We start from the raw sequence: 72089 nt of genomic DNA on the forward strand, positions 1-72089 counted from the left end.
CCCTAACCTCAGTAAGACTATGCCTAAACCTAACCTTAACCCTAACCTCAGTAAAACTATGCCTAAACCTAAGACTATGCCTAAACCTAACCTTAACCCTAACCTCAGTAAAACTATGCCTGCCAGGGAGCCAATCAGACACAGGTAAAGCGGGTCTATCCCATAACATTGGTGGAATTCATAATAACGCCACTCTGTCCACAAATCTGTCCACCAGAGGGGGCTAAAGACGTCAAAACAACCTTTGGGCTAAAGCACATTATCAGATACCCCAAAGGAAAAACGGCGATGACGACGACTTTGATCATTTATCCTTGAGAGGAACGAATGAAGGATTAACACTTATTGTAAATACAGCAAAAGCCTTAAAGGACAACTTCACTCATTTTCAACCTATCTTTATATAATTGGTCCTCTGGGGGAGGGGCTGTGGACAGTTCAGAGGGCTTTGGACAGTTCAGAAACCCGCCTACTAGTGACATCATTGATGGGGAATCCAAGCTAATAGAAACTGCAGGCTTTCTATTCTTGGAAAGTTAGCATGCTATAATGGAAGCCATTGTTCTTGCGTTAAAAACAAATCTACCTAACGATGATGTCTTATGATGATTTTGTTTTACAATTTTTTTAGTGAGGACCAATTATATGAAGATAGGTTCAAAATGGGAGAAGTCGTTCTTTAAGTGAAATAACAGGAAATGCCAGGTCATCAAAATCTGTAGGGTTCATCCTCCGGGGAGCAATACTGAGCTCAGACAGTTTTGTGGCAATCACCTGTTAGATTTGGAGACATCTTGTGTGTAACTGGAAATTACACAGACCCCCATGACATAGACGAGGAACAAAGGAAGATTACTGGAAGGTTAAGGCCATTTAGGGCACGAGGAACAACATCTTATATCTGGCAGCAAGCAGATACAAAGCATGCTAAAGCTATTTATAATTATTATATTTCGTTCAGAGGCAGGCAGCCGCAGGCAAGTAGGCAGGCGGGCGGGTTGGCAGACAGACAGACAGACAGACAGACAGACAGACAGACAGAGGAACATGGGTGAAATCATACCCTCTCCCCTTGGCAGAAGTAATGAAATCTAGGACTGCTACCAAAATAAGCCCTGGATTTAGCGTACACTGCATTGCATTGGACGTGTAGTGCTTTACATTATTATCTGCAAACTTGCTGACTTACCGAAACGTTGTAAACCAGCTGTTTGAACGGAATTAGTAGTGCAGCACATTTTAGAGGCTGAAAGGACAAATCTGCTCGGTTAATATGTTTTTTTTAATAACTGATATAGCACAAATATACTGTAGGCCTATTACAGATCTTATCAGGGTTCATTGATCTCTTGACTGATAGGCCCACTCATAATCAATAACATGCATTGACCTGTTGTCCATGTAATGCTTCTATTTGCTGGTGTTGTGGATTCTGGAATGTTCCAGTGGCACACCACTAGACACCAAGTCATTTAGTATTTCATATGCTCATGGCCACGGCATATTATAAATCTTTGATTCCATACTAGTCTTCTACAAAGCTATATTGAGACAACACAACCGAGGCCATTATAGGCCCCCTACAATGACACACCACATTTTGTTTTGGACAACTATAGCACTATTTTTAAAAAAGAAGAGAAAAAATAAGTGACATTGACATCATTAGTGTTATGCCAATCCATGTCAAAATGTGTTCCCCCTCCACTATAATGCATATGGGTATAGGTCTGCCAAATGTTGCATCCCTAGCAGTATGTTTTCCACCCTTGATACAATGCAAATCAGTGCAAATCAATATTTAATACAGAATATACAGTATATACACACAATTTAGTCGTTATGCCAATTAATTCCTCCCACTGCTTGCACCCTACTGCTCACCTGCCATTGAGGAGCGCCCACTGTCTGGGAGGACTATAAAGCATAGACTGTAATAAGATATGGACACAGCTAGTCCCATTGGTTTGTACAGACTGTTTTGAAGTAACTTTTTCGGCGAATTGAAATGCGCCATCTTTGAACTTCCGGTCCCGAAATGCTACCGGAAACGACTGCTATTGGCTGCAACCGCAGCGAGGGCGGGTCTTCACTCGGTAGAACCAGTAGAAATACTAGAAACATACCCTACTTTATCATTAATTTTAAACGCATATCATGATCATTTAAAAAAGACTTTAACTGGAGATTGAAAACATAACGTGTTTATGAAAATGTTTACTAAGGTAATAAAATCAAGTTTAAAGTCCGGCCAAATCCTCATTCACTTGTATTGACAGTATATTATATTGTGACCGCCGGTAGAAAAAAACATGGTTGACTTCCTTTGCTGATATATGCATTGTATGCTATTGAGAGAGAATCCATTCTGACAGGGATACAAATATTGTCAGAACTGTAGATCCATGCATTGTATGGAGGGGGGACATTCTGACAGGGATAATTACCTTGGCATGATACTTATCCAAAGGACCAAAAGGAGGTTTTTCTAAGTGTTGGGATGGAGAGACAGTAGCATAAACAACAGTGGTATTGTCTGTCATTGACATGGACTGTGATAGGTTCACGTGCTCACCTCGTGGAATGTATCCCACAAAGAACGCCATGGTCGGAGGCAGGGGGTAAAAGGAGGAGGGGGGGACAGTTCTGCATTCAAGCGCTAATTAGAAAAATTAGATCTTCGAAAGGCACCGAGTGATCTAGGCCTTCAACCTACGTCTATGTACCGCTGTAACAGCACAAAGGCGAGGCAACAATGAGCGCCGAGGAGAGGGGATAAATAATTTAATCCATTATCTACTCTGCAAAGCTCATCAGCACTGCTCCACAATGGCCACGATTGAATTGCTGATTGCATTTCTCTCCTACCCTCCAGGAGAAAATGCCCAGGCTCCACTATGCACTCTCTGCCTGCCAGCGCCACCACCACGAGAGAGAGAGAGAGAGAGAGAGAGAGAGAGAGAGAGAGAGAGAGAGAGAGAACGAGAGAGAGAGAGAGTGAGTGAGTAGTGTAGTGTAGTGTGTCTTCTACCAAGGTCAAACTACAATACAGCAATCTAATTAAGAGTATCAGAGAGTTTCCTGTCCGGGGTCAACCTTCCTGTTGTGCTCACAGGCTTGTGATGTCTATTATGTTTGGAGTCATGTAGTGTAGCTACATGCAAATAATGGATATGGTCCTGATTAGATCTCTCTTCGTTTTACCCTAGTTCCCCCTGTCCATATTCCAGATTTAATTTCACAGTGTGTTAAGAAGCAGGATGGATTTGTTGTTCTCCTGTGGCATTTGGACAAGCTTGCTATCTGTCTGCACACAGCAAAAGTCCTGAGTGTTAATGTTACTGTGAGAGTGTAAAAATGCCCCCCACACGCACACCCCAAGAGTTCAGGATTTTAGTTGTGTGTATGGTTGGATTATTGTCCTCTGCAAAGTACACAGGAACATCCTGAGTAACTAGAAAAAGTGCTCCTCGGAGCACAGGTCTCCGCCAGGTCAGGTACGTTATTCTGGCCTCCTGGTGGCGCTATAATAGGCCAATGTGAAAAGGGTGCCATTTATTGTTAGGTCTTTCACGGCAATCAGACACTGCATTCATGATTTGAGGGATTTTGTTCCAAAATGTGTTTTGCTAAATTAGACCTGCTGGTGGCGCTATATCAGGCCAATGTGAAAAGGGTGGCATTTCTTCCTCGGCCTAGTGGGAATGTGCGTGTGAAAATTCACGGAAATCGCAAGTTGCGTGCATAGTTTGAGGCTTTTTTTTCAAAACGGACCAATCCTGCAAACTTTGGAAGCAAACCATAGGCAATGAGGATGGAATATGGGAAATCGGACAGATTCGTGTTGATCACATGACTATAGAGATACTGTGTACCGATTTGCATGACATGATAAAATCTGTCGGAATAATGTAAAAAAATGGGTTTTTGTACAAATCGGCCTCCTGGTGGCGCTATAACAGGCCCATGTGAAAAAATTGGGGCAGAGGTTCTGAATTGGCATCCAGGGAGTGTGTGTGCACAGTTTCGGAGCGACCGGGCCAACGGTGCCGGAGATTAGGTGCTAACACAGAGACAGGACAGACACACGGACGGACAGGGGCGAAAACATACTCTCTCGCCATGCCTTTCGGCCTGGCGGAGACAACTAGAGTGTTACTCGGAGGTGTACAGATGGAACCATATGGACCTGATGCAGCAGACAGAGTTAAATGAAAACTCAGGATTTCACTGTGTATGTCTCTCCACTTCATCAAGTATCAACGAGTGCCATCGCATGGTTTTTGATAGCGATGGTTTCCCTTTTTGTTCCGTTCTCACCAGTGGTAATCTATCATCTGCCCCTGGCTGAAGTTTTTCTTGGCCCTGTGCCCCTCCTGACATGCTGGCTTCATTTTACCTTCCACTTCGGCGCAGTAGTAGTACATTTACATAAAACCCAGTGAAAGTAGTACACATAATGTTCCCCTTTGGCCAAGCGCTTTAAGGGCCCTGTCCACAGTCCCAGTGAGGGGACTCAAGCTGCCTCTGCTCTGCTCTGTTTGTTTTATGGAGCAATAGTGAAATCACTCTGAGGTCAGCGAGCTTCAGAAAGTGTGCTGGGTCTCTCATGGTCCACTGGAAAAAAAGGGGGCCCAAAAAACAACCCAGAAGGTCATTTCTACCCAGTCCAGCCAGACTTAAATGAGGTCATTATTTTATGAGCAATTTCAGCAATAAGAGGATCACATGCTCTAGAATGGACTGTGATGGAGACATTTTTTTTACATTTGTTAACCTCCTGGTCGATCTTTCTTAGAGACGGGGCTTCAGTAATAGGCACATCATTTAAAAAGTCTAAAATGTCCCCGTTTACAATAAGGGACAATGTGGGAAGACCATTTACACGCCCTGAATTAATTTGAGTGGTGTCATTATACCAGAGAGTGGCACAAATTGTCCAAGACCAAGTGAAACTATTTATAGCTTCCACAAGGCCTGAGAGCCAATTGAGCCTAATGGTGTAATCTGTATTCTTAATGGTAATGCACTATTAGTTTGTTCCATTTGGCCTTGTACAGGTGCATTAACAGCGCTTTGGTGAGCAGTTTGAGCTGGCTGTCGCCCACACTGCTTTAGAGAGGAATTCAGTGGGACCAGGGCTCCCTCTAGTGGCTTATAGGTGGGAACAGCATGACATAAATTAAACAAAAGCATAACAGCAATGAAAGCTCAAACCACATTGAATTAAAATTAGGGCTGAAGTGAGTCATTTAGTTGACTTAATAACACTACAAACACAGCAGCACATAATAAATAAGACCTATTTAGTATGGCCTTGACAAATGGGTAGCCATATCTTCATTTGTCTGTGAGCTATCAATCTCACAGAAAAATAACAGCTACACTATAAAAAAAAATCCTGTGTTAATTTAACCCGAGAGCGTTCAAATGGCTGCTTAAAATAACAATGCAGGAAGCAACACTTGTGAAATATTCTGTTCCTAATTAACCTTCAAGCTCATCAGCCACAATCAATAAAGAGTGTGGGCTTTTTTCTTTCTTTTTTAATTGAGAAGAAGTAATTATCAGACTGTATTCATCTAGTTAATGAAACAACGTTCCAATATGCCTGCAGCAAAACTGTTAATTGAGTTCTATTTTCTGAGACAGGCAGCCTCGTCTGGTGTCCACGGCCACACCGCGGTTAAGCCCCAATTATACTTCGTCGTACGATGGTGGAAAAAAATACCAGATCTATAAGCTCGCAACGCGTCGCATTGGCGACGCGTTGCGAGCTTATAGATCTGGTATTTTTTCCAGTCCACGACGCAGATGGGTTGGGGGGCCCTTTTGTGGTGTGTCTCTGTGTGGGCACAGGGAAGCTGCCATGGACCGCTGGAGCGTGGTAGGCCCATGTCCCCACTGACACACACACACACACACACACACACACCCTCCTTCCCTGTCTATTCACCCATCAGAGAGGGGACAGGGGCTGGTAATAATGCTGTCCTCAGCACCGCCATCATCCCCATCCCCAATCTGTTATTTCACCGTTTCAGTGGTTAAGTACTCCCTGTTGAGTAAGATATACCGAGGCAATTATTCTGTAATTATGGAGTCAAAAGAAGAAGAATGGATTCAAGAGTCAGTTACTGGGCTCATGTAAATTATTGTACGAGCTCAATAGGGTTTTTCAGCCAGGAGTATACATAATTGATTTTTTTTCCCTCCGCCACACACGCGCACTCACACACACGCGCGCATGCACGCACACACGCAAACACACACAATATCCATGCAGTTCATGCTAAACACATCTGTCTGTCCAAATAGTTTTGCTGTGTGTGTTGTCATTCTGTTCAAACCAAGGACCCACTTTCTGTAAAATGAGAGGAAACAAGGCTGAAGTATAAGCCAAATTGGACATGGTAGAGTATGTTAATACAATATAACTTGGGGTGGTTATATTTTGTCTCCTTGCTCTTCTCTTGAGACATTTAAATTGTGTCCAAAGGTCATGTCTAACCTAGACACAGGAACTGACAGAAATTTGTAGCTGATGGTCAAGATTCAATTTATCCCCTGAGCAAGCAGGCCGGCTCTAATAGCTCAATGGTAAAAAAAACTAAATCAGCAAGTAGCAGCAGCAGCAAGCAAGTAGGAAACCAGGTTCAAATTCGGGGTAGAAGAGGAAAGTTGCATAGTGCTGCTTTAAACACTGGTCCTAACAAATGTAATAAGCAAACACGCTACTGCAATTATATGGACACAACAGTTGTCTGTATAGTGTACACTCACTGTATGCAATGAAATGAATAAACACAACATGTCACTTGCAGTTCAGTGTTTATGGTCAAGTTTGTTGCATAGAATTAAAAACATGATTGGGAAAGAAAACAGTAATTGATGCCAAGAGAATACGGATACAAAAAGAGAAGCATTTTTCTCTCTAGCGATGTACACTTTTGTCTGACAAATCAGCAACAAAAATGTATGATCTACAAGCTCTCTACATGTTGTGAGCTTGTAGATCTGCCATTACCTGTATTTAGAGAACATTTTTGAAAATGATGGATGCTAATGTTAATGTAATTAACATATCAAACGTAAACATTAAACAGTTTACAATTCCCAAAAGGAAAGGAAATGCATGAATTGTATTCAGCTCGACCAGAAGCAGGGATAAAAACATATCCTGACCGGTGATCCAAATTAATGACCAGAGGAGGTATTCAACCCTGATAAAATGTACCTGCATTAGGTTTCCTACGTGTTGTGACTTATGATGAAGGCACTATCATGTCTAATTCCCACTTTTGTCTTTCTCAGCTGAACAGGACCCTTACCCTGTGACCAAATATGAATTTAAATCAAAACTCACAAATGACTGACAAACCCTGTATTCAAACATCCAATGCATTCGTGATCAAATAATTCAGTTTGTTTTAAGATATTTTACCTGATAAAAGATCTAGCACCGAAACATGGCAATACATATTTTATATGATTGCAAGTTACAGATATAAAAAATAAAAAAGTAGCAATAATAACAAAAAGATATTTTGTATTATGTTATACAAAAGATACTGAAGGATGCACAAATTGCTCTGTGTTAAAATACTGATAATATGTATCTTAAAAAGTGAGAATATCTCAGTGGGATACAAAATGACATATCTTTCATGTCACACACCAAAGGATGTGACATGTATTCCATTTCTTTCTCTAGTATTTTGGTCCAATGTACTGAAGGTAAATAAAGTATACAGCTCTGCTGTTCCTCTTCTGGACTATGACCATGTATTCCATAGTCTGTAAACATTGCATCTAAACTGTACAAATAATGCTGAAAACAAGATGATACAAAGTGCTTCCTCAAGTCAACATAGTTCAAATTGTCGAACAACACGTTCCCTTTCACACGTGATAGGAGCAGACCTGGGCAAAAACCCATCTGAATGTGGTTTTGTAATATTTGAAATAGTCCAGGTTAAATCTCCCAATTGAACATCATTTTTAAACACAAGATAAATTAAGCGATACTTGATTAACTTTGTGTTACAGGTTACAATGTGCTATTTTACCCAGGTCTGAATAGAAACCCAGCAGCTGCACCAGACATGCAATATCCAACTTTAACAAATATTTTCTTTAGAATTCAATTGGGCTCATGTCAGTGTATCAATTCCCAAATCCATTATCATGCCATTATGTCATCATAAAAAAATCTCTGTTCAGTGTCGCATCCAACAGGCCACAATGCAATGCTTTTCATTGAGGACCAGAGTCTGATGTTCATTAGGTCTCCACTGCACCAGGGGTCTTTTGTCTTTTGAGGCTTCGGGAGAAGTTCTCTGCTTGAGGGCCAATGATCCCAGCAAAGATTGCCCCGAAATGAACATGACCTGGAATCCTTTCCCTCTTCCTCCAGTGTGTATGACTGCGTCTAGTCTTTACATGGTCCATGTGAGGCTTATGCCAAAAAATAGCAGATCTACAAGGCTTAAGCTCACAATGCATCACGACACATGAGCTTTTAGATCTGCTATTTTCGGCGGGCGACACTGGCGGGCGACACTGATGTGCAACAACGTATAAATCAGGCCTTAGGCCACATCACATTTTTTTCCCCGGCCTCTCCTTAGTTGACTTTGGGGTAGATCTTTTCATAGAAGAAGCTCTGTGCCAGGACGTAGAGTTCTCCGTCCTTTTCCCTGACAGCGTGGGCACGGACAAATTGGAACTGCTCCAGTGCAAACTCATAAAATTCATTTTCCATTTTCCAGATGTCAGACTGCTGCAGCTTGGCTATCGACTCTTTGGCGGGGGGCTTCTTTTCGGTGGTCTTCCGAAGATGGGACTTCTTCCCTGGGAAAAACACACAGCATAATGTGTATAATGAGTCTGTGACTGTCAGGGAGGCGATGTCATGGTACTGCAGATTGGCAGGATAGGGTAATAAAAGTAATAAGTCATAAGTTGTGTTGCAATGTTACTTTATATGTAATGTGTTATATTAGTTTTGGGTTAGCCTTCAAAAAACACCCTACAATTAAGTGTAAAAATACCAATTCCTTGTTCACACTGGCAGATAAAAAGCTACAGTCTACCATTCATTTTCAATGCAACATTTGTAGCTGCTACAAAAGTGACAACAGATACAAAGCTACAAATCCAAGTTGAATTGGCTTCAACTTCAGCTACAAAACGACAAAGTGTTGTTTAACCATTTCCACTCACCTTTGCTCTCCACACAATTCCTGCTTGTAATGGGGGGGATGTGTTTTTCTGTCAGCTAGTTCCGTGTTCTTTTCAACCCCAGGCTTTATTTTCCTTTATATTTTTCTTTCTTGCTGATTCACGCTTGGTGACGTCAATGAGCTCATTGCACGACAATTAAACAGAAACTCTGCAACAGATTATGCTGCTTTGCATCTTTGTATCTGCCAGCGTGTTTAAGCACAATGTTGAAGTAAGAAATACATTTCTTTCTCTCTTTCATCACTTCCAATCTCATTTGTTTATCCTGTATGGGTCGGGATACTATACAGATGGTGATACCATAAAATGTTATCCTGATGTGTAAAGTTTTATTTTCTGTTTACTAAAGAGCTGGATAGATGGGGAGACTCATGTTACTGAACAAACACTATATAGCAATGATTGCTGATCGGAATATAGAGATATTTTAACACTTATTTTAACAAAAATACCACTTACGAGTTACGACCCCTTTAAATATTAGAGGCGAGGCTAAATTAAATATAGAATACCACTATAATGTAATGCTCTTTTAGCAGCCTGAAGTCATGATGAAACACAAACAACAAGTTACAGCACCCTCTATTGGTGAACGGAGTATATTGTGAAGAATCAAGTGAATGGTCATTAGTGTGCATGAATGTTTTTGTTTCCGAAAGTAATGTGTTAAAAATAACTAATAATATTGCCTAATTTGTAAAAACACTGCATTATATTTCTTTGTAACTCATAAAACTACCATTACATAATGTGTAACAGCTGGACATGACAGGTAACAGACCCCACAGAGCTGCATACTGTGCTTGCACCAGTGGTTCTCATAGTGGGGGGTCCAGGTCCCCAGCTAAATTATTGATAGTTTGGTCCCTTACAGGTCTGTAAGTCAGAGAGCGTACAAATGGAACCAAATTTGTTCCCATTTGTACACTCTCAGAGTTATGGGGGTCCGTGGTCTAATGCAATGTTTCCCAAACACTGGGTTGGGACCCATGTTTGGGTCGCAAGAAAATATCTCATTTATATAAATTCATACATTCATAAAAAATAGCAGATCTACAAGCTCACAACGCGTCACATAGCGATGCGTTGTGAGCTTGTAGATCAGCGATTTTCACTAGTTTGGGTCCCAGGGACTCGAGCTAAAAAGTTTGGGAACCACTGGCCAAAGGTAAACCAGACCGGGGGTCCTTGAAATGACAAGGTATGAGAACCACTGCAGTAGACACTGTACCTGTTCGGTAGAGCTCCGTGGCTCCTTTGAAGAAGCGAGGAAGTGCTGCCTCCAGTATCATGATGAAGTCCTCCAACTCCTCAGTCACTCCAACCAACAAGTACTCATTCACCAGATTATACTTGGCCTGCTCCAGCGCCCATCTGCTGCCCACGTTCCTACATCACAAAGCAGCATTGTACACTTAAAGGCCCATAAACATGTGAATGTTATGTACATGTTCAGAACGCAAGAGGCTACTGCACCTTGCGGATATGTAATTTTTGCATCCGTAAGCTTGCAGAAAATTAGCACAAAGACAGCCAAAATGAAGGCAGAGACAGAAGTATCTGCACATGTATTTAACGTCAAGTATAAATGGGCTTTAACTCAGCATACAGAGATGCAACGAGGAATGACCATAAGCAGGGAGATTGTTGAACAAGCAAGCACTTTTTTAACGCTTAAACCCTATACTTTGTTCACCCGGGTCCCCCAAGGTTCTATGCTTGGTCTGCTCGTTTTTCCACACAGTAGATCAAGTTTCTTTGCTGAAAATAGCCCCGAAACACTATGCCACAACACCTTGCCAGCTTGTAGATCTGCTATTTTTGCAGAATGTTGACCACAGAATAGGGACGCTAGGGTTCATGTGGTTAAAGGAGCTTCCAGTGCAGTAGGACAGTGAGTGGTTCAGGACAGATACTCACCAGCACTCTGAATGGTGGCCACAGATGAAGGGAATCTGAAGCCAGAGCTTTTCAGGGGCGCAGTCAGAACCACCTGAAGCCACACACTCATCAAACGTCTGAAACACAAAAATAAACACTCTATTTCAATGTGCTGCACGGTGTTTATGGAACTATGTTATGTAGACCGCATCAGTACAGCTGGCTTAGAAAGAAATTACATTCATTATTTTTTATTTTTTTTAAATTACAGTGTGTGGTTTTGTGATACTGTTGATGTGGATCAAAATAAACAATCAAAATCTAATTAAGCATCCGTCAAAAATGTGAGCTAAGAGTAAAGACCTTTTTGTCACCCTGTTTCCTTCGTCGGAGGCCGGGCCTGTAGTCGTCTCCAAATCTCAGGAAGTAGTAGTATGACACCAGGCGCTCTATTGGATCCCGTACCACGTTTATGTACATGGGCTTACCCTTCACCCCATACCTTTAAAAAAAAGACAAATGAGTCATTACTGTTACGTTGCCATCGAGTGGATCAGGTGTATAACAACAGTGGTCTCCTGGTTCATCTACCCCACAGTGGAACTAATGAAGACTGTGTGATATTTAGCTATGTCAATGACAGTGTTATGCTACACTGTGGCTTGGGGTGTCAGAAGAGCCAAGGTTGCCGTTGTACCGCAGTGCACCTGATAATCGTTTCACCATCAGCGACAGAGGTGTCTGCCATCTGAGAAGAATGAGACTTCTCACAGAAGAGCCTAGCGACCACCATCAGGGTAATTACCCCTGACCGTTTAAATGATAATATCAAGCAGAGAGTGGGCTGGCAACAGTGTTTATCGACAGCAAAAACACACATTAGGAATCAACACCGGACCGGTTTTATCTGCCTCGCTAAGTGCTTGTAACCAATTTGGATATTAACAGCATTACAAGGAAATGAAGGGCCTCACTTTGAGAAGTCCAGATAAGCCACATGGCCGTGGTAGAAGCCTGGCTTCATCTCTCTCCAGGAGGTGACGTTCCTGACAAACCGCACCTGGAGACAAAGATAATGGAAACTAATTAGGTTGCTGCAGGGAAACAATTCCAAGTCAGTACGGGTAAAAAGTACTGGAACTGACTGTATAAAGGTTTCTTTTACCTGGATGCATGCAAGTGAGAATGAAGTATAGACTGCTGAACTATTGTTTCTCAACAATTTGTTTGTATGTATCCATTTTTAACCTGCCGTCACTATTTTGGACATGTCAATATAGGTGAAAAGTTTCAAAAGAATTTTTAAATAAAAGTGAAAAGGTTTTTAAAAAATCGAAGAATAATATATATTTTTTACATACCAAAAACAGCGGAGCTACAAACTTGTAGATCGGCTATTTTTGCCATTTGTCATACGACAAAATATATAGGGCTTAAGTGGTTAATACATGTATGGAAAGGTTATTCACCAGTCCATGTCTACATACTGAATATGTAACTGAATTTCCATGAAGCTTCAATTGGATGAAGCTGTGTGTGAGTGTGAGTGTGAGTGTGTGTGTGTGTGTGTGTGTGTGTGTGTGTGTTTAAATAGTACTGGAGAGTCTGCATTCGCTGTTTTAGGCACAAGTCTGCACTATCTTTCAATCAGAAATATAACAAAAGGTCCCAAATTCAAATCACTAACAATATGCTTTCGTAACAAACAATAGGCCTATATCTATGGAGCAACAGACTGCCTCAACCAATTGCTCTTTACCTCTGACAAGCACTCAGCTGCTCCAGAGATACGATTTTTCTTAAAGACACATTTTAACAAACTTTCACACATTTTTGGTCAAGCTGAAGGAAAGAATGGAACATAACACAGAGCATATTTGAATTCTCCTGTAGCTAAATGGGCGCAGCTTTGACAATATAGCATATAACTATTGCCTCAAACCGCGTGCCAGTGGACCTTGTATCATGTACAAAAGAAAGAGTGTTTTCCAAGATGGAAAGAGGAGATTGATGTGAGATGGCAGACAGGATATTACCTGGCACTAGCAGCCAAAAATAACACTAGCATAGCTGCAGGGCTTATACACCATGTGTCCTCCTAAGTCATGTTGACAAGAATACAAATACACAGAGAGCAACGGTTCAACGATGTGTGCCAGTCAGTGAGTGGCATGTATATTGTCTGTGGCTTTGACAGGATGGGTAGGGTCTGAAAACCATGTTTTCTTTAATGCTTGCCAACACCTGCACCAAAGTTGCTGTTCCTCGTGCTCCCAAGGAATTTCCTCCATTAACTTACCCAAAGGCAAGGACAATCTTATTAACACACCCAGTGGACTTTGATTCCCACTAAACATTTCCCCCCAAAATAGTTTCTAGATCAAAGAGCGGCGTATACAGAATGTGAAGGGAGGAGAGTTCAAGGTGAGGGAATGCTCATTAAAAATAAATGTATTCTGCTCAACCTTACATAAATATGTAGACGAAGACTGCTTGAAATCCATATACTGTCACATTCTCTGTTGTTTCAATTCATAGTTCATTTAAAATCTACCGTTTTTATTTTAAAGTCTAAAACAGACATTTGACTGTCAAACAGACTAAACACATTTACATTTGTGGATCAAATTAGAGTTGGTAGAGTTTGACTATGAATGAATGTTTTTAAATGCAAAATTTGATTAATTGCAATCAATCAATAGAGCTTGTCTTTGAATCCGAAGGTTCCGAGTTCGATCCTGAGCACCGCCAAATCAGCGTATGAGTAGCACAGCTTGGGTAACAAAGACTTGTGTATTTGGTTGAATTACCTGGTCTTGTAAAGACATGACAGGGTTGTTTTTGGTCGTGTTGATGTGCAGGACGTGGAAGTGGTTCTTCCCACACAGGTCATAGGCTATGTTAGTGAAGGAGGTGCTGGCAGTCTTGGGCACCCGGTTATAGATTATGACAACATCGTCTTCTGCGGCCAGGGGCGACGGCGACTCTTGCCCACCGTCTTCTATGCGTCTCTGTTCCACTTCAGCCACCTCGTGTCTGGCAATGGTTTGTTCTAGGAAAGGAGATGCTGAACGTTAATGGCAACACCGAGGAGTACAGTGTGTTAATCCTTCAATATATGGAGTCTGTTAAAATACTGTTAAAGTGGTCATAGGGTGCTTTAAAGTTGTACAATGCAAAATCACAAAAAACGATTTTTAGCAACCTCTGCTGGTCACTACCGTCACTGCATACAATTTCCCTAGTCCTCGATTACCCAGAATTCCATTCGTTTTCACCGGAAGCCGGAAGCGTTTCAAAAAGCGATCTTTTAATTGTTTTATACTATCTACGGATCGTTTCTCTTAGCCAGTGGAGCATTAGTTACCATGAGCTGTGCTTTCTTTTTCTGTTCTTTTTCGATCTCCCAATCCTACATTATCTTAAAATCAGCGTGAGGTTCCTTTTTGTTAATAGCGTGGTAGTTCCTGGCCAAACAGGAAACCGTTGCGGTAGTTCCTGAGGACGTCGGCCACGACGTCATGACGTTGGCCAGGAACGTCATTTTCCCGGGAAAGTCCCCTCCGTACACGTTCAATAGAAAATATATAAATAAAAGGCTTCCGGGGGTGAAATTCACGGAGTGGGTGTTGTGAAACTTTTGCCACTCGCAAAAGATATACAATTTAACTTTAGTTTTGTTGAAAACGTTACCTAGTATTACTTTAAGTAAAGTAATGACATTCCTGGAGGTGTAGGCAGAAACATTTTGTGTTGTGCTTGCATAGATTTTTTTTCACTTCACTTGATACTTTAGATGTGACCAAAGCAAAAGTCGTTTGCTTTGTGTTATGAGTACTTGTGAGTGCATATAATACATAATATATATACACATACAGTGTATGTATGTATGTATGTATGTGTATATATATAAATATATATACACACACATATACATATAATACATATACATAAATAATGAATCACATGTTGCTTATTCCCACTTTGGACTAGCCCTCCTAACGCCGTGGCACGCAAGTTCCAGTCATGTATGGAACCATTTGAAGCCATACGTAGGCGTCTCCCCGCAGCTTGGGTGTGTCGTGTGAATGCTGCCTGAATGTCTCAGTAATTACGGGTTCAATCTTTGTTACGACGAGCACAAAGAACAAACCTGAAAATAGTAGATGGGGGCTGTGGGTCGTGTCTGGCTCATCACACAAATGAGGGTATCATGTTAGCATGCCTTAATTAGCTAAACAGCCCTGCTTCTTCACAAAGAGATAGCATATTTGCAGGTGATTAAGCCTTTGATGATAATATTCAGGAGAAGAGGCTTAATTACAAGTGTTCTTTCCACTTCTTTTTCCCCCGCTACTGCCACTCTAATGGGGGCCAATTACAGGTATGGGCTTGTTGAGTGGGTGTTGGCTCCTGACTGCATAAGAAGTCCATGTTGAGAGCAGAAACCTCAAACGGACATGGGTGGCAGAAGAGTTCATGACAATAGGATGCAAGTTGGACTAGAAAATGGTTAAGATGTTGATGTCAAATGTAAAGTGCAATAACATTTTACTCCAAATCATCAAGAGTAATAATTATGATGACACAAAGTTATCGAAATGATCATTTTAGCTATGAACGATTGAGTTGATTGCACACCTATGATGTATGTTGTATTTAGAGTTTTCCGATAGTCACACAAAGATTCATGGTGTTGTGTGAAGCGTGTTTGTTTTGTGAGAATCCTCGGCCACCACCACACCCAGTTTTGGGCAACCTATGTGAAAAGTTAATACGTTCTTCCTTGCCCCAAATGAAGGTAATTGTGTATGGGTGAAGACATCCATTCATGTCACAAACAAACTGAATTCTCATTTCACTACAGACAAAGAGCAGATCACACTTAAAGGAATAGCCAATTGTGATTGAATGTGTCGATCGATGTTAAAACGTTTTGATTATATGCAATGCTGTGTTCACTACAGTGCCAGGCTACTACAGTGCACCCTCAGAGCAAATGGTCGATATGTTCATGTTCACTTCAAATTATGAATTAATTACAACGTATCTGGCGGCGATGCATTTTCACATTGACGCCATGCAGATGCTGCAGCAGAGTTGGCCAATAGCCAATTTAGAATGGGCGACCGCCCCACCCTGTCCATAAAGTTTGCCAACTTGGAAGGTTTTCAGCTATTACTTTCAATGGTGTGATCTGTGATGTCACATTCTCTTTCTACAGGCCGGAAAACATAATAGGACACACTGCAATGCACTGTGAGCTTTTAACTCTGTTATGCAAGCTATTTTAGAAACTTTGTGGAAAATCATTTTAAAATAAATAATACAAAAATGTAAATGTAAAATTATTGGCCTATAACATGCCCAAAATAGGGAGACCAAGTGGTTAAAATATATATATTTATAGAATTTGCCTCTATATTAGGAAATGAGAGCGCACAAAATACTGATAAAAGTCAATTACAATACTGTTTACGCTATTGGAGTTTACAAAATTAGTGTTTACAAATGAATTACAAAATGTGTATAGTTGTATATTGCAATAATACGGTGAAACTGGACTCGTCTCCTGACTCTCCAGTGACTGTGCCTCTGCACACAGTTGGGTACCACTGCTTTACACTGATGTTTTGTGGTGTGATGTGCAAAACATACATCTCAGGAACATCTAATGCTTACATTTCAGTTGTTGCAGCACCTCACACAACCTCACAAAAGGTGGCCCAGGTATTTAGGGCTGGGCATTATGGGAGTAGATACTGTGATATAGCATTAAGTGATGTATTTTCCTGCTTTTAAAGTCTGCATTGCAGTAATGTGACTTATTTGCCTTTACCCACTTACTGTAGTTATTATAAAATTACTGAATGATTTCTTTACCAAAAATCTCATTGCGTTAATATTGTGTGAAAGCACTAATAGTCATCCCCACAATATCGCTGGAGAAAAATTGTGTGATATTTGATGTTGTCCATATTTCCCAGCACTAACTGGTATTGTTCATGAACAGTCTCAAGGTAAATTGTCAAAAGACAATTGTCTTTTGACAGTTTACCTTGAGATATTTCTGCCATGAGCCAGCACCACTACAAGGACCTGGTGTGCATAGCATCTTTGTGCACATTGTTCATGAATGAACAGATCATAACATCACCCATTGGAACTCCTCCTAAACTAATTCCAGTAATCCAAGAAAATAGACAAACTCCATCCTAATGGAACAAAGTAGTGAGCATCTGGACATTCGACTTCATGGCTTTTAAATAACTGCAAAATCAGCACGCATGATATTAGTTAATTGATGCTAGGGAAGGAAGGTTGTCAAATAATTATGTCCCCCAAAATGTTTGACATACAATCCATGAGCCAGGTATGTGACCACCAGACAGCAGCTCTGATGATTACTTTGTGTGTAGAACACAACAAACTAAAAGGCACTGATTCTTCCTTTCTTTATTTTTGTAAACATCAACAACAGTGATCAAGGCTAGCACGTTCTTGTAAAATTCAATAATTTCAGGAAAGCAGAAGGTTAAGCAGGTGAATAAACATATGGTCTAGAGTAGCCTTTAGATCAAGACTATCGTAGATGTATTTAATCGATTTTGGCATTCTTATCTACGAGTCTTAGCGACCACCACCCAGAGTGCCCTGGACTTTCACCAATAAAGCCCGTACTTCTCCGTACATGTACAAATGCAAAATATAAGGTGCTTACCCGGTTGGCCCAAATGTTAACTCACGGTCCGGAGTCTTTGTGCAATGTATTAGTCCATATTTTTCAATAGATATGTATTTTCATCCCGTCTATGGTCGAACGTCATTTCCCCCCCTCGTTTACTTCTTGTTTACATTGAGTGTCATTCCGGCTTTCACCGGATGCGCCCCGTCACTAACGCCCATTGGGAACTTCCGACAGAATAGGCCACAGACGGGATTGAAACACTTCATTATTGAAAGATACGGACTAATACATTGCACAACGACTCCGGTCCGCTAGTTAACATTTCGGGCAACCAGGTAAGCACCTTATTTTTTATTTTTTGTACGTGTACGTGTACGGAGAAGTACGGGCTTTACTGGTGAAAGTCCAGGGCACTCTGGGGGGGGGGTCACTAAAGACTCGTAGATGTCAAAAAAATGTAAAAATCGATCAAATCACGACGTCACAGTGCGATGCATCGTAACAAGCTTGTAGATCTGCCATTTTCAAAATATTTTTTTTGGGGGGGGAATACTTGTGAAATGGGACATTCTGCATAATGAGTACTTTTACTTCTGGTACATTAAGTACATTTTTATGCCAATACTTTTGTACTCAAATAATATTTTTACTTTTACTCAAATAATGTTTTTATTTCTACATTGCAGTATTCATACTTTTACTTAAATTTATTTTTCCACCACTGACATCAAGTCATTTTAGGAAGGATAAGGAAACATCGTTTGTTTACCAACACCCCTACCAGGCTATCTGTTGCTGCCTGGTGGTTGTCATCTTACCTAGTTTGTCTCTGGACTCCTCCAGTTTGTGGATCTGGTTCTCAATTAGAAACATCGCCACTCCAAATGCCAACACAGCCAGAAGCTGAAACTTGTGAGGCATCATGATCCTTAAAATCCCCATCAAACAACCAGACGAAAAGTCATTACCGCGAATCTAGTCCAACAGCGATCAGAGTTCTGCTTGTTGAAACCCGATTAGCAAGGGAGCTGCTAGCTATAATCGGCTAAGCACAATTATGGCAATTCCTTCCGATCCACGTTGCAGGAAGAAGCTCCACTACCGACCCCTGGCTGCTACCCTGATGATTGTATTGTACCATGGTGATAGTTTACTGTGCAAGAAGGATACATGTAGACATCTTTCACTTAGACACCAGAGTGGCCATAACAGTGTACGTATGGCAATCAGCGTTGCCAGGTTTTGCGAGAGAAACAAGCCACCAGCTCTATGAAAACAAGCCCAAAAGCGAGCCCTTCACCCTTTAAACATAATACGTTACGTTGGTTATTTGAAAATAGCCGATCTACAAGTTCACAACGCGTCGTGATGCAACGCGTTGTGAGCTTGTAGATCTGCTTTTTTTTTTTTGATAAAAAATTTGAACAATGTGTGGAATATGTTTTGAAACATTTTAACAACACAAATCTATGGTGGGGTTTGATTGATTGATTGATGTACTTTATTTAGTAAGACATGAGAACATCAGTACATGGAAGTACACATTCACAATACAAGGTCTACTAAACTGGAAGACTCATTAAGCACTGAGCTTGTTGTCTCCGCCAGGCCGAAAGGCATGGCGAGAGAGTATGTTTTACCCCTTGTCCGTCCGTGTGTGTGTGTGTGTGTGTGTGTGTCCGTCCGTCATTCTGTCATTTTGTGGACAGCTAATCTCTGGCACCGTTGGCTTGATCGCAGCGAAACTGTGCACACACACTCCCTGGATAACAGAGCAGAACCTCTGCTCCAATCTTTTCACATGGGCTTTTTATAGCGCCACCAGGAGGCCGATTTGTGCAAAACACATTTTTGAACAGTACTCCTACATATTTTGGCCAAAAATCCCCCAAATCGGTACACAGTATCTCTATAGTCATTAAAAGAAACGGCTCATTTCAGATTTTTCATATTCCATCCTGATTGGCAAAAATTGTCTCTCAAAGTTTGCAGGAGTACTCCGTTTCGAACAAAATGCCTCAAATCATGAAAACAGCATGCAATTTCCGTGAAATTTTGCACACACATTCCCATTAGGCCGGGGAAGAAATGCCATTTGAAAATGTTCAAATCAGCCTCATGGTGGCGCTGTAACAGGCCGATTCGTGTTTTTACCTATAACCGATCAGTGTAAAACTTTGTATGCACACTCTTTAGAGGCCAAGGAAAAACCTTTGCCCTGCATTTTTCACATTTGCCTTTTATAGCGCCACCAGGAGGCAGACTTATGTAAAACACATTTTTTGATATTAAGCCTTCAGATTTGATCCAAATTTCACGCAAATCGGTACACATGATCTCTATAGTCATGTGATCAAGACGGATCTGTTTGATTTTTCATATTCCATCCTGATTGGCTAACATTGACATGTAATGTTTGCAGGAGTGGCCCGTTTTGAACAAAATGCAGCAAATCATGAACGCAGCGTCCGATTGCGGTGAAACTTTGAATGCACATTTGCACTACGTTGAGGAACAAATGCCACCCTTTTAACATTGGCCTGTTATAGCGCCACCAGCAGGTCAAATTTAGCAAAACACATTTTAGAACAAAATGCCTCAAATCATGCATGCAGTGTCCGATTGCTGTGCACGGCCTAGGAATAAATGGCACCCTTTTCACATTGGCCTATTATAGCCCCACAAGGAGGCCATAATAACCTACCTGACCTGGCGGAGACTTGTGCTCCGAGGAGCACTTTTTCTAGTTTGAGAGTATGTTTTTTCAATGTATGACATACTTCATTGTGAAAATAGCCGAACTACAATCTCACAACTTTTCAGATAGCAACGTGTTTCTGAGCTTGTAGATTGGCTACTTTCACCAGTTTCGGTTCCGAGGAGACGTACAATTTCTCTATCGGTAGATGGTTAGGGAACCAGTGATCTAGAGTAGTTAGCAAAAGAGAGGCTTGGTCCATCAGGGACGGAAAGACACATATATCAACAGACACTACCAGGGCTACTATACATCTAGCTCAATGAGAAAAAAGGCAGCCTATGAGTCCGGAGGTCACCCGTTCAATCCCTGTCCCGATGACGTGTTGAGGTGATCACAATTTGGCATTCTTAAGGTCCTTACACACCGGCGAATGTGCGAATATATGCAAAATTCGGACTCGTTCCGAATAATTAAAAGACGCTTTTTCGCTTCGCTTTTCCGCTTTTTACGCTTGCATTGACTTTATAAGGTTTTAAAAAAAAGCGTATTATTCGCACGAAAAAATCACCCCGGTGTGTAAGGACCTTTAGGCTTACGCATAGTATTTCTTGAGGTTAGGGGTAGGCATAGTTTTACTGAGGTTAGGGTTAGTGAAGGTTTAAAATGCTCATGTTAATTGCATGGTTTTCTTTCTCTCAAGTTTGGTCTTCTATGTTTCTACGGCTTATTGTGCATATTACTTATCATTGCTTCTTTCTTTTTTCTTTCTGCAATCACTGGCCCCGTATTATCGCTGCTTGTATATTAGTAGTTGTTATTGTCGTTATTGGACACTTTGAAACACTGTCTCTCAACTAACGACAACCAGCTTTACTTGTCCAGTTCTGCCCTCCTTTGCCTGGTAGCAAATAGCTCCTTCTGAACCAGGGGTCATCAACATGTCCGTACATGGACAAACATGTCCGTGGCAAGACTTGTCTATGTCCGTGGCACTCTTTTTTGAGTGGTGCCAACCACTCCTACATTTGACCGTGTCTGTGTGTCCGTCTGTGTGTCCGTCCGTCTGTGTGTCCGTATGAGCACAGCCTCTCTGTATGTTTGAGCACAGCCTCAACAGCTGCGGCTGATTGCAACACAAAGATGCAACCATACAGGTACAGGTACAGTACAGTACAGACCGTACAGTACAGTACAGTACAGACAGTACAGACCGTACAGTACAGTACGTACAGTACAGTACAGTACAGTACAGTACAGGTAGAGGTACAGTACAGTACAGTACAGTACAGTACAGTACAGACCGCACAGTACGACCGTACAGTACAGTACAGTACAGTACAGTACAGTACAGTACAGTACAGTACAGTACAGTACAGTACAGTACAGACCGTACAGTACAGTACAGACCGTACAGTACAGTATAGCACAGTACAGACCGTACAGTACAGTACAGTACAGAGCGTACAGTACAGTACAGTACAGTACAGTACAGGCCGTACAGTACAGTACAGTACGTACAGTACAGTACAGTACAGTACAGTACAGTACAGTACAGTACAGTACAGTACAGTACGTACAGTACAGGTACAGGTAGAGGTACAGTACAGGTACAGTACAGTACAGACCGTACAGTACAGTACAGTACACACACACACTTTTGAGTAAAAATACTTAAAATGAGTAAAAATACTTAAAATGAGTAAAAATACTTAAATATTACTAAAGATACTTTAAAGTTCCTAAACTGAGTAAAACACTTTAAATGAGTAAAAATACTTAAAATGCGTAAAAATACTTAAAAGATGTTAAAATTAGTAAAAACACGTACACATCTGTACAAACATTTTCAAGTACTTAAAATGAGTAAAAATACATTGAAGTCATCAACGTCTGTAAAAAGTAACTAATGAAATGAACTCATGAAAGGCACCACTCTCTTCACACTGGGTGTGATTTTTTCCTTTAAAATAAATATAAATAAATATATATATATATATATATATATATATATATATATATATATATATATATATACATATTTTTTCATTATAATATTCAAAACATATTCTAAAATGTATTCTTTAAAAAAATTGTTTGAATGATTTTGGTGACTCATAAAGTGTCGGGGTGACATGCTCATTAATATGATGCAGGAGATTTGTGGTATTGTATGATGTACTCGTACATGATTGCATCATATGAGGACAACAAGACAACAAGATTCCCTGAAAATGTAAAAACATCTGTTCAATCCCAAGGGATACTAGTATTTTTATGTTTTAAGACAATGGATTAATGGAGTGTATGAGGTGTGTCAGACAATGAAACAATTAAAGTCAACGGTTTGTGAGCAGTGTGGGAAAGTAACTTAACTTAACGAAAAAAGTATATACTGCTCAAAAAAATTAAGGGAACACTTTGATCCCTTAATTCTCTTGAGTTTTTTCGTTAGCAGTATGTACACAGTTCATGAAAAAACTCAAAAGAACTAAGGGATCAAAGTGTTCCCTTAATTTTTTTGAGCAGTGTATTATTACCTTTTTCCAATAACTAGTAGCCTAATATAACTAATTACTTTCACGTTTTGAGTAACAATAACAGTTAGTATTTTCCAAAAGTAACAAGTTACTATTTTTACGAGCCTTGGTGGTACTGTGGGCTTGAGTGTCTAGACTTTGTTTATTTTCATTCCGTGATCGTGTGTTGTTCTTGGTCCGTTGATATAATGGTCAAATGGATATAAATGTCAAATACAGTATACTGAGATGTTCAGATAAATGAAATGATTACTTAAAAAATAGATTATTTCTTCAACAGACATAAACCTCAATGTTTTGTATTCATGTATATCTTCTCTGTCTAAAGATGTTTGTGTCGAGACCAGCATTTATTCTGTCCACGATCTGAGAACAAAGAATGTCAGACAATGTAAAAAGGTGCATCTTATTAAAGCTATTTCTTTTTCCAATTTCCAGATTTCCAGACTCTTTATTGTTACATCCCATTATATACAGTATAAGCATACAAGAGTAGAAACGTAACTCATAATATGTATACATGTAAACAGTGTTTACATATCATGTAGTCAGAATCTGACAGCCGAAGGAGGTACAGTAATAATGTTGTGTATATATTTGGACCACAATTCTTATATGAGACGATTCTAAGATGACCCAATGTTATTCTCCATAGAGAAATTACTTTACGACCGAGGGGATGAACGAGTGACGTCAGGACTTCTGTACTCTATAAGAGTTACAAATTGCTCTTAGTTGCTCAAGTACAAATCTGATTACACTCTCACTTACAATATATTTGAGACTGTTTGTTACGAATTGCTACGAGTACACATCTGTTTTACAAATACAAATAATTATGATTCTGTTCTGATTCCATATTTGTCATTTTGTTTCTTTTTTTGTGTGTGATAAAATATATATATATATTGTCCTTCTAGATGTATTGAAGTTAAACAGTACAATAGAAAGACAACCATGCTTTTGAATATGTGTTTATTGACCGGATGAATATGAGCATTATGGAGCTCTATAAAGTAATGGTACCAGTACCAAAGCTACATAGAATAGACCAGAAAACCACTCAAAATGTTGTGGTTCCATCCGTCATCATAGAGCCTGATCCCTCGAGGTAAACGCATGTAAACTGTGTCCCCCTCCTCCAGCTCTATGATCATTCCACTAGATACGTATTCATTACTAGCTCCATGATTATTGGTTCCAGCGTTACCAATGAGTTGCTGTCCATTTTTATACATGTAGATGCACACATGCTCCGATGACCAGGTGCCAGCTGCAGTATATCTGAACTGATAGACTCCTTTCATTCGTGCTGTGAAGACACCTACGAATTGAATATAACTATGTGAATGAACCATCCTACCGTATTGAGGAAAAGAAGACAATGATTTTAACCAAAATGTCATTATTTGAACACTTTGAAAACACAAGACGATTGACATGAATCATTTCAACCTTGGCATCCCAATTTTGGGCAAGAAAGAAAGAAAGAAAGAAAGAGAGAGAGAGAGAGAGAGAGCGAGAGAGAGAGAGAGAGAGAGAGAGAGAGAGAGAGAGAGAGAGAGAGAGAGAGAGAGAGAGAGAGAGAAACAAACTATTGAAACATTATTAATTTATAATAAATAGAAGATCTACAAGGTGTGCCATTGTAGACCAGCACTCTTCAAAATATATATATATATATATATATCTTTTTTTTGTGTGGTTAAGTGGTGAAAATTCCCTCATCCCATCCTGACTATTGATTTCAATGTGTAGCATACTATATACATTGTTTATATCTGATACATATGTCAGTTGTGTAATTAGTTGGTGAGAGGAAATTGATGGTTTAAAGTTAATTAACATGACGTCACCTTGCTAAGATAATGGCCTATGTCATGTCAGGTTCTTCAGAAAACAGAAAAAAAATGAACGAAAACAAACTATATGATATTTCTTAATCATTTCACCCAAAAAGTGTTTAGCAATATATTACTATTGACATACAAATAATACTGTCTCTCAGTTATGTAACATAAGAGGATTAAATGACTTGTGTTTTGAATTAGGCAATCGTAAACCTGACTTAGGCCAAATTATTAATGGAGTATGACTTACTCCAGACTTAGGACAATTTTGTTTTGGCCTGGTCACATTGTCTTTGTGACTTAGGCCATATGGCCTATAAGTCACAATCCCTTTCAATAAGGATATAGGTTATTTTACCAGAGGTGCCAGGTGACCAGTGTCATGATGAGCTGATTTAGGCAAAAATATAAATTTCCCTCGAAAAAGCCATTAGTTTAGCAAGGTGACGATGACCTAATCACCACCTACCTGTAGATGGATTGTATGAGTTGCCGATGTTAGTGAAGACCTTCTTGTAGACGAGAGTGGTATCAGAACCATACGGTCCAACTTGTCCATCATTACTCAAACCAGCAGAAAAGGCCACCTTTGGTTTGTCTGTCAACAGGAGAATTATCAAATTGTTTTTCATATTATAAACGTATATATTAAACTATTAAGCCAATCCATCAATCAAATGTATTAGGTGTTGTCTTGAAGTAGAGCAGTTTATCATCTTCAACAAGACAAAATACTAAAACTAAACACTACAGTACATGTCAAATATATAGGCAGGATTTATTATTATTTATAATTATTAACAACTTGAGCCCTTACCCTATAGCATTGTGCACGAGAATGCTACGCACACAAAGTCCTGGTAGTTGTGCCGGCCATGGCAGAATAATCTAAATAGTAGTCTTCAAGAGACAAGAAGGTGGCTGCACACACTGGTAGCCAAAGTGCCAAAACTTTATTTTTGGACGCAGAGTAAAAATAAACCAACGTTTTGGCCTTCTTCAGGGTATGGTGAAGGCCCTGAAGAAGGCAGTTACCTGCCGAAACTTTGGTTTCTTTTTACTCTGCCTCCTAAAATAAAGTATTGGCACTTTGGCTACCAGTGTGTGCGGCCACCTTCTTGTACCTTACCCTATTCTGAGGCAGGCAAAAATAGCCAATGTGAGCTTGTAGATCTGCTTTTTTCAGCAAAGTTATTTAGTGTAGAGTTTGAACAGGATAGGGATATAGCCCTTGGAAATCCAGAAAACCAAGCATAAGGTTTAAATGAAGTACAAGGGCAAGATTTATTGGTTATTTATGGGATTTGATCTCTCTTTCTTGTTTTTTAAAGGTCTACAGTAGTTGCATCAGTTGAAGTAGTAGTTGCTATCTCTTAGTTTACAATATGAGGACCAGTAAATATCATTGTAATAGTTCATTGTAATAAATGCATTAATCTATATTTAAATAAAAGGTCAGGTGCAACATCTCAGGAATGACAAAATAATAACAACCATAATTGTCTAAACATAATTCCTTCATTCACCCAATTGGTCAGATCCTCATCACTGACATTTTAATAGTGGAAGTTTATACAGTTTGGTTAAATATAACATTCTGTGAGCAGTACCATCAACATTCGCACATAATTGCTCATTAATAACCACTTAAACCTGACTGTATGGGGTACCCCAGGGCTGCATAGGTCTACTAGTATTTCACTCTACACCAAATCTCTTTGGCGAAAATAGCAGCTCTACAAGCTCACGATATATTGCATTGTGGCACATTGTGAGCTTGTAGATCTGCTATTTTTTGCCAAATGTTTGCCAAAGAATAGGCATGCTAGGGTTCTTTTTAACTATGGACACTGATATGATTATAAATTCACTTAGATTACTAGTTTCAAATAATTTAGTTTTCTATGCCAATGTGGGGAATATAATGCTTAGTATTCAGTCTTCATTTTAGAACATGATATTTGCTAAACATACTTATAGTATATCAGTATATAAACATACTTATAGTATACTAGTATATAAACATACTTATAGTATATTAGTATATAAACTATGATACTACTAAACTATACTTACTCCACAGTTCCTGCACTTGGCTTTCAGCAGCAGTCAGCCTGGTTTCTATGGTGGACAGCTGAGCAAGATGGGCTGAAATCAGTACAACATTAGCATTAAGTCAATCATACAGCAAATACTCATGCAGTTACAGTGTTGAGTAGTTTTCCCATGTGGATTATATGATAATAATACATCAGACTTATATAGTGCTTTTTTTAGTACCCAAAGTCGCTTTACAAAACAGCTTAAAATAAACAATTCTATTTAGGAGCAAAAAAAAAAAGTTAGAAGGCTAAAAAACATTAACCCATTTAGACCTGAGGCCGATTCTAAAAACGCCTTCTAAATCCTGACCTAGGTTTTCTGAAAAACTTCAAATATTTATTGATGAAAAATGATGTTGCTATATACTGTACATAGCAACACCAACCCCAAAAGGGGTTCCCGTCTTGAAAGGTATAGTTACAAATAGGGGTTCCCGCCCAAAATGGGTTAAGCTAAGACTAAGGAGGAGTTGGTTTGGTTTGAGTTAGGTGGGGAAAGCAAGTCTGAAAAGGTGGGTTTTGAGGGAGGCTTTGAACACGGCAAGAGTGGGGGCAGCTTTGGTGTGATGTGGGAGTGGGTTCCAAAGGGTGGGGGCTGCAACTGAAAAAGCCCTGTCACCCCAGGTGTGTTTTTTTTGTTTTATGGGGAAGTCCAGGAGGTTTGCATCACCTGACCTGAGGGAGTGGGAGGGGGCGTGGTGTTTGATGAGGTCAGAGAGGTAGCGGGGAGCCTGGTTATTGAGGGCTTTGAAGGTGGTGATGAGTATTTTGAAATCGATTCTGTGTTATATATGGATAAACTATAAAGTAAATTACATTATCAAAATCTATTCTCTGAGATCAATGAAAGTAATTAACACCAAAGTAAGTGCCTTTTCAACTGAACACCATCCTGCTCAAAATACCTTCACATCTTTCCTTCAAGCCTTCAACCTGGCCTTCGCTGGTGCTGAGTCTGGTTCGTAGGTCTTCAACATGGCTCTCACTGGTACTGAGTCTGGTTCGGAGGTCTTCAACATGGCTCTCACTGGTACTGAGTCTGGCCTGGAGGTCTTTCACGTGGCTCTCGCTAGCACTCAATTTGGCAGCCATTACTAAAAAATATCACAGAGAAACATTATGTTAAAGTATGAAACATTTTAAACACATTTCAGCCTGTACCTACAACGCCTTCAAGCTCCATTATGACCATGCTAACCTGTCATAAACATCCCCTGCTTCTTGGCTTCTTCCTCGCTGGCTGCCACCCTGGCCTCCATGTTCCTCAGCTTCTCTTGTTGGACTACCACCATGTCTCTAAGCTCTTTCAGCTCCCCCCAGAGGTCAGGTTGTAAGAGGTTACCTGGTTCAACATTGCTCTCTCTCTCATTGACCAGAACATTCTGTCCTTGAGCTCCGGCCCCAGACAGACAGAACAGTAAAACAAGCAAAGCCCCACAGCTCTTCATCTTGAAGCTGAATCACGAAAGGTATGGTGCAGGCTTGCAGCCACCTTTTATACTCTCCCTCCTCGCACACCAGTGGAAAGTTAGTGTACCGGACACTAAATTGTGTCAAGGACCACCTGAGAGTTCCAACATGTGGTTTGATAAGATCTGGCAGTGGCAAGGATGGCTGTCCTGCCTCTGAAAAGAGTGTGAATATGTTTAATGTAATCAGCTGTTGTTTTATGGTGTGCGTGTGATGTGCCTCACTGAGTTAAAGATGTTTAAATGAAATGGTCCAGATACAACAGTGTTCATTTGCACAGTGTTCATTTGCATTTGTCTGTCTAACAATGTTTGTGTCGAGAGAGACCAGCATTTATTCTCTCCACTGATCTAAGAACAAAGTATATTAAACAATGTAAAAGGTGCATCTTGTTCAAGTTATTTATTTTTCCACTTTGTAACTGAGAGTGAGTGTCTGTCAGTCTCCAATAGATCTGCAGGTAAAGTATTGACTCATGGACACTAGGTCCTCAGAGCAAAATAACCCTTAAACTCTTCATTATGATCTTTCCAAGAAGCCTGTGTGTGTGTGTGTGTGTGTGTGTGTGTGTGTGTGTGTGTGTGTGTGTGTGTGTGTGTGTGTGTGTGTGTGTGTGTGTGTGTGTGTGTGTGTGTGTGTGTGTGTGTGTGTGTGTGTGTGTGTGTGTGTGTGTGCGCGTGCGTGTCAATGTTAAACACTTGACACACTTCACATTTCATCACAGACAAACATGAAGGATGTTTAACCGGTCACATAGTAAGACTTGACCAGAAGTTAGTTGGGTGATGACATTACTAGCTGTTTCTGTGGAACATCATTCATGTTTGTCTGGGATTCGACATAATCTACAGCAGTCATTCTCAACCTTTTGGATTTCTAGGACCCTCAGTTTGATATGCATGCAAGACCACAGACCCATTTGCTACAATGTTTATCCCAGGGACCCCAGTCTACTGTAAAATCCTACGCATTTCATTTGAACTCAGATATATACAAATGCAACCAAATGGACACATACTAGGTGTCACACATGTGCACGCACGCAAGCACAAACAGTGGAAGAATACTGGAAACAAATAGTAGACACTAGACAGGTCCTTGTACCCAGTGGAAAGTCAGTGTACACGCTGGACACTAAATAAAGTCAAGGACCACCTGAGAGTTACAACATGTGGTTTGATAAGAATGTCCTGCTTCTGAACAGAGTGGCTGTGAATATATTTAATGTAATCAGCTGCCTTTAAAAGAAATGCTGTAGGGTTGTTTTTTCTCTTGTGGTTTAAAGTGAGTTTAAAATATGCCATGAGATGTTCAGATAAAGGAAATGATCAAAAATAGATAATTTCTTCAACAGACATAAACCACAATGTTTTGTGTTCATGTACATCTTCTCTGTCTAAAGATGTTTGTGTCGAGACCAGCATTTATTCTGTCCACTGATCTGAGAACACAGAATGTCAGACAATGTAAAAAGGTTGAGAGCATGCTTTTCAAGATTTCCAGATTCTTTATTGTTACATCCCATTATATAAGCATACGAGAGTAGAATTTTGGGATTTTCAGTACTGTGACAGTCAAAAACAGCAATAAAATCACAACAAAAGCAGTAAACAAAAAAGAAACAGTATAATATAAAATACAGTACAATGTCAATTGCACAATGCAGGATATAAAGTGTTAGGTGCTGTGTGTGTGTGTGTGTGTGTGTGTGTGTGTGTGTGTGTGTGTGCGAGTGCATGCGTGCATGTGTGCGTGCATGCGTGCGTGTGTGATATAAATTATATAAGGTATAGTGATATGCAACGTAAATAATAATATGTATGTATAAACAATGAGTACAAATCATGTAGTCGCTGACAGCTGAAGGAGGTACAGTAATGCTCATGTGTGGTTATAGTATGACATACTTAAACAAATTTATACTGTCATCATAAGTAATGATTCATTTGTAACCACTTAAACCCTATATACGTACTAGATCCGCTCCTTTTTTCTCTAAACACGAAACCTCGTTGTCAGCATTCAGAAATAGTCATCCGACAAGATGTACAAGCTATTAGTATATCTGATATTTTTGCAGAATGTTCACCCCAGATAGGGAAGCTTTAGAGTCAATGTGGTAGAACAAAATTGTAATATTTCTTTCCTCTCTCTTTTTTTGATGTGAACTGAGTTCCCTACTGACAGTGCAGCTGGTAGTTGAGTTTGTCTCCTAGCCTGGTTCCTGTCAGGTGTTTGTTGAAGACCTGGTCCATCTCAACACTCTGTTCCGGTGTGAAGTGACTCCTCCAGTCTCCTACTTCACCTAGAAGTAGAGACAAGAACAGAGAGCAAGATGAGAGGGACACAGTGTAGGAGAGACAGACGGCAGGAAAGCTGAGAGATAGACAGTAGACAACTGAGAGGGAGACAGTGTTGGAGAGACAGACAGTAGGTAAGCCGAGAGGGACACAGTGTAGGACGGAGAGAGAGACAGACAGTAGGAACGATGAGAGGGAGACAGTGTCGGAGAGACAGACAGTATAGGAAAGCTGAGTGGGAGTCAGTGTAAGAGACACAGACAGCTGAGATGCTGCCAAGTTGCAAGTGACTCCGCACACAGCCACAGGGTCACTGCATGGTAGTAGGCTGCTGAATAGCTAACTTCCCCCCAGACCAGTGGCGAATATTTCTTTTGCCCCCCCTGCTGCAGAAGCAAAAATCGCCTATGAAAAATTTTACATTTTTACCCGTAAGCCTAAAGCCGGTGCACGACACCAGCGCGCAACTAAGTGTAAATCAGGAATAGCTCTATCTCTAATCCCTAAACCAAACTTCTAAATGTCTAATCCTAACCCTAACCCCAACTTGAATCTTTTTCTAATCGCAAAAGTATCTTTACAAATATTTTTGTAAAGCCAACGGGTGTAGGAATCAGGTGTCCATTCTGCGGGCCATAGAGTTGATCTGGAATCTGTGTGAAGTGCTGTTCATCGAGGCTGCCCCAGCGGGCGCCCTCATGTTCCACCTGCTGGCCTGGACCAGGCTCCACAAGGTGGACGTGGAGAAGAAGGTCAGAGAGGTTCTGCAGAGCAAGAGCCCCGCGAACACCACGGCTACTGGGAGGTGGTGATGAGCTACGTTCTGGGCAGGCTGGAGGATGCCCGACAGATGCTGATGAAACAGGCTTTCCTGCAACCTGCGGCCAGGGACATATTCAAACTGATGGACAACCTGCTCAGCCAGATGCCCGCCTACGACCCTTGTGGGGCGCAGATGCTGGCGGAGTTCGACGTGAAGTGGAGACACTGGCACGAGGAGGTCGACCGCTGCCTGCAGAACAACTCGTTTTCCAACAGCCCTCACCTAGAGGTCATCTGTAAGATCCTGGTGGGGGATGAAGACACCCTGCTGGCGCACAAGGACCTGCTTAGTACCTGGTACCACTTCATGATCACCACACTGCTCTACTCTCACCCCACCATCAAACCCACTGAGCTGCATTACTACGCACAGTCATGCATGACCATGTTTCTTGGCTCGGGGAGCGTCCCAGAGCCTCTGGACAACATTCTATTGGCCTTTGAGTTTGACATCCACCAGGTCATCAAAGACTGCAGCGTCGCTCTGAACAACTGGTGGTTTGTGGCTCATTTGACGGATCTCCTGGATCACTGCAATCTGTTCCAGTCCCACAATCTACACTTTGGTTCCAAACTGAGGGAGTTCCTCCTGCTGGAGTACGCCTCCGGTCTCTTCACCCATCACAGCCTGTGGCAGCTGGCGGTGGATTACTACGACCATTGTCCAGAGTTCGGCCGCGCGTACCTGGAGCGGCAGATGGAGCGCGTGCCGCTGGACACGGAGCACAAGGCCCTCGAGGTGATCCGGATCTGTGAAGAGAGGCAGATGTCTGAACAGGTGAGGAGCGTTTGTAAGATCATGGCCAATCGAGCTCTGAGGAACAGTCGTCTGGGACCTGCTCTGTCCTGGACCATCAGGGCCAAGGACGCCGCCCTCGCCACCCTCGTATCCGAGAAGTTCTTGCAGGACTACTGTGCCCAAGGGACCTTTTCAGATGTGGACCTGATTGACAACCTAGGTGCGGACATGCTGCTCAGCGACAGACTCACGTTCCTGGGGAAGTACCGTGAGTTCCACAAGCTGTACGAAGAGAAGCGCTTCAAAGAAGCCGGCACTCTCCTCGTCTCCCTCATGACGGCGAAGATCGCGCCGCGCAGCTTCTGGTGGACCCTGCTGACTGACGCCGTGCCACTAATGGAGCAGAAAGAGGTGATCTTCTCAGCGGAGCAAACCTATGAGCTGATGTCCTTCCTGGAGGAGCTGACCTCCCCGTTCCAGACCAGCGCTCCCAGCCCAGACGGTCCCATACAGGAGGAAGATGTCACCAAAGTGGAGCTCTTCAGGCTGGCATTGGCCAGGAATCTCGCCATGGCCATTGTCAAAGAGGGAAGAGTCGAAGTCTGTTGAATGTTTTTTCTATCTTTTTTTGTGCTGTATATAAAACTAACAAATTAAAATATAAAACGGATACAACGGGTACTCTGACATCGGGGACAGTATTACACAACTGGAGGGGCACATGTTCCCACGGGCGTCGGCCAAGTTTAAATTAAAGCCGAAACATATTCAATTTTGGGGTCCATGACATAAAACTTTTAAAACACATGGCATAAGGAACAATATCTATCATAGCAAAAAATGCTGGCTGTTTGTTCGTTTCCAGAAAATGAACAAAAAACTTGAGTACTCGAATAAGTACACTTACTTGATTAAAGGTACTTACAATAGTTAATTCCCACCACTGCATAGTTCCAAAGTTTGGCATAAATAATGCTGTATATCGTTAATGTTGAGCAGAAACCTCTTATCTCCATATTCTAACTTTTTGTGATTTTTCGCAAATGAGTGTCCTACTTGATCACACTACAGCGTCACACAAAAGTATCAAAAGAAGCAGATCTGCAAGCTCAAAACACAGCGCAAAGCGATGCGTTTTGAGCTTGTAGATCTGCTACTTTTGATACTTTTGAATTTGAATCCTAAAAAGCAACAGTTTTGGACATGAGGTTTCCACCCGACAGAGATGATATCAGGTATGTACTGGTTGCGTTATGTCTCTGACCTGTTTTAATTCCTCGTAGGTGATGACCATCACGTTAGGACTGCTCATCCTCTGTTCCCATGCCAGTGCATGGTCAAAATATGAACCCCAAGGAACTGCAGACAGACAGACAGACAGACAGACAGCACGTAGCACGTAACTTTGAAATAAGGTTTGTCCAATGAACAACTATTTCACTGTTAATGCTGATTGTCCACAAGGGGGGGTGGTGGCACATATAGCTTCTGAACACCTGGGTTAATGCTGTTAGCATACTTTTTTATTTATCAAATAGCTCATCATCAAACATACTGTAAGTATCAAACATATCAGACAGTCTTTCCCAAAAGGAAATGCATGTATTTAATCCAGTCTGACCCGAAAGCAGGGATAAAACAATATATATATATTCAAAATATATAATATAATATCAAAAGCAGAGCAATGGTTTTCCCTCCCTATCCCTGGTTACCTACTATACATATGTATATAGTACAGTACATAGTTACCGTCTCCTGTCATGAACTGCCTGTAGAATGACTCCCAGGACTTCACAGATGGTACTATAGGGTTGTTTTTGGAGAAGTGATACATTGATACCAATGTGTCTTTAGGGTTCCTGAACATCACCAACATCTAACAGAAACACAAATACACGGTGAGCTTGTAAATCGGCTATTTTCAAATAGTCAAAGTTTAAATAGGGCTGAAGAGGTTAATGTATGTTTTGTAATAATAATTCAAATCTACAAAGTAACTAACAAACGTTTCAAATTATCGTAGTGGAGAAAAAGTACAATATTTGCCTCTGAGATTCATTATACAGTACATGAACTAGTGTGCATATGTGCATGCATACGTGCGTGTGTGCGCGCTCGCATATGTGTGTGTGTGTGTGTGTGTGTGTGTGTGTGTGTGTGTGTGTGTGTGTGTGTGTGTGTGTGTGTGTGTGTGTGTGTGTGTGTGTGTGTGTGTGTGCGTGCGTGCGTGCGTGCGTGCATGCGTGCGTGCTATTAAGATTGTTCCCATGTCACGTGTGAATGTAGGTGTGTCTGGGCATTGACCTTAGTCTTGCTGGTGTAAAAAGAAGGTGGGATGTTGTCAGGGTGCAGGTGGGTTCCCAGGACCCTGGGCGAGGGGCTCTGACCTACGACCTGGGAGGGAGACAAGAAGTGAAGGGTTTTGAACGGTCACTGGAAGCCAAGGGTGACACATACACATCACTGATTGGTGTACACACTTGGGCTGACCAAGTGCACCACCCCGTGAGTGCACATACTCCCGTGAGTGTGCAAAAACTCACAGGGCTCAAACACGCTTTTGACGTTGTATGTGCCTTCTTTTCAATTGAACACACACACCCACACTCACACACACACACACACACGTGCAGTTTACCTTTAAGAGCTCTGGTCCGATGGGGCACGGTGGCGCAGTCGGTAGCGCTGTCGCCTCACAGCTAGAAGGTCCTGGGTTCGATTCCCGCCGGGGACGCTGTGGGCACTGGGGGCGTGTCTTCTCCTCCGCGTCATCAGTGCCCATACCCTAGGTGGGGTTGGCGAAAGGGCCTACTCTGTGTGGAGTTTGCATGTTCTCCCCGTGTCTCCTAGGGTAGTTAATACCCTCACAAAAACATGTAGTAATCCTGGTCACTATACCGCCTCCCCCATGACAGCCGGGGCGCCTGATGGAGGGGAAGGGAACTGGTTGGAATAACGTGTTCCTTCCACGCGCTACGTCCAACCAGGGAAACTCCCCCCTGTCAGGTGACAAGAAGGTCAGTTGGCTCTCATGCCTGAAGGAAGCATGAGCTCGGCCCTGGCCTCCCTACTGTGGGGTGACAGGTGTAATACTGGTGTAGGGCTGGTGTAGTGCCCAGGATCACTTAGGAAATTGGCACCGGGTGAAAAAAATGGGTTACAAAAATCGCGGGATAAAAATTTAGAGAACAAAAAAAAGAGCTCTGGTCCGAAGAATTCCATGAGTGGAGGCATCTTGGACACTGCATCAGCACCTTTAGCTGCTGCCACCATCTTCCCCACAATGCTCCAGATCCAGTTGAAACCTAACACACACACACACACACACACACACACAAATGTACCTATGTACTCCTACTGTGTAGCTGGCAGTACACATTAGCCTCACATCACATCAACTGTTGATAGTCTGTATGTACATGTATACTAGGGCATAGCAGTGGCGGCCATTTTGTGGTTCCACAGATAGAAGCCCATACATTTTTCCCATAGAGATTTCTGAAAATATTTATATTCATTATTTTAAGCCTGGAACCACATTTGATTCTGTGTAAAAAGAATATTTGAAAACCGCAAAAAAGGGTATTTATTAAATGTTCTAATATTATGCCCATATCACAGGTAATAGATTTACATGATATTTATACCTATCATACATTATTCTAACCCGGTTAGTCCAAGTGCAGATGGACAGGCTTTATGTCTGATTTATATCTTATTTTAAATTGTGAATACCTTGCTACATGTTTGCGTCTCCCTACCCTACCCATACCTGTGTAGTATGTGTGTGTGTTTCATACTGTGGTGCTGCTATAAACCCTGGGGATCAAAAAAGATGGATATAACAGTAACATCAGTAGTAGTGACTTCTCACCACATTTGGGATAAGCCACCAGCAGGATGTCATCGTGTCGGGCCTGCAGGTTCTCCAGAGCTCTGAGGTGTTCCTCTGGACACATGACGGCGGGGTAGAGAACTCCTTTATAACGGTACAACTTCTCCTCGTCTCTCAGAGCCTGCGCCCGCTGCATTTTAGAGTGCAGCTGGTCCACAAACCTGCTCTTTGGTCTGCAATTAAAGACAAAACACCTGTTATGAACCAGGGTCATTAGAGTTAATTAACTAAAACTAATAAATGACCAAATCTAGGGTTGAAAAATACTTTTAGTTAACTGAAATGACCACTGAGTTACAAAGTACCAGAACACAGCATACTGTGTTCATTGTTTCGCCAGGCCGAAGGCGTGGCCGAGACTATGTTTTACATAGTGTCTGTGCTATAACCTCATCAACATGAATCCCTCAACTTCTACAGATTTTACTCACCTATAATGACTGAATTCCGAACATTGCTGGCCCACAATAACCTACCTGACCTGGCGGAGACCTGTGCTCCGAGGAGCACTTTTTCTAGTTTAAGATGAGATCCCCATGCACACAAATCATGATGACATATAAGAGACAGACAGATATACACACTACTATACAGAACGTCATACAATCAGCTTACAGGTTACTGGTATGAAGAGTGAAAAGAATTTACAAAAGAAAAAGAAAAGGGGGGGTAGGGGGGTAGGTTAAGACTTAGACAGGGGCCATTTTCGAATTGCAGCCTCCTGAAGGTGTATCTTTAGGGCAGTTTTGAAGGTGAGTAGGGTTTTACACTCCTTTACTCCTTTTGGTATGGCATTCCACATTTTTGATGAATAGCATGAGAAAGAGTTCATTCCCTTTGTTGAGCCAAATCTGGGTTGCACATGATTTGTGGAGCTGCCTCTGGTGTTATGATCGTGGACTTCATTAACATTTAGGAAGTATTTAGACAAATACAGGGGGATCCCAATGTTGTGGTGTATCTTGAAGACCAGGCCCATAGCAAGTTGCTGTACTCTCTGTCCTCAACCTAACTCCAGACCAATCCTAGTCGGCCCGATTTTGGGCCGACTTGGCGTCGGGAAGCGTCGTCCAGTCGGTTAGGGGTCCGTCGGGGGGTCCGTCGGGACCTTTTCGGCCGACCCAGAGCCGACCAAACATGTTCAGCTTTTTAGCCGACTGGTAGAGCAGTGGCAGTGACAACAGAGGGCTGTCGGTGTTGCCAGATTATGTGAGAGGAACAAGCGACCATGTCACTCCCTTCACAGATGAGTCAGTTGGGTTTGTTCACTGGTAGTTTATTTAAGCACTCTTGCGGCTCCATATAAACCAACGTCAAACTGTTGATAAAAGTAAATAACGATCAGGAAGATAAACAATAAACATGTAGCATAACAAAAGAAAATACACTTGAAATAGACATGAAATTACCTCTCTGGCTGCATAGTGCTTGTAAAGGGAATGAGGTGCAATCCAGGGTACTCAAAGTTATCAGCGCCACGCTGCTTACAAACATACCCACACCCGTTCACACAGGCGTGTGGCACACACTGCTGCTAGGGAGCCATTTGACTGGGTCACCATATATGGCCAAATGTCCGGAATACATAGAAAAGCCACTTCCGGTACAACAATTTCAGCATAAAACTAAACATTAATAAAGAAAGAAAAACGACAAACAATTACAACAATAAATGATAATGCCAGCAGCTACACTCCCCACCAAATCACTTCTGGGATTTCAAATGACCTTTAAACTCCTTTAACATAAATATATTAGAACACAATATTTGGAAAGCCTCATGAACCTTGATTTCATCATAATACTTTTAAATTAATATTATATATTAATATAATTCATTTCTTCTTTCCAAACTTCTGCTTCTCCTTTGTACAACCCTCAAATCATAAAACTCTTCAATATAACAATTAAAATAAACTTCAAATATGCCAACATTGTGACTGTCCAACCTTTTGACCTGGTTTGAGACCTGTGACCAAGGATGAGCAAAAGTAAGCTTTAGTCAGGTGGTCGACTGTTTTTGCCTCCCACATTAGCACATCTTATGAGCCCTTTTTTCCTGTGCTCCTTAAAGTTCATCCTTTTTTTCCCTTTTCCTCTCCAGTTCATGTTATGCCCTGGATCCTTTCTGGAGCTCTTGGTAGCCTTCTTCAGGCGTTTAGCTGCTACTTTCTTTCCAGCAGGCTTCTTGGTTCTCTGTGATTAGTAGCACCACAGTCAGTTCCTTTACGACTGTCGTTGTGCACTAACCTGCTGTACTTCTTGTCCAACGAAACCAGCGTGTCTTTGTTGGCGAACGAGCAACGTTGTGAGATTGTTAATGTTTGTTTGTTTGGGGGGGGCCACCCTGCGCCGCTGAGAGGTCTACCGTCTATCAGACGACAGCAGTCCAGCAGAACCGCGACCAAGCGGGCCGATGCGACTCCCCTACCGTTCCACGGTGTTGCGCGCCCGCTCCGTTCTACCACAGCCGGAGCTGCTCGGTGGAAGCGCAGCCGCAGGGATCCCTTGAACGCCCCCAAAGACATGCTGGTTTCGTTGGACAAGAAGTACAGCAGGTTAGTGCACAACCAGTGATGAGCTGTGGATTTTTGAACTAGGGGGGCTATATTTTCTGACGTCACGTGCACGCATGTGCACATAGCCAATCAGCTCAGTGCTAGTTGAAATACTGTATTCAACATGTGATTTTTAATCTAATTATATCTTATTATTTAGCTGCATTGTTAATTTGTTGTTTTTATTTTTGTTTCAATTAATTAATTATTTTATTTTCCTTTTTCGTTTTATATAAAAGCCCTTTACATAGACTCACCCACACATAAGTACTTAAAATAATCAGACAACTTGTCTTTGTCTTGTCTCAGAGAACTGGGTCCTCTTCTAAGCGATCCCCTTCACACTCTGCAGTGCAGAGACTGTTGTCTCATTGTGAGAGGAATGTAGTCAATGTACACATTCAATTCAAGTCCATGGCTTTTCACGAGTAGCCTAATGTTATGCAAAGCAGCCAGGTAGACGCTATTGAGAACGGCTCGCCGCTGACGGCGCGAACCTTGAGAGGCTATTGTTTAAACTTTAAGGTGTTAAGACCGCAGCTGACGGTGCGTGCTCGCGCGTGCATGTGGAGCTCCCAGCCCCCCAGCCAGCGCCAGAACTAAGGGGTCGCCGACCCCCCATAGCACCCCCTACAGCTCATCCCTTTGCACAACGACAGTCGTAAAGGAACTGACTGTGGTGCTACTATGTGCTTTCAAGAGACATTAAGAGACATTCGTTAAAAAGGAAGAAAGATAAAATCGCATTGTTATGCAAATGAGTCCCGAATGGACTATGATGGTCCATTGTGGAACCTTGGGCCGTCAACCTTTACTTTATAGAGTGCAGTCAGAAGACAGGCCTTGATAGCCACAGCGTTGATATACTGAATGTAATAGATAAGAACTTCAGAATTCTCCAGGCGCTCAACCGAACGCTTGTTTGCATGCAGACTTAGATGTGGAGCGATTTGCCTTCGTGATATATCAGGTCGTATTGTTTTAATATCATTAATTTGCTGTTCTGTTATTCACGTAGTATAGAGGGAATCTCCCTTGTTTGTCAATAAAGATGCCTTGCGCATGTAAAAAGTAATTTCTGTGTATGTCGTCTATAAACTGGACTTTAGGGTTTTATTGAACCAAGAGTGACAGGTCTGTTACGGCACATCAACTAAGAGCATTTATTAATGGTGGCTTTTATTTTGATGGTCTTAAAGTGTTGCATTATGTTTAAAGGTGTTAATTAAATGCAAGATTAATTTAACACATTCATTGGATTTGGTTTTGTGTATGGTTATGTAAAGTGTGTACTGTAGGTTAAAGTTAAGATGTCACAAGCAACAACTCAAACAAGTGAGTTGGGCATCTAAAGAACCTGCACAAACAAGGCACCTGCACAAGCTTAAAAACCAATTAAAGAGGTTCAAGAGAGTTTACAAACCAAACGTTTAAAGGGTTTGTTATACAAGTTTGATTGTGTATATGCACACTGGAAAGTCCAAAGTAAGAAAGCCGAAACAGTTGTCATCAGAAAAAAAAAAGTCACAATGTTGGCATATTTGAAGTTTATTTGAATTGTTATATTGAAGAGTTTTATGATTTGAGGGTTGTACAAAGGAGAAGCAGAAGTTTGGAAAGAAGAAATGAATTATTTCAATTTAAAAGTATTATGATGAAATCAAGGTTCATGAGGCTTTCCAAATATTGTGTTCTAATATATTTATGTTAAGAGTTTAAAGGTCATTTGAAATCCCAGAAGTGATTTGGTGGGGAGTGTAGCTGCTGGCATTATCATTTATTGTTGTAATTGTTTGTCGTTTTTCTTTCTTTATTAATGTTTAGTTTTATGCTGAAATTGTTGTACCGGAAGTGGCTTTTCTATGTATTCCGGACATTTGGCCATATATGGTGTCCCAGTCAAATGGCTCCCTAGCAGCAGTGTGTGCCACACGCCTGTGTGAACGGGTGTGGGTATGTTTGTAAGCAGCGTGGCGCTGATAACTTTGAGTACCCTGGATTGCACCTCATTCCCTTTACAAGCACTATGCAGCCAGAGAGTTTGACTGTCACTCCCTTCACAGATGAGTCAGTTGGGTTTGTTCACTGGTAGTTTATTAATGGTGGCTTTTGTTTTGATGGTCTTAAAGTGTTGCATAATGTTTAAAGGTGTTAATTAAATGCAATTTAACACATTCATTGGATTTGGTTTAGTGTATGGTTTTGTAAAGTGTGTACTGTAGGTTAAAGTTAAGATGTCACAAGCAACAACTCAAACAAGTGAGTTGGGCATCTAAAGAACCTGCACAAACAAGGCACCTGCACAAGCTTAAAAACCAATCCAAAAGATGGAACCAATTAAAGAGGTTCAAGAGAGTTTACAAACCAAACGTTTAAAGGGTTTGTTATACAAGTTTGATTGTGTATATGCAGTGATGAGCTGTGGATTTTTGAACTAGGGGGGCTATATTTTCTGACGTCACGTGCACGCGCACGTGCACGCATGTGCACATAGCCAATCAGCTCAGTGCTAGTTGAAATACTGTATTCAACATGTGATTTTTAATTATATCTTATTTAGTTGCATTGTTAATTTGTTGTTTTTATTTTTGTTTCAATTAATTAATTATTTTATTTTCCAAAAAATTACAACACCAAAGGCCAAGTGGCCTTGCCCCTAAAATGACGAAATTCCAGGCTTGAGTGCAATAGATGTACTCTGAGTCTGTTACAAGTAAAAGTCCGGAATTCAACATTTACTTGAGTAAAAGTACTAAAGTATTGGTATAAAAATGTACTTAAAGTACCAAAAGCAGGGCCGCAGGAATGGTAGTGCGAACGGTGCAGTCGCACAGGGCCCCGCGCTTGGGGGAGCCCCGCAAAAAAACGGGGAAAAAAACTTTTTTTATTTTTTTTTTAGTGAACAGATTCACGTTTATTAAGAGTTATACCGAGAAATAACTGCAAATAACCACCAAAAACTCGGAAATATCCGCCCAAAACCGCCAAAAAATTGCGCGCGCGGGGATGCGCACGCGCGCTGCGCGCGCGCACGCCACTTCGCACAGGGCCCCGCATTTCTCCCAGACGGCTCTGACCAAAAGTAAAAGTACTAAAATGTTTGAAAATAGCAGATCTACAAGCTCAGAACGCGTGCATCGCAACACGTTGTGAGCTTGTAGATCTGCTATTTTCAAATAGCTTATAGGTATAAAATAGGGCTAAAGTGGTTAATGTATGTTTCATAATGATTTATATCTGCAAAGTAACTAGTAACTAAACATTTCAAATAATTGTTGTGGAGTACAGTACAAGTATAGACAATTGGAAATACTCCAGTAAAGTAAAAGTACCTCAAAATTGTACTTAAGTACAGTACTTAAGTAAATGTACTAGTTACTTTACACCACTGCACGTCAGTGAAGAAAAAACGCTGGGAACATCCCTATGTACAAGTGGCTTTGCAGGGAAACAAGCCCAAAGTCGCTTATAATAAGCAGACCTGGCAACGCTGGCAGGCTAAAAGTCAAATTAGCACATGAATGGCCAGTCGGCTGACAGACTTAAATGCCAACTTTTGCCAACCGAATACCAGTCTGTTGCAGTCTGAAGTAGTCTGCAATAGTCTGGACGAGTCTGTTTGGTCTGTAGTTACCTTTAAGGTAACTCCAGACCAAACAGACTCGATCCAATCCTAGCAAAATGAGCAGGGGTTAGATGGGTTTTGTAGTTGAGGCCAAGAAGTAGCCTTACTAGTTTGTTTTGGGAGGTCCCTGGTATAAATTCATATTAATGGTCTAGGGTAAGTGATATGTTTTGGTATTATTTTGTTTGTTTTGTTAAAAAGTACTATATTCTGATCATTTCTACAGAGCGTTTGTTCGTCACAGGGGTCTCTCCAGCTCTTTAGTAAACAGAATATAGTACATTTTCAGATAGGTGACAAAATTTAAGCCAATCAGGAGAGAGCACTGAAAATGCATTTTCTGTTAAAAGGGCAAGACCACTTTGGTAGAGGTTTGGGTTGTGTAGTTACCTTGCCATGATGTAGGCTAACTCCAAAAGTGGACAAGAAATCTAGAATAATTGCTCCATTGATTAGAAATTGATCATACAAAATATGCTCCTCGATCATTTACTTACACTGTACACTGAAACAGCTCTCAAATTCACTCTTTTAGCACGTAAACGAACGCAAACCAAGTTGATTCAGACAATATAGAGCTATAGAACATCACCAAACCCAGTACTGTTTATTTTTGTTGCCAGACCCAAGGGGTCGGGCTTACAGCCAAGAAAAAGTTCGTGACGTCCCCTTTCGTCATACATGGGCAGGGGTCATTTGTCCTCCGGCCCCAGCCAAAAAAAAGTTTGTGACGTCCCCTTTCGTCACGAACTATTCATGACATCATGAACTTCAGTTATAAAGTGGTTTGTAGGTGTGTTACATACTAGGACTTCATTTTGGGTCTGGCAGAACCAGTCTCCTGGTCTTGTTATTATACATTTGTCAATTTCCTGACTGTTGATTTTACTATAGGAAGTTCCGGATCCGTGGATCAGTCTGGGTTTGCTTCCTAATAAAAAAAGTGAAATCAAGAAGTTAACATTTTTATTAAAAATACAAACAGTACTGGGTTTGGTGATGTTCTATATTGTCTGAATCAACTTTGTTTGCATTCGTTTACATGAAAAAGAGTGACTTTGAGAGCTGTGTCACTGGGAAATGTAGTCTTTGGGGTCGTTTGACTCGTTTCTAGCGTTTATTGTGTTACTCTTTGGGTAAATGTGTACATTTCCACCTTCAGTCGATGCTTCATATCCATATGAAGAAAATTGCAGGGGTGGTGTGTTTATTTTTCGAACACAGTTCTTATAGGGTGTGCCAACGTGTGGTGATTGTATGACATTCTACTGATTGTATGACGTTCTGTATAGAGAACGGGCAAAAGGCGTGGCCAAGCTTAGGCGGAAGTAGTTACGGTGGCCATATTAGGTGAGCTCCATAACAACAGCTCGTATCAACAACATTGACAGTTACCCACGAGTCACGACCGTGTCCTGAACTACAGCGAATTTATTGGTAAAGGACAGAAGATGGACCGGGCAATGCGTGACAGAGAGATACCATACAGAGAGAAGCTGAACAGACGCAAAGGCACGCTACCTGGGAAAAAGTCATTACATCTGTGCCCTAGACCAGATGTAATGACAGTGCAACGTTTTGTTGCTTAGTTGTGTAACCGAAATAAAATATTGTCATCTTGAGTACTGATTATTTATATATATATATTTATAATATTATTATAGCGAAGTATTATTATTAATTTTATATTGTTCATTGATCATTGAGAAAGTGCACAACGGACCTGTTGCGATCAGTGTTGCCATATTTTGCGAGAGAAATAAGCAACCAGGTCTATGAAAACAAGCCCAAAAGAAGTGGCTTAGTGACATCGGCTACTTGAAAATAGCTGATCTACAAGCTCACGTGAGCTTGTACATAGGCTATTAAAAAAAACTCTTGCAATAAAATAAAGAATATTTGGAATATTTTTTAAAACATTCTAACACAAATGCTCCCTGGCACAAAACATTTTCATGAAAAGATTTGAGAACCACTGGTTTAAATGTATTTATTTATTTTTTAAAGCCTAAATAAGCAAGTATCTAAATAAGCCTAAATAAGCAAGTACACTTTATAAATAAGCCACACAAAAAAACGCAACCCGCAACTACCAATTTTACAAGCAACTTTACAGAAAAAGAAGCCCAAAGTCGCTTATAATAAGCCGACATGGCAACGCTGATGCTTGCCTCGCCCTTGCCTCCAACAGATGTTTATATTTTTAATTGTGTGCTGTCATGCTCATTTGAGCTTATATGTGTTTGGGAATGTTGTTGAAGGTTATGTTATTTCGTCAGCTGACACCCAAGCCATACTACATTTATTTGATATCTCCGACGTCTGAACACTTGCTGACAGACAGACAAGAGTCCCTGGCTGTTTACTCAGCCACCGTGACCGTGAGCCACCCACGTTAGACAACGTTTCTCAGACTGGACACATAGAGAAACACAATTTAGCTGTTAGCTCAATCTCATTGTATTTAAGATACCCAAGCCAAGCCATACGACGTTTCTTTGATATCTCCGACATCTGATCTCCAAAGCTTTTCTTCCAGGTTGGAAATGTGTGAATTTTACTTTTTTAATTTAACGTCTGAAACCTTGGCATTGCATCCAATGCAGCACTGTCGTACCATTGCTAAATTAGAGCAACAGACAAGTTAGAGATAGATAATAATGAGATAGATAATAATGTACACCGTCTACTTGCTGGACAACAAACACAGGACTACAGACTACACTACACTACTCTACACTTGTGGCAGCTGTCAATCTACTCACTCATTATGGCGGCGAAAGTGGGCTGATTTAACGGCGTCTCGACCCTGTGACGTCGCTATGCCCGCCCCCTATAGTAGTAGTGTGTATATCTGTCTGTCTCTTATATGTCATCATGATTTGTGTGCATGGGGATCTCATTTTACACAAGCTTTGTGCTTTATGACTTTATAACTCCACCAAAGAGGGGTGGAGTTAGCAGGTTTTGCTGACTCCAGGCTCCACCCCCTTTTGACCTCAACCTCATCATGAGCTTGGAGGTCAATTCAGCTGTTCTTATCAATGATGAACAAAACCTCCTAACTCCACTTTTTGTTTTGTTTTTTCATTTAATGAAAAATGAACATTTTGGAGTTAGCTGGTGTCTGCCCGACAGCAGAGATATGCAAATACATTGAAAGAATGAGCATGAATGGAACAACCACTGAAACATTGTCTTTTACATGCTGTTATGTGTCACACAAGTTTCCACATGAGAGCTGCTACTATTTCAGCCCCCAAACAAGGAATACGTTCAGGCACGCACACGCCCATTCATGCACATTCACGCACACACAGATGACCATATTCGTTATTACATACAGGCATAGTACATGAACAGAACATGATAAACGTCTATGCAACCAATTGAAAATCTATTATTATTTTAACACACCTTTAGGCCCGATCAGCTACATTGCAGCTACGTAGCACCAGTGATCCAACTGATATGGCCATATATGGAGATGCGCAGTAGGGTGGGGTCCTAGCGGCCAAAGAAAGAAGATGCTGCGGCCATAAAGAAGGAAAGATGCTGTGGCTAAAATGTTGTGGCTAAAATGTTAAACAGTCAACAGTCTGTGGCAAGTTTGGAGGCAAGTGGAGTGATCCTGTGCTGAGCAACCCCGGAACAAATGAAAATACAATTAAAACATAAATAATAATAAAAATAACTAAAAGAGTTCTGTGTAAACAATATTGTCAGTTATTCCATCATATACCCTCAATGAAAACTTTGACAGCGCTGGCTCTCTTTCCCCTTGAGAAGGCTGTGTAGAGTTGGCCATGAGCGAACACAGGCTGAGGTAAATAGATGCCAACTCTGTCATTCTCTTGGCCTTGACCTTTATTGATGGTAATGGAGAAAGCTAACCTGATAGGGAACTGGCGTCTGCAAAATGTGAAGGGAAGTTCATCACTTCTGTCATGGTGAGGGATCCTTGGGAGGAAGATTCTTTTACCTTTGTTTGTCCCTACTGCAATCTCACACTCAATGACTTTGTCCATCATCTGCACCACCACCATTCTGGTGCCGTTTCTGAGAGTGCGTTCGGGACCTGCTTGCATGAGTAGCATGACTGGGGCTCCTATTTTTAGCTGTAGATTATGGTCAGGGACTCCAGAGGGTGTCAGTGAATTTAAGAATTCCATAGGCACAGAGTTCTTGTGGTTCTCCTCCTTAATTGAGTCAGCTGAAAAGTACACTTTGTCTTCTCCCGGGAACTCAGCCATGCACCTGTTGTTGATTTCTTGGATATCATTGTTCAGCGGAGTGTATACAGTAGCCTGGTAAACCCTCCCTCCGGAAAATCTCATTTCCATTTGATTTCAGGAAGTCTGGCCTGAAGGCTTGTATGGGCGTTTCTAGCGCATTACCAAACAAGGAGGAATGACATACAATAGATGTCATTGTGACTGGAGAGCTAGGACGTGGCTTCTGTGTTCATGATCTGAGAAGGATCCTGGAGGAAAGACACAGAAGTAGTGCTGTCAAAGTTAGCGCATTAACACATTAACGCATGAGCGAATTAACCGCGAGGTGTGAATGAGCTGCACGCAAAGTTGTGTGTCCTCTCTCTCTCTCTCTCTAGTTACTAGTTACTATAGTTACCAGTTACTTTTCAGATATAAATGATGATATTATGAAACATACATTAACCACTTTAGCCCTATTTTATACATAGGCTATTTGAAAATAGCCGATCTACAAGCGACACGTTGTGAGCTTGTTGATCTGCTATTTTCAAACATTTGTGTACTTTTACTTTTGGTACTTTAAGTACATTCTGATACCAATACTTTTGTACTTTTACTCAAGTACATTTTTAGTAGCATTGGAGTAGTGATACTTTTACTTAAGTAAAACATTTGAGTACTTTTTCCACCACTGATTAATAATAGCTCCGATAATATATAATATTTGTCAACTGTGATCTGCATGGACTCGGTTAGACACCGTTGTACTGGAGAAGTATAACTCTCGGTTAGACACCGTTGTACTGGAGAAGTATAACTCTCGGTTAGACACCGTTGTACTGGAGAAGTATAACTCTCGGTTAGACACCGTTGTACTGGAGAAGTATAACTCTCGGTTAGACACCGTTGTACTGGAGAAGTATAACTCGGTTGGACACCGTTGTGTGGAGACTCTGTCGCACACGTTGTAGCAGCAGCAGCAGCACAGAGAGAGAGAGAGACGGCATGAGGAGCTCAGTGGTGCTTAAATGAAGAAAATGTGCACAGAATATCATCTAAAACTATGCTAAATAAACCCCAAAAAAATATCAAAAATAAAGTCGGAACTTTATCTAAATTACCTTTATATTTATTGGACACTTAAAATGTTTTAGGTACATTCTGTAATTTATGAAAATGTATTTTAAGGTGACATTTCAATGCTCTTAAATGAACACAGGATCACAGAAAATCACCTGAAACTATGCTAAATATGTCCAAAACATATAAATTGGGGCTTTATTGTGGCTTAAATAGATTCAAGTCGACACTTATTAATGTTTTGGTGCATTCTATAATTTAATAAAACATTCTGATGCCTCCATAGTCTGTCTACTTCTCTGCAGTGCCTGTAGGCAACAATGGCCGCCGTTCAAAAATGTTCAGACCAGAGAGGGGGCGTCTCCCTGCATGAATCCAAGTTGCAGCAACCAATCGGTGGCAAACAACCAATGATGAATTATGTTTTTGTGATACTTTAGACTTGACTTTAATGCATATATTTTGTATCACATGTTTACTAGTTTTCACGGAGCTTCAGAACCTGCATCTGTTTGAAACTCCACTGTCTCATCATTATCATACTTACCAAGCCGCGAGGGGAAGTTATAGCCTCTGCCAGTTCATACTTTTTTTTTGTACCTACCTAACTTCATTAGGGGGAAGACATGATTAATGAGTGATTATGATAAGCGTACATTTCATATACACCATACAGTAAGAACTGCTATAACTTTCACCAGCAAAAAAAATATATATATATAGCCTATATTAAAAACAATATTGCATACTGTATGATATCATAATTTAACATAATGTCACATTTTAATATGACAATGGGACAATATATTGTGACATCCTAGGGAGGGTTTTCTCTGTTTAATTGTATCACTTGGGGAAGGTCATTGTGTTTTTTTATTTTCTTTTAACGACAGGTCGTTAAAAGAACGACCTGTCCTTAAGTATTTGTATGATGTATTTATTTTGGCCATCAGTTATTTGTGGGACATTTCCTTATTTTGTGTATGAGTGTGGGTACGTTTAAAACCGTTCAATACTTGATCTATAGTTCTGGGATCGACTAGTGTGTTGTTTTGGTGAGTCTGTGATCGATTGCTTTGGTCCTCAACCCTGAAGAGTGCGTCACAGTTGATCCTGGGTGTGCGCAAATGGTTGTTTTGATCATTTAACTCTCAGCGCCAGAGAAAGCATTGCATGTAGATGGTTGGTAAGATGAATGTGCATGACTAATGGTTTTTCTGTGGGATAAACGCCTTTATTGTATTTGTGTATGTTGCTTATATATTTATGTATGTTTTCGTATGATTGGCGTTATTTTCTTTTTGTGTGTTTCTGTGTTTTATGCAGTTAAATAACCTTCAAATGTTACGCCACAACAACTCATGCTACAGTAGCTAGCAGCCATATCACAAGAGCTATTGTGTGTGCTAGTGTCTCAAGACCTGGCTGATGGAAACCGGTACTGTGTGGTACTTAACCCGTGTATGTTAATGTGTGAGTGTTCATAAATAACCCAAAGTCAGTATCAATGTTGCGTGTTTTGATGTGTCGTAGTCGCGTCGAGTGATTGCCACCATTTACTACATGAATACGTCCCTAGACAGACAAATAGATCTTGAGTTACTGTTGAGCTCTAGATATCTGTTAGCCCCATTAAGAACCTGTGAACATGATGCTGCTAAAATATTGTGCATTTATATTAGTAGGGGGTGCTAACCACAAAAAATTGCCAAATCGTTACGCGGCGGATAAAAGCATGACATTTTATACAGATGTCCCTTGGGTCATCCTAAAACATCCTAGAAGGGGTGCCCAAAAAAATCTTAAACAGGAAGTGAGTTATGGACAAAATTAAAAATGGCCACCTAAACTGTTGACCGTTGACTCAAAATACACCAAAAGAATCTCCAAAAAGCATAAAGTTTGGCACATATGTCCCTTGGGTCATCCTAAGACATCCTAGAAGGGGTGCCCAAAGGAATCTGAAACAGGAAGTGAGTTATTGACGAAATTGAAAATGGCCGCCTAGTGTTGTCGATTGACTCAAAAGACAACTATAGAATCTCATAAAAGCATACAATTTGGCACACATGTCCCTTTGGTCATCCTAAGACATCCTAGAAGGGGTTCCCAAAAAAATCTTAAACAGGAAGTGAGTTATTGACAAATTTTAAAATGACCGCCTACAGTGTTATCGATTGACTCAAAAGACAACTAAAGAATCTCATAAAAGCATACAATTTGGCATACATGTCCCTTGGGTCATCCCAAGACATCCCAGAAGGGGTGCCCCAAAAAATCTTAAACAGGAAGTGAGTTATTGACAAAATTGAAAATGACCGCCTACAGTGTTGTCGATTGACTCAACAGACAATTAAAGAATCTCATAAAAGCATACAATTTGGCATACATGTCCCTTGGGTCTTGGGTGCCTGAAATGATCTGAAACAGGAAGTGAGTTATTTACTAAATTGAAAATGGCCGTGTACAGTGTTGACAGATGATGCAAAAAAAAAAATCTCAGCATGACATTTGGTACAAATGTCCCTTGGGTGATCTGAATGCATCTTAAGGGGTGCCAAAAAAAAGTTTTAATAGTCTCTCAATGGAAAACACTCCTCCCCCACGGGCTGCACTGCTACAACATTCAAATCGAGCAGTTTGCCAATCTGGCATTTGGTCCAGAAGCCTGAAAGCTATGCAATCTCTACCATCTCCTGACAAATATGAATGGATTAAAGTCGCTGATTCGTGGACACCTTTATGGACACTCTTGCCAGAGGCTGCCAAAGTTTGTAGAGAACTCAAGTGTGGCTGCAAAGCTGAGCCCTTCTGTTCGAGAAAGTGTAGATGTCGGTGTAGTGAAGTGCAGTGAGCTGGGATTGAACCCGAGGCTCCCACTCGCCAGTCCGACGTGTTACCAGTCATGCCAATAGGGCTGAGCCCGATTGGCAGGTCTTTTGCACACCGGTACTGGCTACTATGACTGTGGGGGCTACAATCACCCCCCTGATCTTTGGAGCGCGTCCTTGCGCTTCACACTTCACGCCGCGGACCACCGTACACGACGTCCCTCATGTTCCTCACGCAAGGATATTACGCTCCTCGTCCTGCCGACTACGCCAGATTGTAGTGAAGTGCAGTGAGCTGGGATTGAACCCGAGGCTCCCACTCGCCAGTCCGACGTGTTACCAGTCATGCCAATAGGGCTGAACCCGATTGGCAGGTCTTTTGCACGCCGGTACTGGCTACTATGACTGTGGGGTCTACACCAGGATGCTGGGTTACCTTGCAGAGCATTATGCCAATGTGCTGGTAATTGCGAAATGGCACACATGAATACATGTAGTTACTAAACACTAATCACAAAAAAACAGTAATGATCAAGAAGAAAATACATGAGAAGATAGAGTGTAAAACCAGCAAGAAGATTTAGAGTGCAAAATAAATAAGATGTAGTAGAGTAAAATAAGAATATGCAGAGTAAGATAAGATGCAGAGTAAAATAAATAAGAATATGCAGAGAGTTAGATAAATAAAGAAGATTCAAAGAGTAAAATAAAAAAAATAATGCAGAAAGTAAAATAAATAAGATGATGTAGAAATGAAAACAGAAGGTAGACTACAAAATACGGCAGGTTATGCACTGCATTACCTGTCGTATTGAGTCTGCATAATTATGCAGACTGCCGTGGTCAACTGTTTAAACAGCCTTTTAGAATTTAGAACATGGTCCCTTCCTAAAAAGTTTAATAAACAAGCAAACAAACAAATAAATAACCCCTTCTAGGATATATTAAGAAGCACTCAATGTATGTACCAAATGATACACCTTTATGACGTCCCTTTATGTTTTCTTTTGTGTCAACTGCTTTAGGCGGTCACTTCCTGTTTAAAACCTCTTTGGGCACCCCTTGTAGGATGCGTTCAGATCACCCAAGGGACATTTGTACCACATTTAATGCTTTTATGAGATTATTTAGGTATCTTTGCATCATCTTTCACACTGTAGGCGGCCATTTTCAATTTAGTCAATAACTCACTTCCTGTTTCAGATTATTTTGAGCACCCCTTCTAGGATGTGTTAGGATGACCCAAGGGACATATGTGCCAAATTGTATGCTTTTTGGAGATTCTATAGGCTTTTTGAGCCAATCGCCAACACTGTAGGTGGCCATTTTCAATTTTGTCAATAACTCACTTCCTGTTGAAGACTTTTTTGGGCACCCCTTCTAGGATGTCTTAGGATGACCCAAGGGACATGTGTGCCAAATTTTATGCTTTTTGGAGATTCTTTAGTTGTCTTTTGAGTCAATCGACAACACTAGGCGGCCATTTTCAATTTGGTCAATAACTCACTTCCTGTTTCAGATTTTTTTGGGCACCCCTTCTAGGATGTCTTAGGATGACCCAAGGGACATGTGTGCCAAATTGTATGCTTTTTGGAGATTCTTTTGGTGTCTTTTGAGTCAACGGTCAACAGTTTAGGTGGCCATTTTGGATTTTGTCCATAACTCACTTCCTGTTTAAGATTTTTTTGGGCACCCCTTCTAGGATGTTTTAGGATGACCCAAGGGACATCTGTATCAAATTTCATGCTTTTATCCGCCACGTAACGATTTTTCACTTAGCACCCCCTACTATATTTAAAGGGATTGTAGGCGATTCAGAGATAAACAAAGAAAAAAATCCAGCAGTTCGTTTCCCCGACCACCAGGGGGTGTCGCACGGAGGACTTCCATAGAGTTAAGGAGACTTCTAAACCGTCCATGCCGAATATAGGTTACTTTATTCGGATACAATTCGCGGAACTGCCCGCCCCTGCCGGTTCTCTGAATTTTTATTTTTAAATAGGCTCTTTCATGACAAATTGACCACATATATGAAGTTAAACAACTAAATTCTATCCAAACGCTGTCTGAAAAGTAAATTATATGCATCAAAAACGAAGTTTGAGAGCATTTTAAAACCGAAAGTAAAAAGTCCACACGGACACGAACGCGCACGGATGCGCACATGCGTGCGTTAATTTACGCACCGGATACCCGGATGTGTAACCTAAATAGTAGGGAAAATACGGATTTCAGAAAGAGGAGTGTTTTTCAATGCAGGAAAACACCCCAGCATCATTATATAGTGGCTGATAGAGGGGAAAAATGCAAAATATATATATAGAGGTATTTTTCAAATATAGGCTTAATGTTGCCTACTATACCTTTAAGAATGTCAGATTGTATGTAACTGTTTTGTTGTGAAACTTTTATATAAAGTACACTGTGTTTGAGCAAAGACACACAGAGTGTAATTCATTCATTCACACGTTGTCCTTTTGCATAACATTTCACAGTAACCAAGAAGCTGTCTTTGTGTTGTTTTGCTAAGAAATGTACTTTGAGATTAAGTGTTGTGTTTTAACCCATGTTGTCAGCTATGTGAGTTAAGTAACAAAGGGGCTAACAAATTACAGGGATGTACTTAAATTCATTATTATTGTACAATTCCCATGGTGGAGCTCTACCCTTCAACGTCAAGTCTGGCCCCTGGGATAGGCCTACTGTCTCCGTTAACCACGACTAGTAGGGGGTACTAAGTGAAAAATCGTTACGCGGCGGATAAAAGCATGAAATTTGATACAGATGTCCCTTGGGTCATCCTAAAACATCCTAGAAGGGGTGCCCAAAAAAATCTTAAACAGGAAGTGAGTTATGGACAAAATCCAAAATGGCCACCTAAACTGTTGACCGTTGACTCAAAAGACACCAAAATAATCTCCAAAAAGCATAAAATGTGGCACACATGTCCTTTGGGTCATCCTAAGACATCCTAGAAGGGGAGCCCAAAAAAATCTGAAACAGGAAGTGAGTTATTGACCAAATTGAAAATGGCCGCCTAGTGTTGTCGATTGACTCAAAAGACAACTAAAGAATCTCCAAAAAGTATAAAATGTGTCACACATGTCCCTTGGGTCATCCTAAGACATCCTAGAAGGGGTGCCCAAAAAAGTCTTCAACAGGAAGTGAGTTATTGACTAAATTGAAAATGGCCGCCTACAGTGTTGGCGATTGACTCAAAAAGCCTATATAATCTCCAAAAAGTATACAATTTGGCACATATGTCCCTTGGGTCATCCTAACACATCCTAGAAGGGGTGCCAAAAATAATCTGAAACAGGAAGTGAGTTATTGACTAAATTGAAAATGGCCGCCTACAGTGTTGAAAGATGATGCAAGATACCTACAGAATCTCATAAAAGCATGAAATGTGGTACAAATGTCCCTTGGGTGATCTAAACGCATCCTACAAGGGGTGCCCAAAAAGGTTTTAAACAGGAAGTGACCGCCTAAAAGCAGTTGACACAAAAGAAAACATAAGGGGACGTCATAAAAGTGTATAATTGGTACGTACATTGAGTGCTTCTTAATATATCCTAGAAGGGGTTATTTATTTGTTTGCTTGTTTATTAAACTTTTTAGGAAGGGACCATGTTGAAGAAATTCTAAATGGCTGTTTAAACAGTTGACCATGGCAGTCTGCATATTATGCAGACTCAATACGACAGGTTATGCAGTGCATAACTTGCCGTATTTTGTAGTCTACCTTCTGTTTTCATTTCTACATCACTTATTTATTTTACTTTCTGCATAATTTTTTTATTGTACTCTTTGAATCTTCTTTATTTATCTAACTCTCTGCATATTCTCATTTATTTTACTCTGCATCTTATCTTACTCTGCATATTCTTATTTTACTCTCTGCATCTTATTTATTTTGCATTCTACATCTTCTTGCTTGTTTTACACTCTATCTTCTCATGTATTTTCTTCTTGATCATTACTGTTTTTTTGTGATTAGTGTTTAGTAACTACATGTATTCATGTGTGCCATTTCGCAATTACCAGCACATTGGCATAATGCTCTGCAAGGTAACCCAGCATCCCGGCATCTACACTTTCTCGAACAGAAGGGCTCAGCTTTGCAGCCACACTTGAGTTCTCTACAAACTTAAGCAGCCTCTGGCAAGAGTGTCCATAAAGGTGTCCACGAATCAGCGACTTTAATTTATTTGTCAGGAGATGGTAGAGATTGCATAGCTTTCAGGCTTCTGGACCAAATGCTAGATTGGCTGCTCGATTTGAATATTGTAGCAGTGCAGCCCGTGTGGGAGGAGTGTTTTCCATTGAGAGACTATTCAAACTTTTTTTGGCACCCCTTAGGATGCATTCAGATCACCCAAGGGACATTTGTACCAAATTTCATGCTTTTATGAGATTATTTTTTATGAGTGTCTTTTGCATCATCTGTCAAGACTGTACACAGCCATTTTCAATTTAGTCAATAACTCACTTCCTGTTTCAGATAATTTCAGGCACCCCTTCTAGGATGTCTTAGGATGACCCAAGGGACATGTATGCCATTATGAGATACTTTAGTTGTCTTTTGAGTCAATCGACAACACTGTAGGCGGTCATTTTCAATTTTGTCAATGACTCACTTCCTGTTTAAGATTTTTTTGGGCACCCCTTCTGGGATGTCTTGGGATGACCCAAGGGACATGTATGCCAAATTGTATGCTTTTATGAGATTCTTTAGTTGTCTTTTGAGTCAATAGATAACACTGTAGGCGGCCATTTTCAATTTTGTCAATAACTCAGTTCCTGCTTAAGATTTCTTTGGGCACCCCTTCTAGGATGTCTTAGGATGACCAAAAAGACATGTGTGCCAAATTGTATGCTTTTATGAGATTCTTTAGTTGTCTTTTGAGTCAATCGACAACACTAGGCGGCCATTTTCAATTTAGTCAATAACTCACTTCCTGTTTCAGATTCCTTTGGGCACCCCTTCTAGGATGTCTTAGGATGACCCAAGGGACATATGTGCCAAATTTTATGCTTTTTGGAGATTCTTTTGGTGTCTTTTGAGTCAACGGTCAACAGTTTAGGTGGCCATTTTGAATTTTGTCCATAAGTCACTTCCTGTTTAAGATTTTTTTGGGCACCCCTTCTAGGATGTTTTAGGATGACCCAAGGGACATCTGTATCAAATTTCATGCTTTTATCCGCCGCGTAACGATTTGGCCATTTTTTGTGCTTAGTACCCCCTACTACGCCTGAGATCTTCACTGTAGTTCAACTTTGAGCAGAAATTAAGCAATATTGACCATGATTTAATAAGAGTGCGTGGCTCAGCTTTGGTGGTACTATGCGTCTGTACGTTGATTTGAGTCATTTCCCATCGTCAGAATCAATTGCACAGCAGTGTCATTAGATGACATTGTCATATGTTTTGATCGATGTAAATGAGGCTATTCATAATAAATGACAGTTTTGATTGGCCACATTCCATATGCTAATGCTAATCTACCAAATAAATCTACGAAATCTTTGTAAAATAATATGTATATATGTCTGTTAAGGTTGAGTCTCCTGTTGGTGGTCTTGTATCAGTATCCCTGCTTCATCTCTCTGTCAGCTAAGGGGTCCTTGGCTGAAAAAAATGGGGCCTGTGCCCTGGTACATATCAAACGGGGGTCCTTAAAATTAAAGAGCCAGAATCACTGGCCTAGATAGTCATTTAGGCTAATGACCACATAGTAGACTATGTCTTCCTAGCTTACCAATCACAGCATATTCAAGTAACACAAATCTACAGGTTGATAATGTTTTATTTGTTCTTACAAAATTGTGGCCACAAGTAGCCTATGTTATATCAAGTTATTGTTATGATGGTTATATGAACATTACAGGTCCACAAAAGGAACCCACGACAACAGGTGATTTAGCCTTATATATATATATATATACACATTTAGGCAATAGAGGGAAGTTTATTTATTTATGGTCAACATGTACTTACTGGCAGTATGGACGATCGGTAGCTTAGCTACCTACTTAGCATAGTTTGGATCTACTATTGTGAAATATTGCATTTTTACGTTTAATACTTTATTTTGATGGCATAGTTTGGATCTGCTATGGGGAAATATAGCATTTCGGTAGCTTAGCTACGTACTTACCATAGTTTGGATCTGAATGAATACATTGGATAACATTTTATCCAGTGAGAGAGTGTGTGACGCATTGTGGGCTTGTAGATCTGCTATTTTCAAAAACTTTTGACAAAATGTGAAAAACGTGCAATGTTTTTGCAAACATTTTTAGACCACAAATGTTATGGTGGTCCCTGGCACTAACCTTGTGGTTGGACATACAGTCAGTGGAAAAAGCATGCAAATTTTTTACTTTAGTAAAAGTATCAATACTGCAATGTAGAAAATGTAAAATGACTATGTTATAAGTAAATGTCCGTAATTAAAAATGTGCTTGAGTAAAAGTACAAAAACATTGGTATCTAAATGTACTTAAAGTACCAAAACTAGAAAGTAGGCTACTCACTATGCAGAATATCCCATTGCACAAGTTGTCAAATGTGTGACATCTTTTGAAAATAGCAGATCTACAAGATCTGTGAGCTTGTAGATCGGCTATTTTCGAATGGACGAAATGTTTATAGGGGTGAAGTGGTTAATGTAAGTTTTGTAATAATAATCGAAATCTACAAAGTAGTACTGAAGTTGTCAAATAAAAAAAGGTAGGCCTACTGCCACATAACACTACAGGCCTTCACATAATGAACATAGGCCTACTGTAGTGTGCACATAACACTATAAATAGCAAGGTTAACATTAGCCTAGTACTGTAGTAGTTCAGATGACACCTTGTCAAAACAACTATACAGGAAAAAAGCAACACATCACTGTGGGTGGAAACACGATCGCATCGTCCGTCACCAGCGTCATGGCCGAACTTCAACCAGTTTTTTGCACTTTCTCCATTACAACCCGTACATAAACGTTCAAGTTTCAAATATAAAGTGCGTACCCCATGGCCATGGATGTTACAATTATATACGGGCCGTCAGAAGTACCCGTGTCTTCCGTATTGTTCAATGAAAAGCATTCTAATTCGATCAATGGCCTCTTTCTCCGAATTTTCTCCAGGCTTTCAACTAAGCGACCCTAGCGGTTGGGAGGTGTATTGCACTCTGATACATTGTAACTGTATGAGAAAATGGCCGTCGATCGGATTAAAATGCTTTTTATTGAACAACACGGAATAAACAGATACTGTTGAGGAACCGTACATCATTATAACGTCCGTGGCCACGAGGTAAGTACTTTATATTTGAAATCTGAACGTTTATGTAGATGTAGGGCCGTAAAAGGAGAAAGTGCAAACACCAGGTTGAAGTTCATCAATGACGGTCGTGATCAGTAGTATATCCATTGTCAGACAAACCAAAATACGAAAATATCTCTGGCAAACACAATAACGCACGCTGCGCGCGCGCGCGCGCGCACACACACACACACACGCGCGCCACGGGGGAGGTGGCATGTTGTGGAACCTCATCAAGGAGGATAACAGGAGGATAGATTCCATAGCCCGAAGGGTCATGTGTTTGATTGGTTGTTGTTGGTTGTCAGGGCAATATCACAACCAATCGGTGGACGGACATTTAATGATGACCCGTTTCAGACCCTTTTTTAGCAAACCCGCCCCCTTTTTTCCACAAACAGAGAATTCCTTACCAAACCCCGCCCCTTTTTCACCGACGCCCCGCCTCTCTTTAAATAGCTTCAGAGGTTAACTCCTACTTTTGGGCAGATGGCTGATATCTCTCTGTTAGACTGGAGCTACTCTCCAGTCAAAAACCGAGCCTGTCGGCGTCGTCGCTCATCGTTCTGTGATTGACAGCGAAAGTTGGCCAATCAGGTGGCGAGTTCGAGTGAGCCCGAATGGCACCGAGTGCAGCCTGAATGCAGCCGACAAAACACGAACGGTAGCCATCTTTTCTGTGCGCTATTTTCTCCGCTGTTTTAGAACTTCAAAAAGCTCTCAAACTTCTATTTTGAGGCACGGAATTTACTTATAAGATATCGTTTGGATAGAATTTAGTTGTATAACTTCATATATGTGGTCAATTAATCATGACAGAGCCTATTTAAAAATAAAAATTTAGAGAACCGGCAGGGGCGGGCAGTGACACGCATGTATCCGAATAAGGCAACCTATTTTGGGCATGGCCGTCTCAAAAGTCCTGTTGCGTCACATAGTCTGGAAGTGGTAAAAATGCACTGGCTGAAGTGGGGCAATGCTGATTGGCTGAAGGGGTTGTCAGTCAACGGTATTACTCCCGCCCAACTCCAGCCCACAGCCAAAATTGCAGAATGGGCGATCATGCCAGACTCACTCCTGAAATAAATTACAAATGAGATTTCCGGAGGGAGGGTTTACCAGGCTATGTATACAGTGCCTTTGAGAAGATTGTGTTTGTCGATACATCCATTCTGCAGGTCAGGGAAGGTGTATGAAATTAGTGTATTCAAATCCTTAACCAAGTGGTGTGACGGAATGTGGATCTGGATTTCAGTGTGTCTATATGTGAGTTTGTCTTCCCCTAATTCAAGGAGATAGTTAGAGAAGTCCTTCTCAGCTATATATGTCCTCATGTTGATGTTAAGCCTGTGGTCCTTCATGTCAGGATAGAGTGGTGACATTTAGATGCAAGCTCTAACTATTTGGGCCCTGCTTGCTCTCTTGATAACAGGGAGTGTCTGCCTTGGGTCCCCACCCAGCAGGATAGTTTTGCCACCCTAAGGCTGTTCTGACTGCATCAGGTCTCTCAGTGTTCTTTCCACACAATCAACATTAAAGCGGTTAACGCTGAAGACCTCGTCCCAGATGATTAAGTTTTTTTGATTAGTTTTTTTGATTAGTTTAGCCAGAGAGGACTCGGCTTTGATATCACAGACAGAGTCTTCAAAGATGGGTATTGGGATCTTAAATCTTGAATGTGCTGTCCTACCACCCTCAAGGTTTTGAGCAAGCCTGTGCTGCCGACACATAGCACAATGCCATTGTTTGCTCTAATCGTAGCTGCAATCACCTTAAAAGTAAAGGTTTTTCCATATCCTGCAGGTGAATTCTGAATGAACTGTCTCGTAATGGGGTCCTCCTTTGGTGCATGGACTGCCCGATAGACAGCTTCACAGAGTTCCATTTGTTCCACATTTAGCTGAGGACTAACCAACTGTACAATTGTTTCCTGCTCTGTTTTGTTGAATTGTTCAGACCTGAAGACTTGTGTTGGCTTTTCTTGCTGAGTTAGCGGTCTTGGCTGTGGCATGTCCTTGTAGTTGGCTAGACTACTTCCCATTTGTGACAGCTCATCATCAATGGCAAGTAGCACCTGATTGTGTATAAATGCTTTGTCTACTGCATCTGTAGGGCACCTCCGTGCAGTGGCTTCCTCATGGATAAAGTCATCACTGAGCTGCTTCAAGAATGTTTCAAACAGATTGTTGGGCTTTGATGGCTGACAGTAGTGGAGGATAATGGCAAAGGTTTCTCTGACTTTCTGTGAGGATGCATAGCCTGAGACTTCATGCATGGCGGTAATCCATTCTCCATCGTTTTCAAGCAAGCCCATGGCTAGAGCTGTCTCTTTGAAACTGTGTTGCCCTCATAGACCTTAAGGCCAGGAGCAGTTTCAAGTGGAATCTCTCTCCCTGGAGCACTGATACATTGGACATCCGTCCTATTGTTCTTGGAATTTCTCCTTCCATGGGATGATTCACGCTCTCCTTCCACATGTGGGTCTGAGCATTCCAAGTGTATTGTTCTGGAATCGCCATGTAAAGATATTTCCTTGCATTAGGGTCAGTGTAATCTCTCAAGAACAGATTCTGCACTGCTCTCTGTCGGGGAGGTTCGTCATAACGTGTGCGCATTCAGATCAGGAAGCAGGCCGCGCTTTACCCAATCAAATGTAGTGGATTCACATGTCCGTCGATCTTTCCCCCTCGAAACAAACCCAAACTAATTTAACAATAGCGTCCGCGGAGCAGACAAAACCACGGAAAGATATTCACATTTTAACTTACTCTTTCATCATAGAAACAAGTGGGCTTATAACCAAAACGATCCATGTTCTCTGGGAGAAGTGGTGTTAGTGTTCCGTGTAGAAATATTGTTAGTGGGAATGAAAACATAGTGGCACCCACCGGAAGTGAAAGCTGAAGGCAGACCTAAACCCTGGTTTCCTTGCGCACTGGTGTTACGTTTTCTTCCGCCCAGAGCCAACAGACATAGAACAAACAGCAGAGGGCGCTGTTTTTCATTTTCAGTTGGCGATGGGTTCCCAGATTGGGGTCAGTGTTGTTTAGCTGGAAGAAGGCCATCAATGTAGTGGGTTTGGCTGCTGTTAGGGCCTCCTGCACATGGCCTTCTTCGAAGATGATATTTTGTTGGCCCTCCGTGTGCATAGCAAGATTGATGACAGCAGGGAATCTGTTCTGGATCTTGTACTCCATTGCTCTCCAGTGTGCATCATGAGCATCAATTGTTCTGGCATTGATGAATTTGGAGATCTCATCCTTATCTTCAATGGTGACAGTGCCAACATCAACTCCCTTGTGGACATACTTGTAGAGATACTTGATGGAATGGAAGGAGCCGACAAATTCAACATTGATGTGGCATTTGTACTTGAGAATGACCCAGGGGTTGTAAGGCACAACACACCATACACAAATAGAAAGCCATTCTTCTCAGCGGTGGGACCGTCATTGGGCCGCCTGTACTGTGGGTAGCCATGGCCATCATGAGGCAGTTGAGTGTTGTCACAGAAGTCTTTAGGGAAGTTCTTGCAACAGCTATTATTGACCATCCAGGGGCTGTTAGGGTTGGCTGTCCCACAGGGTCCATGTAGCATGGATTGACGCACCAGCCTATGCAGCTCGGCTCCTCCTGTGCGTCAGGTAAGTCTGCTCAAATTATTTGATTTACTCTAGCCTTTATTTTCCCAAAGACACAGAGGTTGATGTCGTGGAGAAGCTCATCCAGACTCCTTTTCTTCATGATGGGATCATCAATGCTGAAGCCAGCATCTCCATGTGGCAATATCAAGGGATAGGCAGCTGGGTCATACATAGGGTGGAGTTCATGGATGCGTGTAGTCTGTCTGTGGTTAGGTGCAGCAGCTGTTGTTTTGTACAGTACAACGTCCCTATGCTCTGTCTGGTCTCCTGGTGCTACAATAACCACGTCAGGGACATCAGGGTTAAGGTGACATTTCTTTGCCCCCTGTGAGCCTTTGGCCTTGAAGACCATTTTGAGTTCCTGACTTGGGTTTTTATTGAAGATTTTAGCACCGGTTTGAAAGGACTTTACTAAAGGATTGACATTGACTGTCTTTATCTCACCTTGAATCAAGGCCAATGTGTCCTCCGCAATAAGTCCCTCTCCCTTTGCTTGATGAAGGCGGTTCTTAATTTCATTATCTTGATCAAAGACAAAGATTTGTGAGAATTTGGGTTTGTTTGTGCTGTCAGGAAAGATTGCAGATTGAGTAATGTGGTACATCTGGCCACTCATCTTGAATGGCTTTGGTCCTTGTCTTTTGAACTCCACTATCTTACCAGTGACGTTCTTGGAAGCCATTGATACTAAGCCATTGTACTGCCTGATGTTGTCCATGAATTGCCTGGATTGGTGAGAGTCCCTGTCAAACAGAGATTGTAGTTAAGGAGGGGGGTCCATGAATGGCTGGAGTTGGATCCTTCCATACTGGCAACAGGCACGTAAGGACTTGTTACCAACAGGACCTTTTGATGTTTCCCAAGGGAACATGACAGCATAGCATGAAGGTGTGATTTTCTGGCAGCAGCCCCAGCAGGGGCTGCTGCCAGCATACGCATACTTAATTTGGTACGATACCGGTCTTTACTGACTCAGAAAACTTTGAGTTTTCCGAGTGGTTTAGCTCATGTAAATACAGGAATTTTGACTGAATTTACATCTCCTTTTCTTCTGTTCTCATAGCCGGAAACCTTGTTTTGTTGCGCAGTGGTGTTCTCTCCTCTATGGCGATATATGACGACTGATTTTTTTAGGGCCTGATGCCATGATGACACACAGTCCATATTTGGCAGTGGTAGCTGCATCGGAAAGTCCTTATATGGTTATGACTGATCATGGTGACATGAGTATGGAAAGTGCTGCGGCCAAAAAGAAGGAAAGCTGCTGTGGCTAAAATGTTAAAATGTAGTTTTATATTAATTGTACAATATGTAAGTACGTTGAAGGCGAGGAAAGAAGCCAAGGAATTAGCTAGAGCACTGATCAACAGTCTGTGGTAAAATTTGAGGCAAATCAAGTGATCCTGTGCCGAGCAACCCCGGACGAACTTTTGGAGGTCATGTGGCGAAATCTACAGCGGACTACTGAGCGTGTTACATCACAGGAATGCAGTCTGATTTTTGCATAATTTTTAATAAAGTATCCAATCGCACAGGCAGTGCACCAGTGCACCTAGTGCCCACTCTTCCTAGTGCCCAGTTTTCCCGATGCCCAGTCTTCCTGGTGCCCAGATTTCCCTAGTGCCCAGTCTTCCCCAAAATATGGTGCCCAGATTTTCCTAGTGCCCACCTTTCCTGTATTCCTTGTTATGTTATGGGGTGAGGTGACGGTCACGTGCAGCTCCTACTGTTTTGGAGGGACGTAAATACCCCGAGAGCTCAGTCACAAGTACCTTATCATGTCAATATGAGGTGTATCTAATCTAAAACAACAAATCTAAGGCTTTAAAAAAAAGTGGGGGGAAATCTATTATATTCATACAAATCCGCTCAATGCTGACTCCTCTTGTGTAGCTGAGTAATGTAGGACAGCAGAATATTTGACCATTTCTCCTGCTGTGCTTCTGAATTGTTTCTCCTGAAAATATCCTTAAATTTGGACAACTCGTTACTTAACCCAGACTATGGAAAAAGTGAGCATGTCCAAGTGACTAAATCAGTGAATACTAAGTGAATAGTACTTAGTCAGTGAATAGTACTAAGTGGATATAAAGTGAATACTAAGTGGACACTAAATGGACACTAAGTGAATACTAAGTGAATACTAAGTCAGTGGATACTAAGTGGATTCTAAGTAGATACTAAGTGAATACTAAGTGGATACTAAGTGGATTCTAAGAGGATTCTAAGTGTATACTAAGTGAATAATAAGTGGACACTAAGTGGACACTAAGTGGACACTAAGTGCAAATACTATGTGGATAATAAGTGAATACTGTGTGGATACTAAGTGAGTGAATACTATGTGGATACTAAGTGAGTGAATACTATGTGGATACTAAGTGAATACTATGTGGATACTAAGTGAGTGAATACTATGTGAATACTAAGTGAGTGAATACCATGTGGATACAGGTTAGACATAAGGTGCATTGCATAGGTTAGACACAAAGGTGGTAGCACTTTGGTAGGTCCACATACAGTAGCAGCAGGTATGTGCGAGAGATTATCAGCACATTGTACATGAGATAAAAGTGCAAACTACTCAACGCATTGTCAGGTTCAACCACATAGTCTGTAAATTGAAAATGTAAAATCTGCATGGTAGATCCACAGGAGAAGTAAAGTCCATGTCCAGCCTGGTGACAGGCCTCACAGCGATAACATCCACAGGTCAAATCCATGACAGTTCCACAAAGTTGTAAGTCCTATTTCTGTTTCCAGCCTATTGTGTAGCTGCTGGACCACAAGCAGCCACCACTTCTCACTTCTTCCTAGAATAATATTCAGCAACAAACACACACACACACACACACACACACACACACACACACACACACACACACACACACACACACACACACACACACACACACACACACACACACACACACACACACACACACACACATATGTATACAGTATATACAGATACAAGAAGAGTGGGCACTAAGGAAGAGTGGACACTTTGATCTAACATTGGCAATTTTGTCCAAAATGTTAAAGACGGGGTGCCGTGATTTTCAGTGATTTTTCCCCCCCCTGAAACATGATCATCAGGTATTATGGTTATACTAGGAGGACTTTTCAAAAAAGTGTACAGAAAGTGTTTTAAAAAACACCTCCAGTTCATTAAGTATACCTGGTTCTCTCTCACCTTAGCACCTCCCACCTGAACCAGTCCCTCCTCCTCCTCATGCCCACACCTGTTGTGTTATGATAATGAGGGGGAGGGTATATTTCTACTGCGTCATTAAAGCGCTGTTTTTCTATTGGCACGTTTGACCCTCAAGGTTTCAGCCTCCAGGAAGAAACTCAAAATAGTCAGAGAAGACATAAAACACCATAAAAACACCACCAGGGGGCTTAATGAAGTTCTATCAACCTCATAGACACATGAAAAACTGAAAAGGTGCAAAATCATGGCACCACCTCTATATATATTTGAACATTTGTTTGAAGTAATGTAAAGTATACATGATTTAAATGTATCCCTCAACTTCTTGTTTATGCCTAAAATGATTGGATAAACAGGTTTTGTAGCAATTTGTTGCAATTGTGAAAATAGCCAATTTTTTCTTAGTTAGTGCCCACTCTTCCTGTTAACGTATACTATACACTCCATCCCAAATTACCTTGTTTTGGCTACTCCTGGTTGGTCTGTTTAGACTGCTGTGAAGACACTTAATGCGCAACAATTACACTAATCTGTTGAATAATGTCACTTCTGTTCTCCCTAACCTGTCGATTTATGCAATAAAAAATGTAAAAACAAGTCCTATGTATTATACAGCGCCTTTATCTAAAGCACTTAACATTGTACATTACCCATTCACTCACCAAAAGCAGAGGCATCAATGCAAGGCCAACCTTCTTATCGGGATAAGTGGTTCAGTAACTTGCTCAAGGACACCATAACTCTTCTAAGAATTCTTAGACAACTACTATACCTCCTTAGACACTGCCGTCTTTAGACCATAATATGGCTAGAATTCAATATTACTTTTGCCCTTCTTCTGCTTTGGAGATGTCATTGTTGGATTACATAAAGTAGGCCTATCAAATTAAACTGTTCAATATTCAGTCAGAACTTTTATTACAAATCAAGTCACAAACCTGATTTTTGACTTGAGTCTCAAACATAACTATATTTTATCACTCTGCAGCTGTGTGATCATATAGATATGTGTCTGCTTAAAGCACAATACATTTAAAAAAAATTGCTCCATTGATTAGAAATTGATAATTCAAAATATGCACAACCCAAACCTCTACCAACATGGTCTTGCCCTTTACTTGTCTCTTTGTCATACAGTATCTATATTCTGTCCAGATTTGTGGATTTCCTTCCATCTGTGTTTTTTTATTTTTTTATGAGTGTGAGAACAGTGAGAAGTGAGAACACTTTAAAAGCAATTGTCAAGCATTGGTCTATCTAGTGGTTCTCAAACATTTCAGGCCCCCCAAAATAATCATATGTGAACTCCCCAACCTGACAAGCACTTGGAATTGTAGTAGTTGGGGGCATTACATTTTGTTTGACTAAATATTGTGAAAATAGCAGATTTACAGATCCAAATAGTCATGTAGATCTGCTATTTTCACAAATTTTGACTGTAATATTTGACAAATTTGAATGATTTTGAAAACACAGGATATATGATGTTAAATATCCAAAGTGCCTAGGGACTCTGCATGGCAGGGGCGTCCTACTCCCTGAGCCAGGCTTTCACTTGGCCGCATACCTAAAGGATAGAAGACTTGATGCGCTGTCATGTAGAGACAGCTGGACAGACACTTCTTAGGGATTTTCAAGTGGGTTCCTACTTTCACCAACGTTTCGCTGATTTAACCCCACGACGTCTCCAGTAGGCTCAGCAGTGTATTCTGGCGTCCCAGAAACACTTCCCTCTGCATCTGTCCAGCCGGTTTATTTGGGAGACCAACTAGGGTCTTTCCTTTTCAGCCAAAGCCACTGGCTACTCCGCTCTGCTAGTCTGGATAGTTCCTTGATGGCCTGGCGTAGGACTTGTCCGCTGATGCCTAGGTCCTTCATCAGCCTCACAGTTGATGTTGCCACAAAGCCCCGACATCCAACTTCTGCTGGGCAGACCTTTGCTCTCCAGCCCCGCTGTTCTGCCTCTGCTGCAAGATCTGAGTAGCGCAGTTTCTTTCTTTCAAAGGCTTCCTGTACCGCATCCTCCCAAGGGACTGTAAGCTCCACAAAGTACACTCTGCGCTGTGAGTTGGACCACAGGACTAGATCAGGCCTCAGGTTGGTGATGACTATCTCTGGTGGAACTGTGAGACGTTGGCCCACGTCCACCAGCATCTGCCAGTCTCTGGCTGCCTCCAGTTCACCCAACCTGGCCCTTGGTGGAAACTTCGGCCGTCCTTTTTGCCCTTCTCGAACAAACGCAATTGAGTTGGCTGAGTTGGTTACTCTGGGCGGCAAGGCATTGATGGTGGTTCTCCTGCTTTCCAGAGTTGCTGCCAGGCACTTTAGTACTTGGTTGTGTCTCCAGGTGTACCGTCCTTGGGAGAGGCTCACTTTACACCCAACAAGGATGTGTCTGAGTGTAGCTCGTGTTGAACACAGGGGGCATGATGGATCTTCGCCCAGCCATTGGTTGAGATTTGTAGGGGTAGGAAGGACATCATAGGTGGATCGAATAAGGAAACTTATCCTATTTGTCTCCATCTCCCACATGTCCTTCCAGCTGATGTTTCGTTTTTCCACGCTCTCCCATCTCATCCACTGGCCCTGTTTTACTTGCGACACAGCCTTGGCACACCTGCTTGATTCCTCCTGTCTGCGGACTTCGGCCACAACCATTTTCCGCCGTTCCCGTGAGGCTGCTTTGCTCCAGCAGGGTCGCTTTTCACCCAGCCCCAAGCCACTTCTTCCATGTTGAACTTGGCCCACGATGTCATTGTGGTGGAGAGCAGATTTTGCCTGCTGTACCGCATTCTTAACTGTCCACTTCCTTCCTGTTGCCAGGGTTGGGGCAGCAGCTCGGATTACAGTGTCCTTTGATTCTGTCAGGGTCATCTCTAATCTCACTTTGGTGCATTTGAACTCCTCTGTGAGGCTAGAGAGGGGAAGCTGGAGTAGCCCCTGCCCATACAGAGCTATACTACTTAGGCATCGAGGGGCCCCTAACCACTTTCTCAGATGAGAGCTAATCATCCTCTCCATCTTCTCAACTCTTGTGAGTGTGATGTCATACATGGTTAGTGGCCACATAAGGCGAGGTAGTAATCCGAACTGCAGGCACCAGATTTTCAGCTTGCCGGGCAGCATGGATTTGTCAATGACCTCCAGGCCTTTGATGAGTTCTTGCCTGAGTTCATGTGCCTGATCAGAGTCCTTCAGCTTTGAATCGTACCATCTTCCCAGACTTTTGATAGGCTTTTCAGTGACCGTTGGGATGGGTTCTTGATCGATGAAGAACCTTTGTTCCTAAATATTGTGAAAATAGCAGATTTACAGATCCAAATAGTCATGTAGATCTGCTATTTTCACAAATTTTGACTGTAATATTTGACAAATTTGAAAATGTTATACAATAGTTTGTTGATTACTTTTGGGTCCAGACCTACAGTTTGAGAACCACCCCCTCTCTGATCGGGCCACTCTGTGTTTACAGATAAATTACTGTTGGCCACTCTTCAATTATGTTCAATAGTAAATTATGCTATATGTTATAATATTATTGAAGGTTATAATTGCCTCCTAGGAAATGGGAAGTCATGTTTCTGGCATGTCTGGTCACGTACCTCCTGTATTTCTAATTTCCATGGCAACCATTGTTGTTGTTTAAAAAAGCTGAGAAAGTCCCCTAAATTAAAGAAACACCTATTTAAGCCTGGATTAAATTAGCTACACACACTATTGATATGCAACAGGGCCATTAATGTAAATTGGGGTTTATATTCAAATCACCAAGTCTTGTGATTTTTTTGCGTGAATGGTTGCTTTTGTTCACCTCAATAGGCCCAATCACCTGGTCGATAAAAAAGAGGTAGTTGCCCCAACTTGCCCTCCCCTTCACTCCCCTCCTTTAGTTTCAGTCAAAACCAAAACGGACCAATCGTATTCAGGTTGATACCTGATTATACGTGACCCTGCTATATAATGCAGACCCACAAGGCCATCAGTCATCAGTGGACTTGGGGACCAAGCCAGCAGCAAAGGGCTTTTGAACACTTTGATTTAACTTTGAGATGACTTCTCTACTCAACATGCTGTACGACGGACGGTACATGATGCACAATACCATCGGGAAGGGATCATTTGGAAAAGTTGTCAAGTGTCTTGACATACACACACAGGAAAATGTGGCTATCAAGATGCTGACACAGAATCTTGGACATCCTGATTATCTTCTACATGCCAGAGAAGAGGTAGGTTTACATTTATCCAAATATTCACGATTATTATGATTCAATAGGACCATCTAAATACTATGCACATGTAGGCCTATACATGTAATGTTAAAGCCCACTGTACGCACATTATAGTGTATTTATTACATATATATTATTGTCTATTCAATATTAATAACATAATAACATAGTTGTATTTACATTTAAATAATATTATGTTGCCAGGTGGCCATGCTGGAGAAAGTGTGCTGTCTGGACCGAGACAACATTGTGCAATTCCTCAACCACTTTTTGCACAAAGGACTATACGTTTGTATAGTTTTTGAGATGCTTGACATGAGTCTTCATGACTTAATGCTGGAGAGAGACAGAGAGCCATTCTCTGTGATGGAGATGAGGCCCATTATACAGCAGGTAAATTCAGGACACCCGTGGACAATGGCAATGCCCATTTTGTGCCGTTCAAGGTTCAAGGTTTCTTTATGGTTACATCTTGTGTACGAGAACATAACAATTTTACTCTTACTGTATGCGCCTGTACACAAGTTGAATGGTGCACTGTTGCTATTTGAATGCCCACACCACTGTGCCTCAACTTATTCATGCTTATGTATATAATGCAATATTTACAGACAAAAATAACCAGATTGATATCACATCATTAAATATATTTATTATGGTCTTAATTATATGTATGACATACATGTGTATATTTACAGCTTGTCATGGCACTCAAAGCTCTGAAGGATGCACACATTATCCACGCTGACATCAAGCCAGACAACGTCATGTTGGTCAATCAGAAAGATCAACCCTTCAAAGTTAAACTCATCGACTTTGGCCTATCCATGTCTCGTTCTGAGGCCGAACACGCCCATGGAGTTAAAATACAGTCTCGTTATTATAGGTAAGTAACTCAACTCAAATGTAGTACATCAATGTGTGAATACCTGTATGGTAGTGCAGTATAATTTAGTTTCTGCCTTTTTAATTGCTTATTTCATAGAGTATCTACACAACTGCAGTTTGTTTTTCAGTTTGTTTAAAGCACTTAACATTGTAGCTTGCAGATGACAGCCAAATCAAAAGTTTCTAGATCAGAAAATCACTGAGCACCATTCTCATATTCTATGTTCGATTATTGATTCACAGAGACGGTCCATTCTTATTTTGTGTTGTCCCTCCTTACATGTAGATCACCAGAGGTTTTGCTGGGCCTCCCAATTTCCCTGGAAATTGACATGTGGTCACTGGGCTGCATCATGGCATTTGGGGTTATGGGGCAGCATCTCTACCCCGGCAACAGTGAATACGATGTTGTGAGTATCTTACTACACCAAACCCTAACCCTATACTGTGTATATATAGTACTGCTGCTTATAGAATGTACTGCAATACTCTTCATGAATTGAAAAAAGATTCCATGATTGTGATAGTCTTAGGACCCCCTCAAAACAAGATGATACAGTACATCTCAAGGAGTTATTAATAAAGAATTTCAACACACAGTTAAGATCCCTAGGTTATCACAAGAAACATATTTGAACTCAACTGTTATCTGATTGGATTCTTTGTTGTTTCTCTAGATGAGATTCATTATCTGGGCACAGGGCATGCCAGCGGAACACATGTTGGATGCAGGATTAAAAACTAGAATGTTCTTCACACTGGATCACAATAAGTGGAGACTTAAGGTAATTTTCACAGCAATCACCCACACCCACCCACCTCCATCACCACCACCACCGCTTTGGCTACCTTGGTCAAAGTACGTTTGTAAATCTTTCATTTGAAAATCTAACAATTTATTCTGTTTTCTTTATAGACACCAGAGGAGTATTGCTCTCAAACAGGCATCCGACCTGCAGATACCAGGGGCTACAACTTCAGCTCCCTGGATGACATGATAAACGTGGGTGGTCTTTGTTTTATTGGAGAAGTGAAGGCGGAGTGGGTTAAATGCATAACATTAAGCCAAGATGTTGTTTTCACTGAGTTGTAGCTAAGCCTCTTTACTGTTTTAAAATCCAGGTACACTCAGCATTGGTAGAAGATGAAGTCTTAGACATAGTAGTCTACATGGAGCTGATGAAGAATATGCTTCTTCTGGATCCTATGCAGAGGCTTTGGCCCAGTGAGGCTTTGGAGCATCCCTTCATCACCATGTGCCACCTAGTGGACTACAGTATCTCCTGCTCCTAGTGAGTATATGAACATGACCTTCTGATGGAAAACACAACTGTGACTTCTGTTAAGTAGAGAAAGCACGATAGATATATAGACTTATTAAATTACTTATTGATTGACTTATTGACTGTCATTTTGCTTCCAGTGTGAAGGCAGCAGTCCAGGCAATGAGCATAATATGCACTACTAGAGAGTCCATGCAGCCTGGCCTGCAATGCTCTGACCTGAGCCAGGAGGTGGAGACATCCGATACCGACACCACCTCCAGTGGAGTACTGCTCAGTCCCAACCTTCTCCATCACCAACAGTCTGGACAGGAGAACTGGGAAGAGGAGGAGCCCATAAACTGGAGAGAGAATGAGGAGGACGATGAAGGAGTCTCCTCCTGGCCTGTAGAGCTGCCCAGTCCCACCTCCTACCACAACCAAGCTGAGCAGGAGTTTTGGGAGGAGGTGTGTCCCACCTCCCACCACAACCAAGCCGGGCAGGAGATTTGGGAGGAGGAGGATGAGGATGAATCCAGCAAGGAGAAAGGCGAAGGGGAAGAAGTTGCAGCATGGACACAACCGTCAAATTCTGACCAACACTGTCAGTCCTCCTACCCCCAACCAGCTGGGAAGGAGGAGACTGATGGTAGAAAAGGAGAGGAGAATGGAGGGCACAGTGTTTTACATAAGTTACGGCGCGCCTGGCGTGGACTGCTCTCGTGCGCCAACATGCTGCGCAGTAGAATGAGGAAGAGGAGAACAAAAGATGGCTGTAGAAGGAAATAGATTGTACAAAGAGGGAGAGCCACAGCATTTGTCAATGAGTCTACAGGACATATCTGAAGTGAAAGTTTCCATTTTCTTATAGTGCTTCCAGTATTGACTGCATGGCAGATTTTTTTTTGGAAAACTGGAAATTGAAGTTGATTTAGATGGTATTTATTGTTGTTTCAACCATATGTCGAACTTGGACAA

General features: G+C 41.3%; 2 protein-coding genes and 1 pseudogene across 3 annotated transcripts; 1 reads left to right on the plus strand and 2 right to left on the minus strand.

Annotated features, from left to right (window-relative positions):
• Positions 1-6814: 6814 nt before the first annotated feature.
• Positions 6815-19033, minus strand: hs2st1b (heparan sulfate 2-O-sulfotransferase 1b). The gene is made up of 7 exons (XM_080431055.1): positions 18634-19033; positions 13938-14179; positions 12102-12187; positions 11491-11629; positions 11167-11264; positions 10478-10635; positions 6815-8853 (listed from the first exon to the last, which is right to left on the minus strand). Exons 1-7 carry the CDS (start codon positions 18755-18757, stop codon positions 8627-8629), a joined length of 1074 nt encoding a protein of 357 aa, XP_080287181.1. The 5' UTR covers positions 18758-19033; the 3' UTR covers positions 6815-8626.
• Positions 19034-28615: 9582 nt separating this feature from the next.
• Positions 28616-32945, plus strand: LOC308086884 (nuclear pore complex protein Nup85-like; annotated as a pseudogene). The gene is made up of 3 exons: positions 28616-28639; positions 30768-30826; positions 31386-32945. The product of its transcript is annotated as a nuclear pore complex protein Nup85-like (transcript).
• Positions 32946-33567: 622 nt separating this feature from the next.
• Positions 33568-38762, minus strand: LOC308086885 (sulfotransferase 6B1-like; the record flags this gene model as incomplete). The annotated part of the gene is made up of 6 exons (XM_080430527.1): positions 33568-33695; positions 34089-34215; positions 34644-34733; positions 34978-34988; positions 36214-36407; positions 38485-38762. The coding sequence occupies 6 exons, from the start codon at positions 38760-38762 to the stop codon at positions 33568-33570; spliced, it is 828 nt and encodes a 275-aa protein (XP_080286653.1).
• Positions 38763-72089: the final 33327 nt, after the last annotated feature.

The sequence above is a fragment of the Gymnoscopelus braueri genome (assembly GCF_963280865.1).
Source record: "Gymnoscopelus braueri genome assembly, chromosome: 6".
NCBI lineage: Eukaryota > Metazoa > Chordata > Actinopteri > Myctophiformes > Myctophidae > Gymnoscopelus > Gymnoscopelus braueri.

Bases quoted from the DNA above. Each gene is read 5' to 3' on its own strand.
- hs2st1b (XM_080431055.1), bottom strand. From the start codon at position 18,757: ATGGGGATTTTAAGGATCATGATGCCTCACAAGTTTCAGCTTCTGGCT. The intron at 14,180-18,633 runs GTAAGATGACAA...CTCCTTTCCTAG, and splicing joins GGAGTCCAGAGACAAACTAG to AACAAACCATTGCCAGACAC. The intron at 8,854-10,477 runs GTACAGTGTCTA...TGTTTTTCCCAG, and splicing joins CACGGAGCTCTACCGAACAG to GGAAGAAGTCCCATCTTCGG.